At 40.3% G+C, this 68788-nt stretch overlaps 1 protein-coding gene across 1 annotated transcript; it reads left to right on the top strand.

Moving 5' to 3' along the window:
• Positions 1 to 24232: 24232 nt before the first annotated feature.
• On the top strand, positions 24233 to 32582 carry gata5 (GATA binding protein 5; the record flags this gene model as incomplete). Its single annotated transcript, XM_083891536.1, has 6 exons — positions 24233 to 24755; positions 27468 to 27637; positions 29296 to 29424; positions 29977 to 30061; positions 31160 to 31290; positions 32463 to 32582. 6 exons carry the CDS (start codon positions 24233 to 24235, stop codon positions 32580 to 32582), a joined length of 1158 nt encoding a protein of 385 aa, XP_083747662.1.
• Positions 32583 to 68788: the final 36206 nt, after the last annotated feature.

Here is a 68788-nt window from a genome sequence, read left to right as displayed (position 1 = left end):
TGTTTATGCTTCGTTTTGTTCGTATTTTGCAGGTCAGTGCTAATTAACTAGCACTTAAACCAACTTCTAATGCCAGTAATGCAATCACTAAGTGTCACCGGCATTGTCGTTAGCTTGCAAGCTAACGCAGTATGTCTGTACGTCCTTAAACTGTATATTATTTAAAACAGTACAATTTCATGAAATAAATAAATAACTTAATAAAAATAAACAAATATTGGATGTGTCATTGACTTTACCTGCGATGCTTTCCTCGCGGTGTCCATAGTTGCACTCATCAGCCAGCTTTGGAGCATGCAAATTTGGTGCAATCGGCGTTCGATTACTTTCCTCTGTGACCTGCCTGTGACCTATGTGACGTCATTCCAACACTTTTCGACTCGTACCCGTAAACTGCAATTCGTCTTCACAGAGAAGATTTCGTAGTCGTAGAAATTAGAGTTGTACTCACAAGACTTTGCACTCACAGCTTTTAGATTCATACTCACATAAAAACAATCCTAACCGAACAATTTCTTAGACTCATGTGTATGAGAGCAGAATTTTGGGTACAACTTTTTTATGTGTTTAGAATTGTGGATACGTCTTTTTGACAGTTGTCTTACTCCATACACAACAACTGCGGGACTCCGTCTGCGTTGAACACGGCACTTTATTTCATTACTGCAGGGTGATGCACAGCCTCTCTGGGTTCAATGAGACTCTCTCGTAAAGGGGAGAACATAACAAACAACAGTATGAAGCGTGACAGTCTCTCGCTGTGGCTCTCCAACATAAACAACAACACAGTGCACACACACTTCCTGTTTCACTCACTGACGTCACAAGCACGCACAGACATAGTTGGTTAGCTTAGCTTAGCCTCTAACAGTATCAGGTGAGCACCTGATCGTATCAGGTGAGCACCTGAAAGTATCAGGTGAGCACCTGAAAGTATCAGGTGAGCACCTGAAACTTTTGTTTGTTTGTTTTTTTCATGTCCCTTTAGTGGCTCCGTACAAATGACAACAACCCTGCATGCATTTGTACACTTGTCTAAAGACTTTGGGAAGGAGGCTGAATAGTTACTGATTTTGTTATATTACTATACTACTCAAGTTAGATTTACACACATACAAATTATGCAGTTGTAAGCAGTAAACAAAGTATCTCTAATTTCAAAGTGTTTATCAACCATTTTCTCCTAATTAAATCACGTTTCATCTAATAATACTCTAATGGAGGAACACTAAGAGCTAGAAAATAAACCACAACATATATGAATTTAAATGTTTAATATTAATAAAAAGAAAATCTGACATATTATAGCAAAGATGGCGGATACTGTGTTTACATTCTGGGAATGAAGTCTCGTCCATTCTGGGATGTCTCGTCCCCCTCTGGGGCAGTTGAAAAAGTGCAGAACTAGTGTTGTAGTTCAAATCTCAAATTAATGGGTCACCTCCAAGTACGTCATATGACGTGTTACTGAGGGAGGGAAGCACACCTTTAAAAAAATAATACTGCTATTCTTGCAATCCAAAGCCACATGTTAATCAGGGAAGTATTCCTTTAAGTCTTAATTATTATTATTAATGGATTAGTTATAATTATTCTAACTCTTTGAATTGATTGCTGTGGCATAGGTATAGAACTTTCTAGCAGTTATTGAGCGTGTGCAGTGCGAAACCAAAGCGTCATTGTCATCAAAGCAGTCTTCATCAAAGCTTTGTAGACCAAAGCACTTTTTGTATAGATAATCCTTTATTTGTTTGTCTTCCTCTGTAACTGATCATCAGAACCCGTATGTGTTGTCGGTTTACAACTTATTAAAGTGGACCTAGACCGGAAGTTCCAATTAATGCTGTTTTTAGTGTGTATCTGCGTCATTACCTTGTTTACGAAGCCCTGAAGTTTCGAAACAAACAGTTCAGCCATTGCTGAGAACGCTGTGTTTTATTGTAATCTTGGGCTCAGCGAGATCGCTGAAAAAAGCTGGTCCAGTTGCTTAAAACAGCAGTTCTCCTGAACAGCAGATCCTCCTGCTCCGGGCACTAGTCCGGGCACATCCAGTTGCGTACATTGAACCACAGAAGAAGAAGAATGTTTGTTGTGGGCGAGGGGCGGTGGGCATGCTTATTCAGATGCCCAGGTATCTTGATAGTCCCTGGGGGGCAAGTGGTGGTGGTAGAATGGGGATGTTGTCTTCTAGGATGGTGGGGAGCGTAGTGTCTACGTTGTTCCTGTGTCTGGGCTCGGGTGTGGGGACAGTGCTGGAGCTGGTGCTGGTCCGGTCTGGTGGAGTCTGCAGGAGATGATGAACTGATTGCAGTGTTTGCTGCAGCCACCTGGGGCCATAACGTTTACTGGCCCAACCAGTGGAAATTTGGATGGCCAGGGGGTTACGAGGTGTTGAAAGCAGTGAGGTTATAGTAGATATATAGTGATCCTGTAGAATTTTCACAGTAGACTTCATCCATTGTGTTTTGTTGTTATGTATTGTATCCCGTGTAGCTATGGTAGGTGTAGATGGTTTGATAAAATCTGTGTGCTGTTGTGTCTGTCTGTACATTCCTGGTGGGAATGTAGGTGTTGAAGCAGAGTTGTCCATAATGTGTTTGTGATGTATTGCTTGAATCAGTTTGAATAGTTGTTTGCTAGTATGTCTAGTTTCTACTTCTGGTGGGTGAGTGAGTGGAGTGTGTGTGTGTGTGTGTGTGTGTGTGTGTGTGTGGGTGTGCGTGTGCGTGTGCGCGTGCGCGTGTGTGTGTGTGTGTGTCTATGTGTTGTCCTGTAAGTGAGTGTATTTTCAATGACATCAATGGTTGTGGTTGTGATGTGGTGTGTCTGTCACACTCAGGACTAGACTTATGCATGGGCCTGTCTCTGTAAGTGTGGCATGGTGGTGGAAAGGCTCTTACCTGATGGCTGCAGATGGTTGTCTCCAGATTGTTGTCTCCGGGAAATACAGGAGTGGTGTTCTTGTCGGTTGTGTTGTCCTGGTCATCCCAGAGTTGAGTTGGAGCTGTTGAGATTAGCTCAGTTTTGTTGTAAGGTTCTACTCAGCTGGCAGGACAGGCAGAGCCCTCCACCTCAATTTAAAAGCCAAACTTTAACGTTTAAAATTTAAAAAGAGTTGAATACTCAATAAAAATCCCTGTGCCTTTTTGGGCCCACCCTGAGATGAGGAAAACCCTGGCAACATACTTCATGATTTGAGAGGCAAATATTTTTTACTCTTTACTCCATTACATTTCTATCCATATGTGCTCCCGTTACTTCTTCTAAAAAAAAACTAAAAAAACAACAACTCCATGGTCAGATTTAGTTGAGAATCGAAACCATGGACGAAACAATGGATGAAGACGCAGCAGGTCCATCCCGGGAATGTGCCAACCTGTGGCCCCACCTGGCAAGACTATTTCAATTTTCTGAACAAATAAATTATACTGTTCGCTTCAAGTGTTTGCTGTGTTTACCAAAATGAAATTTATTAACTTATATTACACATTTATGTAAGCTGAGCATTTGTTTTTATGTTCTTAGTACGCTGTGTGTTTATCACAGTCAGGTTCAGGTGTGTCTTGGTGTACTGCAGCCTTATGCATTCCATTTCCAGTCGGATTTGTGCTCCTATATACACCTTGTAGAGACAGGGAGCTATAGGAACATTAACGATGTTGAATTTCACAGTGCCATGTCTACTTAGTGTCATTGTAAGTTGTGGGTCAATGCTGAAATACATTTGACTGAGGCTAACTGTGCTGTGGAGGTTGATGGACCTTCTTCCTCATTGTAATTTCCAACATCGCTCTGTTAAATAGAATTTATTTGCAAATTGTAATGTGGAACAACACCATTAACTGAAAACAGTGATTTATATAAAAAAAGGTGTAAACCTCAACAGGCCTCTTTGCATCTTCCCTCTCCGTGGCAGTTGATAAGGTGTCTTCATCATCCTCCTGTAATGAAAAAGAATGTATGTGTTATATTCTACCCATTATGACAAATATGTGGAATATTAAGAGTACTTGCAACAGCATGGATGTCTGTTATGGCAGGGGGCTCCACCAGACAGATCACACCATAGAATAGAATAGAATGCCTTTATTGTCATTATACAAGTTGTACAACGAGATTTACTTGACTTCACCTTGAAAGTGCATACAGCTAACAACGAAGAACAATAACAACAACAACAACCAGAGTATGGGTCAAAAGGACATTAAAAAGAAAAAGTGACCCTAGTTAACGTGAGGTGGGTTTTCAGTTTCAGCGTACTACATTAAAAGGATAAACAGCCATCAATAACTGGTAGAAGACAAAGACTAAACAGTTGATGATTACCCAAAAAAGTTCCTCGTCTTATTTCATTTTTTTTCTTTTTAACAATAGTGTACAGATCTCATCACAATTTTCTAACTTTGAGTCACCTTTAAATAGATTGATATCTGAAAGAAGCAGCAGCCGATTACAAAGAACTGTAGCCTAATCAGTGTGCCAAGTTGTGTCTAAGATGAATGGGTGGCCATGACTGAGGGAACACTAGAAAAAGGATTAATGTACATGCCAATCATTTGAATAACTTACTTCTTATGTTGGCCCCTGTGTCTTGAAGCGTGTTTGGGTCCAAGGAGCTCCCCCAGAAATGCCCTCAGCAATGGGTCGCGCTACTGTTCTGCCTGACGGCCATCTCTTCAGCCTCTGTGAGCGGTGGTGGTGGTGGACCGCCACCTGTCTTGCAGGCCTTTTTCTGTTGGCTATAATGGAAATCAAATTTAAACATATCCAGAAAACACACATTTGGAGACTTACTCCACAATGGTGGACAGAGAGTCCCACAGCAGGCCAGTATCTCAGTAGAGCAGAACATTGCCATGTTTGTCATATGCATATCACATTTTCTGTGACCTTTCATCAAATATTATTTTAAAAATATATATATTTTATTTTTACAGTCGTTTGAAGTGCTTAACATTGTTTACTTATTATTATTTTACTCTTTTATTGACCATTCCCAGCACTCTTTGGGGAAAAATATCACAGGGAAAAAAAGACAAAGTTATTTTTTCCTCAAACGTTAAAAGGGGGAACACTAAGGGCCTGATTTACTAAAGCTATGCACGTGCAAAAACGTGCGCAAACTGGATTGCACACACATTTGCAATTATGCTGGTCTACTAACAGGGCGCAACGAGGGTTGTCACTCAGACGGGAAAAAAGCTCTCGCAATCCATTTAGCGGTCTGGCCTTAATGCATTTGCAATGTGGGGCGTTTACACACAAATTTGCTTGTGCTCGGAGGAGAAAATGTAAATATGTTATTTTACAACAGGTGAGGTGATTTATGAAACCTGAAACTGATTGCGGTGCAATCTATGAATGATTTGTTCGAAAGAACTGATCTTTTGAGTGAACAAACTGACTGGGATTACTTCATGAACTGAATCCTTCCTTTCTTAGTTCAGTTGAGCTCAGCAGCGAGCGTGGCGGCCTTGAGTGGAACTGCCGCGTTCTGTGAATCACTTGTGAAGTCGTTCGCCGTCACTCACTCTTGAATCTTCGGCAAACGTGCCAGCCAAAGTGCGCCAAGCGGGGAGAGACCAGTAAGAAGAACTGTCTGCCGCTCTCACTCACTCCTGTAGGATGTGATTCGTTCACACTGTGACTCACTGACTCACTCACGATTCGCGAATACAGAACTGTCACGGATTTACATCCTCAGCGAAACAGTCACGGCAGCGCGCTGCTCTGTGTCTAATGTAGAAGACTTGTGTAGAAACGGGTGCCAATCATGGACGTATAATATGTACTGGATAGAGCACCGCCCCTTCGCTTCCGTTCATTCCTATGAAGCTGCTCACCCAGCGCATATGCCAAAAAAGTTTTTGACTTCCGCGTTTATTTCCGGGTTACGGGGCCCATAGAGCATGCGCAGTAGTGTCACTACCATCATTCCTATGTGAATGAGCCGTCCGCGTTATCGACTTGCTCGGCGCGTACATGAACAGCGAAAGGCATGATGGGAGTAAGCTAATGACGTGTGCTAGCGGATTTCATGAATACCGGCATCATGTTAACTTGGATTTGTAAATAAATGCAAAATCAACGATAGCGAAGTGAATATAGTGAAGTTGAAAAGTACAATGACGGCGTTAAAGATTAAAACGATCAATAAAAATGGTTTATTTGGGTTAGGACCGTGACTATTACTTTATATGTGTTACAGGAATCGTGTTGTTTTTGTCTGATTTCCCTTATATACTTATATAATTATTATTAGGAACAATAACAACATGTTAAAGTAGGTTTATAACTCCCGATTCTTTCACTCAACACGTTTATATTCAACTATAATTTGGGTGTTCATCACATTTAACAGTAACTTTATGAACCGATAGTGACGATAAGACAAACAGCCTCCCCGGGAATCAGTGGTGAAGTGACCGCAGGTCTCAGTGCATCACACGGTCACAGCTCCGTAGTCCACACCGTCATCAGTGTCACGATATCCGGGACTGAACACAGTGATAAAGTGCAGTATGTCAGTCTCCTCTCCTCAATGAACCCACAAAGCAGCTCGTTAATACATCGATAATACGTTTGAAAATAAATGTTAATGAGCGCCGAATAAACAACTAAAACCTGCTTTGTCATAATATTTAAAAAATGTAAACGAAACCCCCTCATTGTCTTCATTTATTCACATTTCTCATGAAGTTTTCATATCGTACGGTTCACTGACAGCAGCGCTGTTCCCGAGACGCCACATGACCGCGATTGGCTGTGCTCGTACACAGCTGTGACGTCACTCTGAGAAATAAGATTTGTCTGGGCTTTTTATGGCATTAAGGAATGTTTTTCAAACATGAAACTCAATGAACTAAAAATACATAATATAGAGATTTATAAAAGCCCGTGTCCATGTCTCGAGGTGTCCTGTGGACACTTTTACACGCGTCTCTTTTACTATTGCGGTCAATGGGAAAATTGCTTTTTGGGCTCCATGGGATTTTTTGTTGCAGTACCCACAGTGGCCACCATGCAAAAATTGTCTTCAAGGCAGAGGGGGCGGAGCTCTATCCAGCTCATATTATACATCCATGGTGCCAATTTGTCGTCTTTTTCTCCAAGCTAACGGCTAATGTTGAGTCAAGCTAAGGCACTTGAAAACAAGCACACACACCCCAGTACACATAAAGTAATGAGAGGAGAGGAGACACAGAAGAGAGACTCACCAACGATTCAGTGAATGAATCTTTTGAACAAATCATTTTAATGAACGGATTCTAGGGATTCAGGACACTCAAATGAACTGCGGATCCCATCACTATAGCACTTTGAAAGGCAGGTCTTAACTGGCACAGCCGTGCGCACAAATGGCTGCATTTACGCACAGACTTCTGCAACTGAAGCATAATCCTCTGAGAAATCCATAAACAAAAATACTTTTTCTAAATCAGGAAATCTTTTCCAGAGAATGTTAAACTACACGTTCACAGATGACGCACATTCATTTCTTATTTAGTAGATATGAATAAATTAAATAAAGATTTCCATAGGAGAAATGTGTTTGTACTTGTATGGGCTTACCTTGATCTGCAGTTTGTGGTTCAAGGAGAGGTCGTACCTATGTTCCCCGGGTCCTATGTTGATATGACCTTCTTTTTTTTCATAAAAAGAGTCATATGTTCCCCATTTTTCCTTAACAGGTCCAGCTGTAACCTGGTCTACTCTCGGTGCAAGGCAAAGTGCAGGCGGCGCAGTGGTAGTTTGGCTGACCAGTCCACAGAGCGGCGCACACGTCACCAGAACCTCACAGGCAGGTTTCCACATTTCCAGGCACATTTAAATGCAATAAATAATCACAACAATCACTATTTAATGTAACTATCTGAATCAACACATAGATATATATCTATATCGACTGTCCCGTCGCATCTGATGTCAGATCAAAGGCTGTTCTTCTGCTCCTGTAGTCAATTGCGGCGGCAATCAGATTGAATCTAAGTAGGTCACCCGCAAAACGCAAACCAGCAGCGGGCACTATCTTTAAGCTTTCGCATGCAATTTAGCGCTCTCTATTTGGGATCTTAGTCAGGCCCTAAGTCTTTTGAATTACAATTTTACCTTGCAGCAGATGAACTAAGACCTTTACAGGCAGGAATGGGCATCAATGTAACAGAGGATGCTGATCATTTATGGGTAAGTTGTAACACATGTTTAATTGCACTCTTGAAGGAAGAAACCAAATTGTCAAGTTCAGCATCACTAATGGGACTATACATTTCCCTGACAGAAAGCTCATTCTCCTTCATTCTTCTATAGATTGTCCTTCTTGACACACCCATCAGTGTGGCTATGCAAGAGACATGAATGTGGACATCAAGCATTTCCTTTAAACGCCGTCCTTGGGTGCCTGTGATCTCCAATGTGACACATGGGGCTGGATGTTCCAATTCTTAACAAGTTTGAAGAGTTCCTGCAAAGCCTGGCTGACAGCAGCTGGAACTTGTATGTGATTGGATAGGGCCTGCAGAAGATACAGCTCTAGGGCTGCCAACTTTTGAGAAAACCTTGGAGTGAGACATCGTGGCATGCGGGGCTAAAGTATGGCTGGTTAACACCACACACCCAATATATTTATTTATAGTAATATTTTATGCATCCAATTAATTAATTACTTATACAATATGATGTATGGATTATTAATGCTTAATACTCATAGTGATTTAAACAATAATAAGGTAAATGAATCGAGACATGGATTTTTTTAACTCATTAACGCACTTTCTCACTTTCATCGCACTACAGGTAGACGTGCAGTTCATGAACAGGCAAGACAGGCAACTGCTTGGGGCCCTGAGCCGATAGGGGGGATCCCGACACTCGGAGCCTAAATGCATCAGTGAGCAGCCACATCCCCGTCCCCCTTAAACAACAATGACATCTCAGTAGGAAACCTCCCTAACGGGGCCCCACGCCACCTCACGTTAACCTGTGTGAAGTTATCATTCTGCAAGTTGTAAATGAAGCTGAAGGAAAATGAAGAGGAGTTATCAATCAGGTCGTTAGAATAGGAAGAAAAAAAAGAGGATGAAGGAAAAAAAAGAAAGACGCACAGTTGTCATTGTCTAACTAACGGGGACAAAGACTTGAACAGCAGCTAACATTAGCGTCAGAATGCTAGCTGACGCTAACGCTAACTTGTAGAAGCAGTGCTTCAAAGGTGATGATGAGGAATTTCTTGCTGTGGGTTTAGTACCCCCAGGAAAACTATATAACTTCTATACTTTATACTTTACTTTATAATGTGAGTTTTTTTATTATTTACAATATTTAAAGTATTTATGGGTTTATATTACCCATCCACTTTTGTATACATATTATGTGCTCCTGCATTGTCTAGTCGCTGTATAATATTCTTTGTTTCATTTTCGTAGTGTTTCAAAAAGTCATGTGAAATCGCAGGCCGCTACTGCATTGCCACGACGCCATGTTTCTACGGGAGCCTGTATAGACAAACGCGAGAGAACAAATCAAGTGTCTCTTTACTTGTAGCGGAAGTCCCGCCTCCGCTCTCTCCGCTTCGTCTGCTACGGCCGTGGTAGCTCGCCCTCTCCCTCGCCTCACGAACCTCATCTGCTGACACGGAGAAAGACGACGAGGACGACATTTGACCGGCTGAGGATACCGTAGCGCTCAGGGAAGGGAGGGGGTGAGCAGAGGAGCAGTTCTTGGTTGTAAATTTCAGCCTCTCCTCTAGATGGCACTATAAACTACTTACTTCACCTTTAATTTTTTCTATTTATTTATATTTTCTTATAATGTGTTTTTTTTTTAATAATGTAATGTTTATTTTTTTACTAAGTTCGTATAGTTTTAAAAAAAAAGTTATTTACAGTATTTTATTGTTCTTTACATTTATATTTTCACATACTTTATTCATCTCTCCGTTCCTACAACAATATAAAGAGAAAATTAGAATTTTTCTGGCATATTTAATTAATCGTGATTAATCGTGATTAATCCACAGCTACCCTGTGATTAATCTGATTAAACATGTTAATCTTTTGACAGCCCTAATGGCAATACATTTCCTGGTTTTTAAATGATGCGTTTCATGGCCGCAGATTTTTACACCTTCACACAATACGAGGTGCAATAACATACCACACGAGCACGACGAGGGAGAAAAAACACGAATGGGTTAGCCCTAACCCTAACCCTTGAACTGCAACTTTGCTGTCAAGGAGGGCTTGCTGCTTATATCAGGTGAGAACAGGAGCCAGGAAGCTTTCTGGAAAATAATGCATATTTTCTCCTAGAAACTATCAGGTCTCCTCCACTGTGATCAGACCACTTTAACAGAGGGTTTATTAGAATGTTACGTATTGGGTCAACAATTTTTTTTATAGCAATTGTAAACGTAGCCTCGATTTACTCGATCCGTCGTTCTTAATCACATTCTTATGCCGCCTCCCGCAATGATGACCCGCCCTACTCTGCCTCGGATTGGCTCTGACCTAGGCGTGACCAATCAGAAAGGAGGGGGGGTTACGGGACATCTATTCAATACCTGCCCCCAGAGTGCCAAAACTCAAGGTTTGGATTAGGTTTAGCCCAGCAGTAGCAGTGACGTGCGGTCAGGGTAGGCAGGAAACGTAGGCTGTCAGGGAAAATTTTAGGTTGAGTTCATGTAAGGTTTGATTATTTTTTTTGATTTTATTTTTAAATTTCAGATCACTTTGAATGTGTCCACATTTGCAGCGGCTGCACAAGCCGTTCGCCATAGCGTTCTATTACAGAGCAAAGGCACAGACCTCTGCCTTTCTGTCTCATCGCCGTGTATGTGACTGTTTGCGCATGCGCACTCAGTTTCCCGTATAGTTAAAATGTACGTCAAAAAGCACAATGCTACGCTGCCTATTGACCTAACTGTACTATGTTTATGCTGCATTTATGTTCACATTGCTTTCGTGAATTGTCAACACATCGTCACCCCCTCTCGCTGTTTTACGTCCAACAATTTAACGGGAGGTGTAATGATGGCTCTACAAGAGAGGCTTAAACATTTCTTAAGGCTGGCATTTGATGAAAAACGGCAGCTTTTATCAGAGGGAGATCCACGCCTGAGCTACAGGACCTTCTCCAAAGGAAGGGACAGAAAATGGAGTGGTAGAAGAAAAAGGACAGAGCAACTGTGAACTCTGTGGACTCTGTAAACTGAAGGCCAAGTCAGGAGACTTTTATAACTCTGTCATCGACAACTTTGTGACGAAGGAACGGCGCATGGTTTGCAAGGTTCACTGTCTGCAACGTATGAAATACTAATTTAGTGTGTCTACGTCTTGGATCTGTGACTGCCTGCCTACCCTATAGAGCTCAGCGCACGTCACTGAGTAGTAGTTATGGTTAAAGTTAAAATGGAAACCAGACTGTGTGTGTTGGATAAAGAGTAGATGTGGCCTAAATCTATAGCAGCAAATCTTCACAGTCTATTGAGCTGAGTATGTTATTTATGAATACACTGCTCATGTGTAACAAACTATGAATTACGTCTGTCATGAGTAAACATTTAGCCCAGTGTCTTTTTTCCTGAAATTCACAGAGACAAATCTGATTCACTTCATCTGTCAGAGGTAACCAACCTTTTCAACAGCATTGTCAGGCAAGTGATCGCACGCTAATGTTGACATAAATCAATAATCCTGCCCTCCGGTGCACAAGCACACATGATCGCCACTCAGTGTGTCTTCAGTGCCGTCTCCTGTGGCCTGCATTTGTGCTGTGCGACCTTTGAGAAGTGAACGACAAGCATCAATCCCTCCATGCATGAGTACGTCTGGAGAACACTTCTGAACATAATCACCACAAAAAAAAAGCAGACAGTGACATTATCTGCAAAACATAAAAAACTATGTCCACAACAGCGTCCTTGGGCGTCTCTTCCTCTCTTTTCCAAACATGGAGGCAAACCTCTTCCCACTGCCAGTATTGTGTGTTTGCCGGCAGCCTGTGTGACAGCTGGCTTGTGAGGCTCTGTGTTGTGCGATAGAAGCACAGGTAAATGATCTGTGTAAATTGGCTTTTTATGGGACTATTGGGGAAAATGTTTCACACCCTATTTAGCTTTTCATCATTGTTTGGTCAGAAAGAAAAAAAAGGCTCAATCTGCAGAAGATTAAGTGGAGTAATAATAGGTGACAATGACTCAAGATTACAAGTTACCAAAGGACTTAGCAAAGAGAGAGAGAGAATCAGTGGAATCATAATATAGTGATATTGAAATGTCAGCAGATTTTACGACATAGATGATTGCACTCAAGACACATTTTCTGTTCTCATGTCTGTTGAATCATGCCATTATCAGCTCGAGTCACATGCACAAAGAAATTCACTTAATAAAAACCTATGCCTGCTTAACTCTTAAGAACTAAAGAATGTGGCTGCAGAATTATTTCACTGCTCCACAGCCTTGTTTCTGACAGGAAACTGAAGTTTGTAAACCACCCACTCTCCTACAACCAAATTCTATAGAATTTTTCTGCGATTTTGGCTCATGAGGACACGGAAGCTGCTAGTATGTTTCCGCCTTGCTTGGTAAGTTTTAGTCACTTGTGTAAATACAAAATGAGAGTTTTCAAACTCTAAAGAGATGAAGATTAAAAAAAGGGAACACATTTGAACTCACTAATGGAGGCAGTAATGGATGAATAACTCGTGTGCTGTGATGTACAATCATTTAGTTTCTCCATGGGATTTGGTGTGGGTTGTTGACAGTGTACAAATATTTATGATAATTAAAATAAAAGGTATATTTTGTTCAACTTAATATGTGTGTAACATTTTATCAGTAGTTTATTAATATATGTTCCAGTCACACATGTATTTTGTTGTACATAAAAAATAAATATTTTAAACTCTCAGTTCTGATTTATTTACTTAAATAGGATTTGTTTAAGTATTTAATTTTTTGTATTTTATTATTTTGTGTTAATTATCGTAAAACTTCTGGCTCTGCCTTTTCCTCCAACCCCTGACACGTTCCTCTGCAGCATCATAGCATGAACTCGAAAAGCACTCGGAGTGGAGCGCTGATCTCCTCCAAGGCAGCTCAGCCGGGAATTTACTGGGAATTTACTCCATTAGGGCTCATTATTGTACTGATAAACAGGTACAGGCTGCTGATGGAACATCACTGTACGTGTGCTGTATGTGTTTGAGTTTAAGTGCCACTGGTTTATTTGAACAGAAGGACATTGTTGTTATTATTGTTGGTGTTGTATTAGCCATAAACGTGGCTATATCACTGACATAGTCAGTCCACCATTTTGGCCAAAAAAGTTTTTACCTCAAATGAGTTTCCTTTATGTGTGAATAAATTCATGGGGGATGAACTTTGATGTCTCAGTATTTGTCAGCGTTCAGCTGTGCTCACTCCTGATCATCCACACCTGAGTCTAATCTTCCTCCTTCACCTGCCTGTTTCCGATGGACTAGTTAGTAATAGCTGATCATTTTAACCTGGGCTGTATTTCAGGAGAGGAGAGGAGTACATTTAAATGTTTGCCTGACGTTCTTTTGAGACGAGAGCTGATATAACTCAGTGGTATCGTCCACCTTGTGGAGGGCTGGGGTTCAAATCCCGGTCAGGGCAGGTCAGCTAATACCTAGTGTGGGGCCTTAGGCAAGGCCCTTAATGCTACTTGCCTTTCTCAGATGTGAGAATTGATCAATGTAAGTCGCTTTGGATAAAAGTGTCAGCTAAATGTCATGTAATGTAACACGATTTTAAGGATGGGTTTACATTTAATTTAATTTCATTACATGGATCATAAAAAGATGATGTATAATAAATAAATTGAACATTTTAACCTTAAAAAAAAATAATTCACAGCTCTGATGACATATATGGTAATCACTTTAGCTTTTCTTCATTTTAAAATGTACCTGTAAGTTTTAATTTTATTTTTAGTGTCTATGACTAGAATTCTAACATTAAAACATGGGCATGACCAACTGCAACACATAATCAAAATTAAAACAAGGTAAAATTGGGGAAATGCAGAATAAACTAGCCTACGCTGTCGGGGGCCGACAGCAAGGGGTTTATCCGCGAACTTGTCCAATCCTCAACTTTCCAATATACCCAAAGTATACACACTCGCACCTGCCACTAACTGTTTTAATAAATTATTAATAAATTCAACAAAATAACTGTTAAATATTATGATATAATGCTGTTCAAAGTATCCATATAAACTCGATATGAACACAGAATACCTGAACTCATAAACTTCTCTCTAGTTTTTAATAAAACTAGTTAACCTATTAAACCTTGTTAAATATTATGAATATTAAAATGCTAACCACACCTGCCATATCTTCAAAGTGTCCAAATGTCATGAAAAAGCATACACTATGTTTATTAAATTTCATGAAAAAGCATTCAATATGTTCAAACTTTCCATTCAATGCATTAATAAAGAAATGGAGTCTTTACTATTTTTTATATGATGATTAATACATGTATATTATAATGTAATAAATATTATGTGCTAAATAAACCCATGATATCCTCAATGTGTCCAAATGAGCTCAATAATAAAGAAAAAATGCCTTAACTATTTTTTCTGTGTTCACTAATAAGTTAACCAGTTAACTTATTATGTAACTATTACCAATCATAGCCAAAGTAATAATGATTGTACTTGTAGATAGTTGTTACATGAATCATTGTACAAAATTTGAAGGCAATATCTCCATCAGTCTGGAAGATAAAGCCGAAAATGTGTTTTTAGCATAATAAATTAATTAATTTGCTAATTAATAATAAAGCTACCAAGATAGGGATAATTCTCAGGTGGTATGTGATGTCCATGCAAAATCAATAGGGATCATCTACAGGGGGTATGTGACCCATAAAAAAATAAGAAAATTTAATCTCAAACGCCTTTCCAGTTATCGTGTTAACGGCTTAAATCTGCAGACGCGTACCGTGGACGCGCGAGACCGATTCCATAATATCCACATTTCTCGCGGATATAAATATAAAAGTAGTTAAGTTTAACGTCTAGTGCGTCAAAATTAGGCTTACATTATTTATTAGTATTAGTATTATTTATTTAGTTTAGCAGAAATTGAAGATAAAAAAAAAATGACCCTTGTGTTTTCATTCTCCCAGAATGAAAGCTTTTATATTTATTTCAGAAGGCAGGTCAGTATGAGGCGGCGATTGTAAAGTTGTGCATGCTAAAAAAACAGCAACTTTTTGCCACATTTAGCAAAAAAAAACATTTTTTAACGTTAGTTTTGACCAGATTTACAGCAATTTTGTGAATTTTGTGATATTTACTTCTCTTGTGAAAATATAATTTTAAAGTCTAATCTGAATAAAAAATCTAAATCTAAATGTTAAATATTAAATATAAATGTTAAATGTTAAATATAAATTGCGCACAGTGGCCGGCATAGAGCAGCGTTACCTCGTCCTGTCTTATTGAAATGATCCGCTGGCTCAGACGTCTCTGTCATCAGATACGTGGTGTGATCGATATATTTGTTGTTGACGCGTTAATTTGTTTTTAATGTAAACGTTTTGACCTGACAGTTTGAAAAAAACGTTTCCATAGTTTAGGTAGTTATTATCACGATAGTATGTTCAAGTTTATTTCCCCCGCTAGGGTGGTTTTAATTTGTTATTTGATTGTATAAACACAGCCTAACTTCCTCGAGCTTTTATTTTGGCACATCTGGTTACCGGCAGTGTGAATTTGCATATTAGCTAAATATTTAGTTTCAAACGAAGGATTTAGATTTAACATTTAGATTTAGATTTACATTTAACATTTAGATTTACATTTACATTTACATTTAACATTTAGATTTAGATTTACATTTTACATTTAGATTTAGATTTACATTTAACATTTATATTTAGATTTAGATTTAACATTTATATTTAGATTTAACATTTAGATTTAGATTTAGATTTAGATTTAACATTTAGATTTAGATTTAGATTTAGATTTAGATTTAACATTTAGATTTAACATGTAGATTTAGATTTAACATTTAGATTTAGCATTTAGATTTAATATTGAACACAAACATTGAAATTATATTTAGTAAATATCACAAAATTTAGCTGTAAATCTGGTCAAAACTAACATTAAAACATTTTTTTTCATAAAGTTGCTGTTTATTTTAGCATGCGCAACTTTACAATCGGCGCCTCATAGGTCAGCTCTATGCAGGCAGCAATTTTGTTTTTACAGTGGCCCACAATGGGCAAACAAAACATGTTTTTGAAGGCCAATTTTGGACACTTGGAAGGAAAAAGTGAGATGAAGCATATTCAATTGCAACATGAACCTTCACAAATACAGTAAACACTGTACCCCCATTCTACTTTGACAATATAATAAAGTGTCTACTGTGTTGTCCTCTCTGTATGAGTCCAGCAGTAGCAGCAGCTCTGGTCGTCCAGATAGAGCCTGACAGGCTGAAATGGAACACATAGATATGGAAGTGGCAGCCAGGCAGACAGGAGCCAGTCTCTCATGGGTGCTGGAGATTAGACTGACTCCTACTTCACATTCCCCAGCAAACAGAACAGAGCAACAGGGCTGAGCACCAATCCTCCAAATCCTTTCTTCCCCTCTATTTGCTCTGTGTGTACATTGGCAATGCTTGGAGAAACAGACTCAGGCTGAGATAAAAGTTTTTGTAACAATCTGGCCACAGCTCATGCAGAGCAGGGACACTAGTGATGGGATCGGCAGTTCATTTGAGTGTACTGAATCACTTGAATCAGTTAATTAAAATGATTTGTTCAAAAGATTTGTTCACCGAATCGTTCAGTGCTTAGCAGGACCCCAGTGCCCTGCTACGTGACTCATGTCCTCCCTGAGTGCGGTACGTTCGCGCTGCGGGTCACAGAGTGAGTGACATCGCGAACGAGATTCATGTCCTCAGCCACAGTTCTCCAGTTCTCTGTGTGTCAGTTTGTTCCTCAGCCACAGTTCAGCTCTCTGTGTGTCAGTTTGTTTCGCCAGATTCACGTCCACAGCCACAGATCAGTTCTCTCTGTCTCAGTTCATTCGTTCGCGCATCATGAGTGAGTCAGTGACTGACAGCGCGAACAAATCACGGCACGGCAGACACAGTTCTTCTTACCAGTCACTCCCTCCCCGCTCGCCGCACGTTGGCGTCGTTTGCCGAAGATTCACAAGTGAGTGACGGCGTCGGCAAACGATTTCACGAGTGATTCACAGAACATGAACGAATCACTCATGACCGACACAACACTAAGGGACACAGGGACGCAGGGACAACACTTTCATGGCTCCATGAGGTTGCAGCAGTCTGGGAAATAGACAAATAATAAGATTGATTTTAAGAGTATTCATTCATCATTGAGAAAACAATTGCCGGTCAAACGGAGCGTAATCAGATATGAAAGTGACGACGACACATGACAGCAACAACGTCATCCCACACACTACTCATTTAAGTATAAGGACTTTCACTAATAATTATTTGATAATGCTCTATTTTATTTTGCAGCAACAGTGTAAACAACATTCTAATACTGAGCCATTATCAGCTATGTTAAAATACAAATAAATGTAAATAGCTACAGACAGGCAGATTATTCCCAATAACATAATTTGCTCGGTCATCATCCTCCTCTTCCTTACATATACTTCACACACTGGTGTAGTGAAATTATATTTAAATAGAGTGAGAGATAAGGTATAATTTCTAGGCAACGTTTTTTTGCTATCGGCAAACGGTTTCTGAAATTGGAGAAGTTGCCTGTCAAAGCCAGCTCTAGACTACCCCGGTCTCATTTGCGGTTCATCAATTGGCATCTAAAGGGTAATATGTTGATGGTGGTAGTCTAGAGCGATGGGTCGGACTTTGAACAAGCCGTAATTGTGTGCCTATCTCTGGGGAGAGGCGGAGGAGGGTGCCACTGGAAACTGATTTCACTGCGGTTGTTGACGCATATGAATGAGGAAGTGTGTAGCTTAAACCTTTTATCGATTTGGTGGCAGGTGTTTTAGATGTCAGCCTGCATATGTGACGGTCATCGGCTACCGTCATCTTCCGTGGCTCCTTTGCCCGAAAACAGCCCCATAATCAACTGTGACCCTGAACCGGAAGTACTACAACACGTTACGCAAAATCACCAAGCACACACCTATGTATGTTGAAAACACGGACTGTGCGTCCGTGCAATGAGCGACAACCCTGGTCGATCGCGGGAAACAACGTTTCGACATGCTTTTCCGTTGTGTTGTCTGCGTTAGTGTTTGCGTTTCCGTTGTGAGATAATGTTTTTGTGTTGTCTGCTTTGGTGCTTGTGTTTTTTGCTTGAGGTGGGATGCAAACCAGGGCTATCTGTAGTGTGCACACCTACATGGAGCTAAAGGCCCCTTGTGGGTGTGTGCGTGTGTGTTTTCTGCTTTTCTGTTTCCCGTTGTGTGATTTGCGTTTCTATTTTGAGTTAATGTTTTCGTGTTTTCTGCTTTTGTGTTTGCGTTTCCGTTTTTAGTTAATGTTTTCGTGTTTTGTGATTTGCTTTTGTGTTTTTTGATTTGCGTTTGTGATTTGTGTTTGTTTTTGATTTGCGTTGTGTTTTGCGTTTTGCACCTCAGGGCAACCGTACAGTGGAGTGTAGATGGCTGGTACATCCAAACCAGCATTTATTCATTCTTATATCAAGTGAAACAGTCGTCTATGTCGTCTTCACGTCAGTCTCCTCCTGCACAAATCTATTCATGTATTTGCTAACGTCTCGTTATGACTCAGGATTGCCTGGAGATGATAAAGCGTTTCTGTGTCATGAATGAAGACTGAGGAGGTGTTTTGGAGGCGCAATCATAACACCAATTTGTATCACTGACAAGAAATTAGAGAAAAGAAGTCTGACAGTCCACACACACACACGTTAGCTTGTTTCCTCAGAGACAATAAATACCTTTGGAAAATTCCTTATCTCGCAGGCATGTGTATGTAAAATAAAGATAGAGGCTGAAATTCCATTCTGGTGCAAAGAATGCAACTGTAAAGGACAGCGGGCGTCACATAGTGGGTGATCAAAGAAGAAGAAGATTTTTTGACATCAACCTATCAGTTAGTCCACAGAAACATGACCAAAAAGTGACATAAACAGCAGATTCCTATCGTAGCCTGCAGTGGGAATGAGGTGCGCTTGTGGATCCCAGTTTTTATTGACATAACCACAGACTGACCGGGGGGGCGGGGGGTGCAATAAAGCCACGGGCCCACAACACACAGCTGTGATGAACTGTGGCGGCGCAGGCCATCACCAGTCACCTCATTCATAAACTCACTATCTGACTGGCGTTAACTGAGAGACGAGAATTACTGCGAGTGCTATAAGCCATCATGTGTGAAATTGTGAAAGATTGAGGTGAAAGTGTGTGTGTGAGTTTATGGCTGAGGAAAAAATAACATGAAAAAAGATGCTAACAAGTGTTGACCAAAATTTAAACTAATTTGTTCAGGTCTGGAAGTCACTGAAATCACAAAAACACATCTTCACATGTCTCAAAACAAGCCAATCAGAGATGGCAGACTTCATCCCATTCACACAACAAGCCTCTGGCGGCCACTGTTGGCAAGTGTAAGGGCAGAATCACAGACAGACACACAAAGCAACCAAAAACAACACCCACTCTGTAAGGTGAAGTAATAAACTAATGTATCAATAGCCACTGATGACGTCACAAAGAATAGTCACATTTTCAAAAAAAAATCCTATCTCTATAACAGGTAAAACCATTACAAAAATTGGTCAAAAATAATTGGATTTTAAGTTTTGTTGTGTGTATGCAGGATTAGACACTCAACCATCATAACTGATCCAGATTTGGGATGTCCCATCAGTTCAGATGTGAATATCTCAGTTGCATTTGATCAGATTAGGATTAATTTTGTCATGTTTATTTAAAATGGTAAAAGCTATAAGAAGGTAACAATCTATACAGATCTAGAAAATATTCTGGATCCAATGGATCAATATCAGTGTAAAGATGTTCAGGTGACAGAGTGACAAAGTGTTTATGTCTTGGTGGAGGTTTTTGTTGCCTGGGTGATATTTTGTATTAATACATAACATGATTCATACAGAAATAAACAATCCCTTAGTCTGTTCTGAATATGTTGTTTGAAACTTTGCTGTAAAAACAGTGTTTTGCTGTTTTTAATGTTAATGGATTTTGTAAATGTACAATGACTTGATTTTGTTTGACAACAATAAAAAAATAAAGTCTTATGTTTCACTGACTGTGTGAAGAGTTCTGAGTATAAAGTCTCAGTTTTGATCAGTGAAACTAATAATGAAAAACAGTGACTTACAATAGAAACAGGAAATGCTTTAACTTAACTTAACTTATTGTAAAGACTTGGCAAAAGGAAAAGCTTACCATGTCCAACCTTCCAGCACTTCTGATGCGAATGTAGTTTGTTGCCAAGCAACGTCAAAGTCACCAGGTGAAAAGTGCATGGCTGAAGGTTTGGTCACAAAAGGGAAAACTGCTGCTGCGGCTGCTGCTGCTGCTGCTGCTTTGGACCTGTTTAGTTTTCAGTTCACTGAAACTTCTTACATCCAAAAAACGAGTTCATACCTGTGAGTTTGGAAAAATGTTCTGCCATTTGTTCACCCCTGTGTGAATCGTGAATCACAGACACACTGGAAACTATGATGAAGTATGAAGCTTTCCAGAATAAAGCTGTAATATATGAGAGAAAATGCCACATTACATGGCAATTGATGACTGAATAGACAGATTTTGCTGTCACAGCATGTGGATGGAATCATACGCCACTAAAAAAAAGTTAAAAAGTCATAGTATTATGAAATAATTGAGTGTGTGTGTTTGTGTGTGTGTGTGTGTGTGTGTTTTGTATCACACATATATAATTGCTTTTATTGTGAATTGTATCTTGTTCCTGATCAAAACAACAACACACTTTTATTTCAGAATTATGTAAGAATATAGTCACAAATGTTGTTATTAGACATTTCTTGTGGCACACATGCAGGTCATTTGAGTTTAAGACGCCTGGTTCATACGATCCAATTCATGAAATAAATAGTATTGAGCTCTGACCTCTATTTTTAAAAAAGCAAGAACTGCTGCAAAGGTTAATGCTAAAGTCTATACTAACAGCTATGCTAACGGTGTCCAATGTGCGCCACAGTATAAACATGGAGAATGACACACCGCAGCCAAAAATGAAGTCTTAATATTTTACCTGATAATTAACAAAGCAAATGCTAATACAAATGTGTTTGCGATGAAGAGTCATGTGACCTGAGACTGAATGCAGATTAAACACATTTCTACTGGTACATAATTAAATAAATAAAGACATTTAGACCTGAGAATAGACTGTTTTTTTTTTTGGTCCAGTTTAAGATAATCAGGTTGTTTGAGGCAGTGACATATGGAAAAACAGACTGCAGCCACTTAACAAACTTAATAAAATCCACGTCTGCAATATCATATAGAATATATTTACTCTTCTCACAAATCATCCTGTTTTACTGACCTCGTCACAGGAGGCTGCAGTTTACATTTGTGCGTGTAAACACAGGTGATGATGATGCTCATGTTTCATCATTTATCAAAACGTTGTTGCTTCACTTCACACGAGGTGAATAAATCAGTGAGAATTAAATCAGTGAAATTGTGCTCTGCTGTGACATAAAACTAGAGTTGATTTAAAGGTTATAATGTGCAACGTGAGTGTGATGAAGTTACGACCATCGCTGATTAGAATGGAGGACTGAGATAAGGAGGCTTTCTTTTTTTTATCTCATCCACAGGAGTTACTTTACCTGAGCACTGATAAATGCTGGAGGATGTTTGCTGCTGCTGCACAATCTTAACACTTTCTGTATTTTTATGAAAGCTAGTACACAGTGAAGCATGAAGTGACATATTTTTTAAAATATGGTTTACACCAAAAAATTCTTCGCTTTGAAATGGTTAAAAAATGTTGTCACAAAATCTTCCTGAGCTGAATTTTAAAAAAAAAAGTGAAATATTATCAGCATAATTATTTCCTGTGGTGGAATCAGTGTCATAAGAGTGACAGCAAATACCTGCTTCATCGTCATCATCAACAGTTCACAGATCATCTTCAAATGTATCAGGTGGATGAGAAGGAAAATAAATGAATAACGAGTTGCTTTATTGTTTTGTATCATTTTTAAAATGTAAAAATCTAAGTCTTGTCATGTTGTGTTTGTCGGTAAAATGTGCAAATGTATTTCATTTCTTAATGGTTCTCTGGCTAGGTACGTTTCAACGTATTCATAATTTGCAATTTTTTTGTATTCACTGTATTTATACAATCTCTTGTACATTTATTGTTTTTTTAATGTTAAAATTCCGTTTCAAGTCCCTTGGTTTGAGGAAATAAAATCTTTATTTATGTACAGGTTTGAAATGACTTATACTGCGAAAAAACTGTAACATAATTAATTAATCTGTATTTATTAAAACAACACATTACGTCTTATGACTTATCCGAACAAATAATACACGTTGGTCGAAGATTAAATCATCTTTTTTTTTTTTTAATAAAAAAAATTAGCGTAAGGATCCACTTTAATAAAAGCATCTCTTCACATTTCCCAAAGTGTGGTCATCATAAATTTATCTCGTGCAGTCACGTGACATTTTTTATTTCGTTATTTTTCCTTATCGGTTTGTTACTTTTACGTTGAACTCGCTCACATTTATCTCACCATAAAAGCGCACAACAAACTCTCTCTCCACTATTATAATATGATTTTTTTACACATTATAGTAAAAGAAAAACACGCAAATTCAATCTTTTTTACAATTTCACGTAAAACTGTTGTTTTTACTTTGCTTTTATAGGTTTAACGGACAGAGCAGGGCGAGTAAACACAGAGTTTAACAACCTTGTAAAAATAAAAATGAAAAGAAAATCGACAAAAGTGAACGCTTCTGCACGCGCTGTTCAGACCCTGGTCTATTTTAGGGTTAATTTTCGAGAAATAATAATTACAAAAAGGCCTGAATTTAAAATGTTTTGTGAAGTTTGTGAAATTAATTACTCCAACATGGCCTCCTCTATACCTTTGCAACATTTGATTACAGGTTAATTGTTTTTCTTCTTTGCACCCCTCCGTCTTCAGCTCTGCCCCCCTCATCTCCTTTCCCCTCCCTCCCTCCACCTACCTCAGAGGAGCGGGCTGCGTCACGTGTCTTGTCTCCAGCGTACAACATTTCCAGTAGGGGAGCGAATAGGAGCACAACCATATCAGCAATTATCAGCGACAGTAACTATCTGTAGATATACGAGACAGGAAGAGAAGAAGCAGCAGAAGCAGAAGCAGAGACTTAGATACTCGGAGACTCGTGCTGCGCGGCAAAATCACAACAAAATCTTTTACAGATTTTTTTAACTGTGAATCCCAACTTTTACGCATCAAAGTTGGAGAGTTTGGTCCTCGCACTGCGCTCGGTCCCGTGCGTAGGAGAGAGCGAGCGCGCTGCTCTGCGCTCCTCTGGCTCAGGTTTGGACGACTGAAGGACCGGACTTCTTTTATCGCCCGGCCGTCCTTATCTGGTGAGATAATGGCACCGAGAGCCCTTGGAAAGTAAATGGTGTTCCCTTTGCGAAGCAGCAGTAGCAGGAGCAGTGCGCGCTATATTATCAAGCGTTTTATGTGATTTGAGTTTGACTGTTGATAGAAAAAGCGCACGGTAGATACGCGCTCGAGCTCCATATCTGTTGTGCTGTTTGGTTTCCGTTATAGTTATGATTTAATGAGCCGCGGGATATGGGCTCTGTGATTAGAGAGTCAGAGACTCTCTGATTTATCTGTGAGCGTTAACGTGCTTTTAGTAAATTTCATGCCATGACAAAATGATCCGGGTGAAATATGACTGATGATACTGAGGAAAGTGACTCTTTGTCACCCGTGATTCAGGCTTTACTTTATTCACACGTCTTAATGTGCTCCTAATGTGTAAAAGTTCAATTGTCATTGAAACTTAAATTTTTTTTTTTTATTAAAACTGTTAAATGAACTTTCTTTCCTCGCAGGAGAGGAGCCACAGACAAACTCCTCAGGTCTTCAATCAAGTGTTGGGAGACTATTTACGCGTGGAAATCACAAGAAATCACTTTAGTTGTGTTCCATATTCCTGGCGGAGACATAAAGGACGTGAACATGTATCAGAGCCTGAGTTTGCCCTCTAACCAGTCTCCTTACGCACATGACACCGGGAACTACATCCATCCGTCGGCGAGCTCCCCGGTCTACGTCCACACCACCCGAGTCCCGGCGATGCTGCCCACGCTGTCCTACCTTCAGACCTGCGACTCCCCACATCAGACCCACCACGGCCTCGGCGGGCACCACGGTTGGCCTCAGACCGGCACGGACGGCTCGTCCTTCACCCCCGGCAGCCCTCATCCTCACCACGGCTTGTCCTACTCGCACAGTCCGCCCGTCAGCAGCAACACGGGCCGGGACGCGACCGCCTACCAGAGTCCGCTGGTGCTCGGGAACGGCGCGCGGGCGGATCAGTACGGAGGCTCGCTAGTGCGCTCAATCGGAGGCTCCTATTCCAGTCCGTACTCGTACGTGAGCCCGGAGATGGCGACGTCCTCCTGGTCGGGTCCGTTCGAGAGCGGGGTGATCAGTCTGCAGGGCAGACAGAGCGGCCTGCACGCGAGGAGGTCCAGTCTGGGTGAGCACGAGCCTCCAAAACTAACATCAACATTTTTATCACTAAAAATATTGTATTTCCTATATATACATGTATATATATATATGTGTGTATATATATATATACACATATATATATTTACGTTTATTATGAGACTGGGTCATGAATTATTTTAATGTGACTTAAAATCTAGCTGTTAAGTCAGAAAAAAGGACTTTAATTATTAACCAGATCTAAAATAGACAAGTGCGATTATTAAACGTAAAAGGTGTCTGTTAAAAGCCTCGCAAATATCAGCAAATGTACATGATTTATTGAAATGAATTGATTTATTAAATAGGTGCTGAAGTATAATTATTAAACCAGAAACAAGTTACACTTTCAGTTGTTTGTTTGTTTGTTAAAAACAAATTATTTAGGTAATGCTGTTGATGTTTTATTGATTAAGGGTTATTTCAGGCAAGATTTTATGGTTTATATTTATTCTATAAGAAATGTGTTCTGAATATTTATAAATCAGGCTGTTGTTTTGTTGTTGTTGGTTAAGACCAGATTGTTATTTATAATTGTCTACTATAGATTATGTGAGATGGTTGTTGATTGGTTGCTGTTGTTGTTTATTTTAAGCCAGGTTTAGTTGTTGCAGTATAATTGTTTCTGTTATAATTACTTATAGATTTATTTGGTGTGGAAGTTGGTTGATTTTGTTGTTATTTATTAGTTTGTGTTGTTGTTACTTATCCTGGGGCAGATTATGTTATTAATTGTTTATTATATTATATCAGGATACGTGGTCATTGAGTCGTTGTGTTGTTATTTATTTTAGGTCGTGTTAATATGATGTTATATTATTGTGGTTGTTATTGTGTCAGTGTATTTGCGCAGATCAGACAGTTAACTGCATAAAAATGAAGATCATACAAATTAAATCAGATTCAATTAAGAGATGAAAAACTGACGCAAATAGCTACAGAACAGATACAATATCAACTGATTCTTGTACATACAAAGACGAATATTTGCTGCTGTTGTTGTGTTGCATGTTGAGTTGATTTGAGAGAAGAAGAGGTGATTTAAAAGGTGATTGACAGTAAAATGGCTGCTGTGTTTCATGGCGTTTCTCCACATGCTCACATTTAGATTAAGACAATACACATTCTCTGTCCATCAGTTAAACATGTTAATTTAATCCTGTGGTTGTTTTAATGACACACTTCAATACACACGCGTGTAAAAAAAAAAGAAAGAAAGAAAGAGCCATCGACACAACAATGAGTGTCATTTATCACCTGATCAATCAGACAATCTGCACAGTGACGTCATTATCGCGGCGCGTTTGAAGTTTGTGAAGAACAGGGTGAGTTGTTTCGGGATTTTTTTCCTCGTGTTTGATGATTTGTCACCTTCACAGTCTGGACATATTAATCCAATCATTATAGTCTGCACTTAATCTAATGATGGAACAGACAACACGTGATCATCACTGCAGCTTTTCATTTATTATAGTTTTCATTATAACTGTATGATACATTTAAAATTAAAAATAATAAAATGTTGCGTGTTTACTTAAGATAAAAAATAAACTCATTAGGCTTTTTTCATAAACCAACACAATGTCCCACATATGCATCGCTCATTGAGTCATTTTAAGCAGCTTCAGTAGTTATTAAAGAACACTTTTAGGTGTTTAAAACATTACAAATCATTTACCAACGGGACTGGTTTTCCACTGATTCAATAACATTTGGAGAAAAAGAAGTTGCATATTGTGCAATTTGATCTTTTTGATTTCATATTTTCTGATGAAGTTCATGCAATTAAGTACATTGTGCATAATAATAGTTAATTTAAAAAAAGAGGAAGAAATAGATGAATAAATATAGTCAAAGGTTCAGAGTAAGCAAAGGAGCAAAGTCTCAGAGAGAGAGTCTCTCTCTCTCTCTCTATCCATCGAGGGATTAGGAATTTGGGGCAATTAATGCCAGGAGTCCGTCGTGTGTCACAGCTGTGATGGATGGGTGAGGGTGGTGGTGTGGAGGGGGGTAAGGGGGGGACCCCGGGATCCCTAAGACTGATAACACTGCACCGCCCATCTCTAAAAACAAGACTCCTCCATCACAGTCACTGTCTCCGCACTCATTATTTTAGAGGGGGTGTCGATCTCTCGAGAGAGAGGTAAATTCCTCTGGATGGATGTTTATCAAGCAATGAGCCGTAACTGAACCCATATATATATAGTGAACCCACACACCGTAAAATAACACATATATATATATATATATGTATATATATATATAGGAACGGTCGATATCTGAAAATGTAGCCATTATAATTTATATATCAGGAAGCGAGTGCCATAAAAACACTCGTATGACGAGATCACAGATTACAAAAACACAAGCATTATATAAATAATATAATTCGTTTCAGATCATTATCGATATCTGAACATTAAGTGCCATTAAAAACACTCACATGAAGCGGTGTCAAAAATCAGACTAAAAGGTGGAAAGTTCAGCTTTGTACGCAGTTGTAGGCACAGTCGTTATAATATAATATAATATACAGATTTATTAATTATATTCTTGAATCTGGATCATCACCAACATTTTATACCTCTCTTGAGTCGTGACCTACATCCCCATAAAATATCATCAAAATCCGCCCATTACCTTCTGAACTGTGCTGCTGAAATAGTGAAAATAAAATATGTGTGTGTGCGTGTGTGTGCAGACCTGATGGAGGACATGCAGTGCGAGGGCAGGGAGTGCGTGAACTGCGGCTCCGTGTCCACGCCGCTGTGGCGCAGAGACGGAACCGGACATTACCTGTGCAACGCCTGCGGCCTTTACCACAAGATGAACGGCATCAACAGGCCGCTCATCAAACCCCAGAAGCGCCTGGTAAGAGCCGAAGAGGCACAGTTACTACCGTGTTATTACACATCACACTCAATCATTCATCTGCAAGTTTCTGTTTATCGTTCACTGTCTAAAAAAGATTGAAGAGTCACGTGTCTGTGTAATCACGGGGATCACGTGCAGCTTCTCACACATGATGCTCAGTTTTTGGCCTGGAATGATTTTATCAGCGACGTGTGCACGTGTTCAGATAATGAACAGGTATTTTAGTGTGTCATTTGATTATAATTGTAATGTTCTTTAATTACTTAAATACTTTACAAAGTTATTGTTTGTTAAGTACATTATTAGTAGTATTATTAGTATGTAATATATTATTATATAATCTAAATTATATTATATATTATATATTATATATTATATATTATATATTATATATAATAATACTAATAATAATAATAATAATAACAACAACAATAATAATAATACAATATAATAATATTAATCATTAACATATTAATGATAATAATAATAATGTCCAATAATGGACAGACATGCAGTAGATATTATCCAGCACATACAATACACACTAGAATCAAAGTACAAATCATTTAATTTTACTTGATATTATTTAATGTTTAAACTAATACTTATGTGCTTGGCCCTTTTGAATAAAGCCTATTAGTTATTTTTTCTGTTGTGTTTGAATTGATTATATTTTCTAGGGGAATATTAATATTTAAGTAAAAAGCAAAGAAATAATAGAAATACCTATGCATTATATTGGTATAATAGTGTTTCTCTATCTTAAATATTACTATAGGATATAATATGTCAATGTTACATTATGTATGTAATACTTGTGCTTGTATTATTTTACCCATAAGCAGTGTAGATATTATTTTATAATACATTTATTGTACAATAAATGAAATATACATTATCTATATGCATTTCCATATATAAAATATGTACATGTAAGGTTAAAATATAACACAGTAACGTGTACATACAGTATGTACATATGTCACTCTCCAGTGCTGCATACCTATAATTCTATGTCCCTTTTTTAAGTTAAATATTCACACAATTCATACAAACTACATTCTTGCATATGGAATATATCCTATCACTCAGGTCCAAGCAGATAATAGTTTATTTACAGTTAGAGGGTGTGAGGAAAATAATAATTAAAAAAAACATAAAGCTATGTGTGTTTCATGAGAGAGTCAAGGCCGCACACCTGTGTGTTTCCCAGGAACTTTGCTCTCCACAGCAGCTGTGCGAGTGTGTGTTGCCCAACAATCGTCCTCTTTTTCTCCTGTTGTTATTTGTCCTGCAGTGACCTTGTCCTTGGACGGGTCTTTTTTTCTGAGGAGCAACGTGACTGGAGTCTGTGCTGCTTCACGGGGCGTTTGCTTCACACTTGTTGTGTGAAACCAAACTGATATTTCACACTGGGATTTGAGAAAGAAAGACATTTTTATGTTGTCCCCAAAAGTTGTTCACCTCGTGAGTTATTAGGATTTTAAAAAATAAATAAGTAAAAAAGAAAAAGACGTCTATGCTGCTCCTAACTGCAAAGGGACATTCTGTGATTTTATTATAAAGCTTTGTCACAAGTGAGCCCGTTTTTGACGTCACAAAAATGTATTTTCAGCCTATAAAAGTCACTCAAATGCGTTTTTCTGTACATGCAGCAGACCACACCTCGCCGAGCTGGCCTTTGCTGCACTAACTGCCACACCAGCACCACCACGCTGTGGAGGCGCAACGCAGAGGGGGAGCCTGTGTGTAACGCCTGTGGCCTCTACATGAAGCTGCATGGGGTAGGTTTGATCTTTGGACTTTAGTATTTCATAATCATAATAATAGTTTTTCTTATGGTTTACATCTTCCCCCTGCAAATGTCTACTACAGTTGGGAAGACTTTATTTGCACAGTCTGAAAACCCTCCAAGGGCATTGTGGGCAGGCAGAGTGAGAGGAGAGCCTGTGTTGGTTGTCATGACAATGTGACCCAGTGGTGTGCACAGACATTTGGAAGGGCAGGGGCAAAAATGAAAGGGGCACCTACTGTATATAGCTGTTTATACATATACAGGGATATCCTTCACAGCACAGAGATTATTATTTTCTATACAGCACTGAATATCATTTCCTTTAACGGCCACCCATAGGAAACAAGGAGAGGTTGCAAGGACATGTTATTTTGCTATAGAGGGCACATATGAATGGTAGCCAGTATGGCACTTCCTCATGTTTTTACCACTCAAGAGGGCACTTAAGTGTTTTGATCCACTAGGGCACTGATGTGACCTCTGTTGTGTCAGGAATGTGGAGACACACTCGGCTAAATGTACATCACTGTTCTCCCTGCAGGTGCCCAGACCTCTGGCCATGAAGAAAGAGAGCATTCAGACCAGGAAGCGCAAACCCAAGATGCCCAAGAATAAAACATCCACAGGTAAAACTCATACTTGGAGAAAACAAAAAAGGACTGGTACCAACATTAATTCTGGTTTTAGTTGAAAAAACAGCAAAAGACCACTGTCGCATTTCCATATTACCAATATGCAACTTTGGGAAAACGATGATGCAATTGCCGTTGTCTTCTTCTTTGTTCAGTTTGGAGTTTCTATACAGCTCGCAAACTTTCTTCAAACTTCTTCTTCGTTTTCATTGTATTTCTGAAATACATGTGGATACAGTGCCACCTACAGGCCTAGTACATGATATACAGCCTTTAGATTTAATATGAAATCAAACAATGTTTTAAGAACAAAAAAGAAAAAAAATGTATATGAGAAGCTCTGTGTCCGTGTGGATAAGCTCTAACATGTAAAAATGGTCCCTTGGTGTTTTCCTCCGTTGTTTTTCCCACCTCTGCTGCATTGGTTTCCAAAAGAGATTCATCGGTTGCTGCTATACCTGAAGGCAAGCTGTTAACCTGCAGATTAGAGTCATAAAAATTAGTATTTCAGATTAAAGAGTAAAATGTCCACAAGTAGGGCAAACACATGGAGACATGGAGAGGGGGGCCGGTGGTGAAGTGGATAATACCTACCTTAATTTACTGATATTTTATTACCTGAGGTGTTGCAACTCTGAGACCTGATTACTGTTTTAGGGTTTAGCAAACCCGAGACCAGCCCTTGGACTGGGCCGACCCAGGGTGCATCTATTTGAAAACTAAAAAATCAAGGCTCAGAGCTTGCAATTGATTGTGAAATATATGCATTTTGTATGGTGGTTATGGTGATTCGAATTATACTTTATACATCTTGACATGACAGTAATCCTGACTGCTAAAACTTGAGGAAACTCTGAGTCAATCCACAAACATCTAAAACAATGTTGTGAAAAACTCCAATAAATTTTTATGATCAGCTGTGTACACAAGACTACAGTGACACCATGGTTGGAAAACCCCCTTAACAATGGCACCAACTTGTTTTGGTTCAGTATGATATAAGGTCCATGGTTTTCCTTAGCCCGGGGCCAGCCCATTTCATACACAGCACAAGATGGGATTCCTAATGTTTCTGTTCTGTTGATTCTGCAGGAGGATCCACCACCTCTGACACAAACTCCGCGACCTCTCTGTCGCTGTCCGAACACGCTTCCACCATCAAGAGCGAACCAAGCTTGGCTCCTTCACCCTATGCTGGACAGACAGTCACATCTGCCACTCAGGTAAATCTCATACATACTCTCTGGATCAGTACACCCTGATTGACGTTGGCCAATCATTCAAATTCATGAGTCAAAGTTTGTATGGGCTGACTTCACCTGTGACATATTAAAACTCATTAAAACCTTTCCACTGATTAAAAAGAAACACAACGAAAATCCATTCACACTTGCTCACATCTGGCTTGTGTCTGTCTGCAGTGGGAAAAGTTGCAATCAGTATTCGCTCATTCACTGACTACAATGCTGGCTTTACTTTGGCACGTAAATGCTGGTGTGGCACTTTTCCCTGGCACAACAAATGTTAACCTTTGTGACACTGGAACTGGTTTCTTTGGTGCCTTTGGCGAGTTTCTAAACCCATTGGTTTCCCGACATGTTGGTTTGAGATATGCAAGCAGTTAACCTGTATATCAGGGCGGGATGGGTCATAAAAGTTAATACCTCAGATTGTGTGATAATACTCGTACTATTATTGGAGAAAACGGTAATCAGCACGTTAGTACTCCAGTCAGTAAAAGTATACAGTACTGATATTTTAGCATGCACGCCATTTTAGGTGATATCAGAGTTGATTTATGCAGAGTTTTCTGACATGATTGGTTTCTACATGTTGGTCTCTGGTGTATTTGTGATCTCTAACAAAACAGACAGATCTGCAGACAAACGCCTGCATTTACCTCCATTTAAATGTATGTAATTGTAATGTATTTGAACCCCTCTGACATTCACAAAGCCACAGCAGACATTAACACTTTAACCCTTTCTTTGCTTATCCGAACCAGAAAATGTCCTGTGAGTAAGTGCTGTTGCCCATATTTCCAAAATGACTTTCAATATATGGCAATTGAAAATTTTAATTTGAACAGTATAAATCATATTTAAAGTAACATTTCTGTGAGCTTTTGTCTCAATGACCAAAAACTAATGAAGCGCGAGTGAAATTACCGTAATAACCACATACCCAGCTTTCAGAAACAGTTTGGAATTTTCCAATACCACAAACTAATAATATAAATTAATAAAAATAATTACAGTAACGCAAAGTGCACAACGTGTCGTCTGCAATACTCTCTGTGTTACGGGGTTAAGCTGACTGTGGAGAGCCCCACATTTGTGAAATGTTTTAAATCAACAATTCTGCATTTTAAATGTCTTATTCCCTCTTCCTGCAGACTGCGTCTCAGCTCGACAGCACAGGATCAGGACATGTAGACATTAAATATGAGGATTATCACTTCACCCCGACCTCCATGGCCCCACAGATCTCTTGGTGCGCTCTGTCTCAAGCCTGAGCCGCTTCGACGTACCCTTCGTCAGCACACGGCTCACTGCAGCGCGGGGAGGCCTGTGGCGTCCTGCAGATGTCCCTTGTGATTCTGGTGAATCAGTGTTGCATAAACATCAAACGGGGCTGACGGCATCATGTGATCACATTAACTTGATGTGAAGACATCTAATCTGCTGACTGGTGTTTTTCAAAGTGCACCGTGTCACGCAGTCGCAGACGACCACCCCCCTACAGAGCTCACCTGGACCACACAAGAACACACGAGAATCTGGACATCAGTTCTGTGAGAGGACAAGTGTCTATTGTCCCCAGTCCAACCAAAGAAGACAGTCAACCACAAGCATGAACATATTTCCTCAGTACAATGACAAAAACTACCTAACTACTACAAGAGATATTGACAATCAAGTGGAAAATATAAACACACTAATTGCTTTTATTTTTATTGTTATTATTATTATTATTGTTATTATTAATAATTTTAGACAATAACAGTCTTATTTCCTAGGAAAATGTTGCAATTTTTACTTTTCTGCAAACACGTCTCGTCATATCCAAGACTCTGGGGGCCCCGGGGCAAAAAGGTTCGGGGGGGGGGGGGTAATGGGTGCATATCCAATTGGGCGTGGTTAATTCATGTACATACTGTACATACTAAATCATAACATTTCAAAAGGGTTGTCACAAAATTTGCTGTCACTGCTGGACTGTAATTTAATCTGCGTAATTTAATCACCTGTTCTGAGGAGACAGAACCCTCTCGGCTGTCCTTTTGTAATGCCTGTATGCAAATGTAATAAACAGTATGAACATAATGTATGTGCATTATTTATGCAACATTCACAACATAATGTCATATAATTGTGAATCATATTTGAACATAAATATCTCAAATATATGTACATGAAACCGCAATTGCATTTTGGACCAATATAAATGGCAACAATAGCAAATTTCACAGCAATTTTTATTTATATGTATTTATTTTGAGTAAACCATTCATTTCCAAGGGATGTGTTGTTGATAAATTAATTTGAACTTAATTTTATGCCATTTTTATTTTGTAAATCTTAATTCAAAGGCCGGAAATATTATCTGTAGTAGATGTAGTCACTGCGTTTAGTGCCTTAACTCAACTACATTTATAATCAGGAAATGGTTATTGTTACCCTAATTTCCTCATTTCAGCCAAAAGCAGCGTGCAAATGTAAATAAGTGACGTCATTCTGGTTCATTTGTGGTTTATAGAAAAGTACAAAAGTAACATATGATCCAGGAGACTGTGAGCTTCACACGAACTCTGTCAACACGATAATTGTCATCACAGAAAGAAGAAAAAAACGTAAAAAATGGAGAGAAAATACAACTTTTATTGCTGTCGAACACGTCTCATCACCAGCGTGTAGATGATTAACCTTTATGGACACATTATTTATGTTGAGATAAGGACAGTTAAAAGTCACAGTGGACACTAAAAAGCAGTTATGACCCAAGCGCTCGCTGTAGTGTCGTGCTGTACAGACTCCACAGCTGTGATACTTCGATCGTACGCATAATTCGCTTTTTTGTTAGAGGTGCAGTTTTAGTCTGGAGCCTGTCAGGTTGACGATGTCGTCACGGCAATATATCACAAGATTATCATTTTGATTTTAAGAAAGTGCAATGACTCAGTTCCTCTTGAAAATAAACAATCAAATGTTATTGTCTGTATTTCGATGACATGTAAGGGAATTTAATTTTCATTCTCTTCTGCTTTGGAAACTGTTCAGACAAATAAACTGATTCACATCTGATGCAATAAACGTTAAGTTTCTAACACTTTGTAAACTCCTGCACCAAATATTGGTTACAAAGTGAAATTTTACATCATTGCACACATGAGTTGTTGATCCACTGCTGCCTCCACCAGTTAATCAAAATGTGTTATTTTGTCATTTTGGTGTTTAAAAACATCAAAAACCTTCATTTGGTTTTACCTAAGTGACATAAAATTATCAATCAAAGCCAGTGAAGATACAACAGTGGACATATTAAGATATTGTAGACATACGTTTTAGACAGTATGAGTCTTAATTCTGTTTGTCAGTCACCAGTATCTGAATAATTCTTAATAAACATTCAACCACCTTCCTGGATCATGATGAAAGGTGATAAAAGTAGATAATTGAATTGTTGTTCTTTAGCCATGTATACATATGTGTATATATGTATATATATATATAGTTACCAGTGAGTTAACAACTCTTTAAACATCCCTTTCGAACTATTGTGTTTTTCCTTTTCTGATCCCACCACTGCTTCATTTACTTGACCTGTAATGCATAGCAACCATACATGTGTGCATGCTGATATAAGCACCACTGTGTGTGTGTGTGTGTGTGTGTGTGTGTGTGTGTGTGTGTGTGTGTGTGTGTGTGTGTGTGTGTGTGTATAAGCAGGGTGTGTGCTGCTCCTGCCAGTTGCTTAAGCTGACATGGTCGACCAAAGGTTGCGTTCCAACTCTGCTTTATGGCCGTCAGGTCCGAGTCAGCCGCATCGCTCAGGGAAAAATACAGGCCCGTCAGCAACACGGCATCAGCTTTACTGCCGCCATGGCGACACCCAGGCACCACCACAGCGGCGGCACTGCCCAGCTTTATGACTGTTGGCCAAGATGTCATGGTCTTATCTGCTTCTGCTGGGAGACGCCCACTGTAGGGCGACTTAAAGATGCAGAAACACAGGTTGTTGTTTTTTGGGTTGTTTTTCTTCTGGAACAAACTGGAGGAAAGCGGCTGTGTGAGATGAACAGAAGGACACATGGAGGGTGGGATTTGTAAAGCTCACACCAAAGACCACAGGGAAAGTTTTTACTTCCCAGGGACACAGGAGCTGCTGGTCCACTGCTGCCATGTTTGGTAACTTTGTGCATCATAAATCGTAAATCCAAACAAAGGATTTAAAGTCAGTAAATAACAAAAATTACTGATTTTCTGTATGAACTTTGATGCAGGGAGTGAGTGGTGTACAAATAAACACATTCTTCATTTTCCAATCAGAACACTCACACTTCACACTTTATGTGAAAGCCAGATTTTTCAGACTCCCTCTATGAAGGATTTAAACGACAAGGTCCCTCTAATGGTGCATTCCATTTGTGGTGTGTGATTTCCAACTTGGAAACTCAGAGCAAATTCCTGACTTGGGATTCCAAGTTGGCTGACATCATACAAACACTGCTACATTTAACGTAAACCATGTGGTGTATTTGTGTAGAGCGTTGTTATCAGGTGCTATTGCTAACATTAGCCTAAGATATTTGTGCGACTTCTTAACAGGAATTCTCCAGGTCGACGTCACTCGCAGTTCCGACTTCTGAGTTGTGATGTGCTGGGTTTAGCTCCGCCACTGCGATTGGTTGGAAAAATACAAAACAGCCGTAAGGCCACATTATACTTCTCCGACTGCGTAATGCGTTATCCGACTGCGTAACCATGGAGACCACTCGAGCCTTCATACTTCTCCGTCTTGATGCCAGATACGCACTGCAATTTCCCGCCTGATCCGTAGGGGTTGCTACGCAAGGTTGTTGTGCTTTTGGCTACAGTGAGCAATGGCGTCCGAGAGAGAAAGACTAACATAACATTGAAACAGTGGCCACTTATTTTTTTAGCACGGTGGATGATGATTATGATATGTATGCATGAACTAAGAGGGATTTAAAAATACATGGGGCTTTATTGCATTATAAGGTTAAACAGTAGATGTTGTAATAAGATAATAACATAAAAATGTTTTGGAAAATAAAAAAATAAAGAGTTCAACTCGAATTTAATAATTTAACGAGGTAAATCTTTTCCCGTTATTATGTAAAAGTGATTTTATTTTTACCTTTGTCTAGTGTGGCGGAAATATGCTCCTCAGTGTTCCTGGACTAAATGAGGAGTAATGTCTGTCTGCAGCCGAGCAGTATTTTCACTCTCTCCCCCTTCGGTTTCTCTGCCTCACTTGGCCTTTCCTGCCGTAACAGTGATTTACTATTGTTAGGTTAAGTAGGCTAATGCATTCATTTCAAATGACAGTCAGTGCTGACAAAGAAACCTTGGATTTGATTTAGAAAGCATTAAGGCTCGGGTCACGTCGGTGTCAAAACCATGACGACTGCTACAATTTTGGTGTTCTGTGTTTTTGAGCTCCCTCTTGAGCTCCCCATGCTCTGATCCAAAGGTTCCCCTTTCACACTGACTGTACATGTGTATGAGAGAGAAGGAGAGAGCTTCAACTCCTTCCTTCATTTTCTCTACAGCATTCTGTCTTCCTGTGCAGCTAAATGACAGCTACAAATGTGTGTGTGTGTGTGGGGGGGGGGGGGGGGGGGTGTGTGTGTGTGTGTGTGTGCAGTGTTACATCTCAATTGTAGGATAGACTTTGGGAAAAAGGGCCACAGTCCAGTAAAAATATGAGCCAGTGATGGTGAGAAATTGCCTTTTTCTTCTCTGTCTATGGCTGCAGAAGTCACTCCCAGAAGTCTGCTCCATTCAGTTGCATTGCCTGCAACCAAACAGGATATTTTTCTGGCCCTTTAGGGTTTGGGCTTTTCGCGTATGTGTGTGTGTGCGTGTGTGTGTGTGTGTGTGTGTGTGTGTGTGTGTGTGTGTGTGTGTGTGTGTGTGTGTGTGTGTGTGTGTGTGTGTGTGTGTGTGTGTGTGTGTGTGTGTGTGTGCGTGCGTGTGTGCATGTCTGTGCGAGAGAGCGAGAGCGAGAGCTAGAGAGAGAGAGAGATGTATGGGATGTTGAAGAGTAGCACACGTTTATTCAACTAATTTACAGCCATTAAATCAACACTTCTGCCAGCTGTCTGCTCAGTGATTTGCCCAGAGTTCCTATTCTCCACTCTGTGACAGCAATGTGTGTGTGTGTGTGTGCACATGTACTTGTCTGAAGTAGTCTGTCTTGAACGTTCATCTATCTTTGAAAGGATATTTTAGTTAGTTCTCACAAATCTCACAACAACAAAAAACATGGTGGTCCAAAATGGTGGCCCCATGTATTCTGGGGTAATGAAAAACAACAATTCATACAATCAAGCAATTATACATATAGGTTTTATTTTATCATAATATCTGCCAAATTAAAATTACTTTAGTCACTGGTCAAAAGTGAAACAACTGTCCCAAAATAACCAGTAGTGCTTGTGGAGAACAAAACCTGGTTCTAATGAGGCAGAATGTAATTTCTGAGGAAGTGGTTAAGTTTGGTAAAGGTTAGTGTTATAGCCATTTACTGGTCATGGTTATGGTTAGGGATACGGCTTAGTTTGGCTGCCCAAATGAAATGAATGGAAGTTAATGCAGTGTCTTAAGAAGGGTTAGGGGTTAGAATAGCTGCACAAACATGTGTGTGTGTTACCGTGTAATTAGTTTCACCCCGGGAACCCCATTCTGTCACTGATGAGTCACATCTGTTTCTACTAACACACACTCAAAGCTCCACATTCATGAAGTCACTTGAATAAGATATGATATGCATTGCTGTTGTGGAACAATAGCATAACCTGCAGGTATGTGAATGAGCAGGACAAAGGCTGTAATACAACAATAAATTTAAAGGCGCCATCTGTAACAATGCGGCCAAAAAACGGTTACTACAATCAAAATCAAAACATTTCGGCAAGTCGTATCCACCTCCCACTCCACCCCTCCCTTCCAGAGTCAAGGTTGCCAGAGCGGTTGACATGTAACTCCGTCAGCAACGAGCGAGGAGCGATCGTTTTATCATAAATGAGTGGCTCTAAGACACACAATTCTGTTCTCTCAGTAAAGATCAAGATGTATAATAATTTATGGTAACATTAGCTGTTGACTAGGGATGGATATATCACATGGAATAACTCAATGCATGATATCTAACAGAACTGTCCTTAATTTTTGCCTCCCCTTTTACAATGTTATATAGCTGGGCTGCCAACTTCTGAGTAAACCTTAGAGTGAGACATCGTGGCATGCGGGGCAAATTACCACCACACACCCAATATATTTATATGTAATATATTGATGGTAATATTTTATGCATTGCAAGCTTATTAATGCTTTATACAATAATAAGGTAAATAATGTTGTCAGTGTGCAGAATCAATCCTACAACCTTCCCGACACAGGTCCACCTATTTAACCACTCGGCTACTGCTGTTATTCTCTCTGTGCATGTCAGAAGAAGACCATTAGGTTAGATTAGAAAGAGACTAAAAGACGCATCTCTGTGTCATCTGAACTGCCGCCACAGCCCGCGCCGAGCAGAACCAGCCGCAGCCACTGACAGAACAGAACTGCCGGTGGTCGGTGCAGCGGTGGTTGTGGCTCGCACCGAAGCGGGAGCGGCTGACATACCCACGAGCCAAGCTGCAATTACCTGTCTAGGAGAAGAGCCCATTCTGCATCCGTTTTGAAATTCCTCTCAGCTTTAAACTCTCTCCAGCGTTCATAAGCATGTCCTATATAGACCCTCGATTTGCCGTAAACTTTATCTTGGCGTTTTTGACATTCATACCGAGATCTTTTAGGTTTCCTTTCGTTTCATTTCAATTGTAGCTACGTAACTGGCAACCCATGGTTTCTGAGGAAGCTGAGATTCTACTGACTGCTATGATTGGTAGATGGCAGTAGATGGCGCGTCATGCCAAAACATAATTTCAAAACGTAAACAAACTTTGCAGTGCGAAAAATATTTTTTTTAATGCAAATATTTTTGTTGTACTATTTTTGTTGGTGAGTTCAGTTTGTTATATATATATTCTGTGTAAAGCCCAATTTATACTCCTGCGTAGAGTGCTCTGCGTAGGTTACTCAGAGACTGCATCGACGTAGAGCCTGTCGAAGAGCCTCTGCGTCGTCTCCGACTGCACGAAATATTTTTAAGTGTCCGTCACTCCGTCAAGGGACAACGGAGCAAGAGCTGCGATTGGTCCTCAGGACAGGCCGAGCGAAGCTGCTCTGTGCCAGCTCACAGTGCGCACCGAGCGTCCACAGAGGCGGAGCTGATCAACGCCGACAAGGTCGCTGCCAAACTATAAATACATTGTATCTTAATACACAAACCACATGTTTAGACTCTAAATGGCCAATTTCTCGCCTCAAATTATCTTAAAACTGTGTTCCGTGACACAGAAAAGTGAGAAACGGCCACTGTTTCAACAACAACAGTCTTTCTCTCTCTTTCTCTCTCGACGCCATTGCTCACTGTAGCCAGAAGCACAACAACCTTGCGCAGCGACCCCTACTGATCGGGAGGGAAGTTGCAGCGCGTATCCGTCACCACAACGCAGAAGGATGAAGACTCGAGTCGTCTCCATGGTGATGTAGTCGGATAACGCATACGCAGTCGGAGAAGTATAATGTGGCCTTTACATGTCATCTACTTGCATGTTGAGTGAAGTTATGTGAGCTTGTAGCTTTGTGTGAAGTATCCGTTTCTATTCTAATGTATATATTTGTAAATTATTTCCTGAACTTATTGTTAGGGTGAATTCCAATTCCTATCTTAACCCTCAATCTTAACCCTTAATCTTAACTGGCCCTCAAAACCAAGTGTTGAGGGTTATTTTGTCACTTAGAAATGGGACACCCCTTAAATGCAGATACATCTTCAGACTGTAGAGGGCAGAATAATGCGAAAGCTGCGTCCAGTCTGTCAACTCCAAAAAAGATGAAGAACACATTTACGTCACGATTATTTATTACGATCCGTTTGTCAGTCAAGTTATTAGGTTGTCAGTTAGTTATAAGATGATACTCATACAAATACCACAACCACAGACATATTCAGCTGACAGTTACCACACGCCACGGCTTATTGAAAAGTAAACATAACGATCGCTTGTTCACACCGGCCGGCTATTGACAAAAGATCGTAAAATAAAAATAAATGTTACGCAACAATGACGTCAGTAATCCATAATATGGGCCTAAACTAATACAATGGTTTTCATCATTTTTATATCTCTATTAACAAAGAAAATACTTAATTTGTAGTGTACTCGTTTGGCTGCTTTCAGCGCCATCTTTGTTATGTCAAAACACGCAATGCATTCTGGGTAGCCCTTGCTCCCAAGGGTGGTCTCGGAAAATCTCAATATTGAGGGCGATACAGCCCTTAAACTCGCCCCTCAACTTAATTTTTCTGAGAATCAGGACAGCACTTGCACTAGCGGGAGCGCACATTTTTTAGATCGAGGGTTAAGCAAGGAATTGGAATTCACCCTTGGTTTGTTAATGACGGTGTCGTCATTAAATTACATTCTGAAATTCAAATTACTTTTATCTCATACTTGGCCAATAAAGCTGATTCTGATTCTGTTCTGATCCACTACCTGTCCAAACTAACCCAGTTTATCACACTCCGCCAAAACAGGTTTAAAATCCCCTGGTTCAGCTCTTGGTTCTTATCAGCCCCAACTCGACTATCACCTGTGATACTACAGGCTCTGTTAACACTTACTTTCAGTTTTACCTCGTCATCTGTGCGACAAAAGAAATCCCCGTTCTGACTTTTCACTCATTACTAGTACTTTCAGAAACTCAGCAAACAACTGCAACTGCAGTGGAGAGAGCCAGCATCCTGCTACACACACACACACACACACACACACACACACACACACACACACATATGCCTAAAGTGTACCTGAATGGTCACGTGATACATTTTTTAAAAATCTGAATGAAGATTGTTTTTCATCTTAAAATGTTGTTTGTAATGAAAACATCACAGTATGGCCATAGCCACAGACTGACCACTGCTTAGAGGGGATGGAGGTGTCTGGTTTGGCACCATTGTTCTCTTCGGCTGTGAAGTGTGATGAGCATTGTCTTTCAGCATGCTCCTCATTCCTCACCTCTTCGTCTCTCCCTACCTCCCTCCCACGCATTCACCTTGAGTTCACACACTTCGCTAAATCAACCAGGTCACAGCCAGTTTCCTCCTGTGAGCACATTTTTCTTAACACCACACTCTACACTACAATAATTCAGGCTGCTGCTCGGTGTTTTGACAACCGCAAAGGCCTGTACTATGCATACATCACATTGCATTGTCTCACTGGTACCTGAAGCAATGCAGCCCATCATATGTTATTTTACAAGGATAATTCATGTTTTATGAAGTGTGGTTGTATGATCAGCTGACACGCACCTCAAAAAATTTGCACCTGTATGTTTGTCACCTTTTAGATCACCCTTTTCCAACTGGAAACCAATTTTTGTTAACTGTTAACTGCGCCACAACAAAGTCCATAGAGAACATCATACATTTTACATCATGGTACACAAGTTTCAAAACAAACAGCTCAGCCACTGCTGAGAATGATGTGTTTTATTGTAATCTCGGGCTCAGCGAGATCTCTGAAAAAACCTGGTCCGGTTACGTAAACAGCGGTTCTCCTGAACAGCAGATTGTCCTGCTGCAGGCACTAGTCTGAGTACATCCGGTTGTGTTCATAGAACCGCAGAAGACTCCGGGTCAAAGTCATAAAAGGGACTGCGGCTGGGAGTCGTGAAGAAGCTATTTTTAAACATTGTTAAAACAATGTTTTGATAATGAGTAGCAGTGCATCCACTGTTCCAGAGGGGGGAGCTGCGCTTCTGAGAGCGGGTGTGCTGAATATGTCACTTCCGGGTATTGGCCAATCACAAGACAGTTGTTAAGGCTCTACGCTGGCTGGCCAATCACAACACAGTCTGTCTTCTGGGGGTGAGATTTATGTCTGAAATATCGCAGCTGGGAAACACCGTCAGAAAAGATTTCTATCGACTCGTTTACAGCAACTAGGAGGTTTTTGACCATAAAAACAAGTTAATGTATGTAAGTAGACCTCCATAACTAACATATATGTGCAACAGGACCACTCTATGTGAGCTTTAAATCCTTTCGGGGATTTACCAAAGTGACACAAACATACCAAACAAGGCAGCAGCAGACCAGCAGCTCCTGTTCTTATGGACTTTGGTGCGAGAGAGTGAGCAGTTTACAAGTGCAAAAGACATGAGGTTTCCAGCCAAAACAGGTTGTCAAACATGAGATAAAGTAAAAAAAAAAAAAAAAACTTTCACTCAAGCTGATTTCATTGGGTGAACTTTATTATGAGTGGTGGAAATCTGTAGCAACAAAATAGTAGTTCAAAATCAGTGTGTCAGATTTTGTCGTTTTGTGTTCTTAATGCAAACACTTTAGTACGACTAAAATCGAGCCAGTCTTAGTCCGACTAACATATCTAGACAATGTGATTCATAGTCCGATTACTCCTGCATGTATTGGCTTAGACCAACTGGAGTCGTACTTGGCGTTCTGCACATGCACCAACATCTCCTCCCCGGTCTTAGACCTGTAAGTAGATGGAGATGACGTTACTATGAAAAGCGCGAACGAAACATACAGAACCACAGCACGATCCATCTCACCTACAGAGTCAGACGTACACGGCCAATAAATAAATGATATCCTTCGCATGTATACTCAGACTCTGCTGATCACCGATTGCCTGTCCTCGCCGTACTACGGCCTTAGTTTGATTAAACTATGCATGTAAACATACATGCATAGTTTAATATGCATAGGAGTGTCTTGAAAGGCGCCTTAAATATAATGCATTATTATTATTATTATTAGAACTTAACAAACTGGGTCTAAGGTCAAGTTCCTCGAAAGATTGAGCAAACATAGACCAGAAAAAGAATCAGTTCAGTTGAACTGCATCAGCAAATATAAAAAGGTCACCTGACCCACTGAACACAAACACCATAATCTGAAGTGCACAGCCCAACCTAGACGAGCTAATACTAAAGCTACAGGTTATTTATTATTATTATTTCATGGACAAAGTCAATCCCCTTCGACTATTCACTTCATTCATACTTTTATCTAGAGTCAACAACAATCTTCCCACACAACAGTAATACTACGAACACTGAGAGCTCACACACTGGTAAATGTTTTGTCATGTGTCTGGCCACGTCGCTCCATGACTATTTGTCGTACTGTGCCGGCAGACATGTGAATACATGTATTTTCTCCACGCAAAGACCATGAATCACACAATCCTCTGATATTATTAGCCCGTTGAACCAGACTCGGTCTATTCGCAGACTTATTATTTCCATTTTTAGGTGGAAAAACACACAACAGCGGTGAGAGACCGAGCGGGTGCCTAAAATACGACAGAAAACAACGGGGTGACGGATTACTCGGAGACACCCGAGAACGATGACTTCCGCAGCCATGAGTTTGATTGTTTCCTTGAGAAAAAAAAAGGTTACAGGAAAGGAGGAGAGGGGAGAAGGAAGGGGGCATGCAATCTACTTTCACAATCTTGCCTGTTCAAGGGGAAATCAAGGTAGAAGCCTTCCTCCATTTGTACAGTTTTCTACACATACTCCTGTTCTGTTTATAATGTAATTAATGTAGTTCACACTCTGTTCACACAGCACAGCTGGTTTAACGTGATTCAGAAACACCCTGAAACCTCTGCAGCACCCTATTTCACTCTGTAGTACTCCATAGAAACAAACCAGACACTAACAGTATTATTAAAAGAATTTGGCAGCAACATCAATTGCCGGTTTAACACTGTGCATATAGTGTATACACTGAGGTAATATTTAATGTGGGTTGGCAGAAGCTGCCTCAGTGTTAGATTCATTTTCTCCAATTTGATTCCTTGTCAAATTTAAGCGGTGGACAGGGATTATTTTTGCGTTTTGGTATTCACTCCATATTGACCTCATTGTTCTCTCCAGAGAAGATTTAAAGACTTAAATGTTGGTTCCCATTTTACACGTGATGTAATGTACATCTAAAAAAATGTATAGGTTACCACCCATATGGGGCTGGGTTATGCTTTGGTCATGATACGGTTGTATCGTGATATTTACAGTAATTTATTTACAAGTGTTTGGGACTTTCTTTTCCTCCTTGAACCAAAATTGAATGATACATAAAACCATCATCAGTGCACGTTAGTCTGTCAGTTACATGGCATTAGGGAAAGCTTAATTTCTATCATTTTACACAGGCTCGGGCCAGGCTCTGGCTTGCACTCCGGCTTGTGAGGTAAATGAGCAGTCAGGTGATGCGTTTCAATTTGCTAAAGTGGATGCTGCGGTGGCACCGGACACACTGGGCTTTTTGATAGACTTTCTGAAGCCGTTCTATGAAGCACAGCGGGAACTTGTGGGAGACAAGTATCCAACACTTAACCGTGTGTCTCTGGTGTGAGAAACTGAAACGACGCTGTCAGCCCAATGCCCTGAACTCACCTGAGCTGTTATGCGTAAATGCACGAAGATTGGCTCGCACGTTAAGTGATAATACTGGACCTCCACAAGATCGCAACATTTTAACCAGTTTAGAATGTTGTCACACTCAGACAGGAATGTCTTGCTCATGCCAGCACTCTTCTGCAAGCCATGGCTGCAGGTGCACCAGATGTGGAGAGTTGAACCCACTCCTCCTAGGCCTATTTCGAGTGCTTAGATGTTAAGATATTAAGAGAGGACTCATTTTATTTCTTTTTTCCAACTTCCAAATGACCTATGTAAATGTATAAATGACTCATTCTTGACAAAAGGCAAAAGAGCTGTTTAAATAATGTCGCGCTGTAAACAAGTTTGGGCTTTTAAAAAGCTGTCAATAAAAATGTACTGTCGGGCCCAACCCCATTATAGCTCTACTACATGCACCACATTTACCCCCATAGCTTAAACCTGAAAATAAAAGAAGAAGCCCACAACGACAAAAAAAACTGCTACATTTAGGAATTAAATCAGGCTTAGAAGAAGTTTTTTGCTTTACCTACTCAGTATTCACTAAATAAAATAAAATAAATTTAACGTATAATTTCTCTGACAAATGAACCCAACTTCATTTTATGTAGTTGGGTTCATTTTCATAGATATGAATACGACAAAACAAAAACAAAAAACAGACACAGTGATAAGAGGTCACTCAGGGTCATGAACCTATGATCCTATACTGTACTATATCTGATGACATGGGATTTAAGTCCCATGTAAGCTTATGTACAGTATCAGTGCAGTGTATTGAGCAAAAATACTCTCATGAGCTATTTTGTCCAAGTGCACGCGTGAAGTTAAGACACTGTGATGTTATTACAGATGAATTTAGTAACAGGCGCCTGAACTGACATCCATTACATTATTTCATGTCTCACATTTCCTTAACTGTGTGTGTGTGTTTGTGTGTGTGTCTTAATACATGGATAAGTGTTATCTGTGTAGAGTAGGTCACTCCTGCTTGTGTGTGAATGTGCATGTGTGTTAACTTGTATTTGTTACCTCATTAGGACCTTGTCTTGTGTAAACACTGACCTTGTAAGGACCAGTAGTCCTCATGGAGACCTAAACCTGGTCAAAATTATACAGAATCTAATTTCTGAAGAAGTTAAAGGCTTAGATTTGAATTGTGACTATAGGTTAAGGTTAGGGTAGGCATTAACTGGTTATGGTTATGGTTGGGGTTACACTGCCAAAATGAATGGAAGTCAATGAAGTGTCCTGAGAAGGATTACTGCACAAACTTGTGTGTGTGTGTGTGTGTTTGTGCCGAGCTGTCTCTCCATCCGTCATTGGCCCAGGGTGGAGAGGAGACTCCTCGGAGCCCAGAAAGCAGGGGTCAAGTCCAGGCTTACTCAACCCCCAAAGACTGTCCCTCCCTACCTTCTCTCACCTCGCTCCATCAAACTCAGATGAGGGACGAAGGGAAGGGTGTGGGGGTTGATGGGGAGTGACGGGGGGTTACGTTTACAGAGGAGGGGAGAGGAGGTGTGGAATAGAATGACTGAGGGCAAGAGCTGATGAGAGGAGGAGGAGATCTATGAACAGAGAGGGGAGCAATAAAGAGGGAGCAAGAGGGTACGACTAAGAAATGGAAGGTTTGGGGATTATTATTTGTCAGGGAAGCACATGGTGAGAGAGAGAGAATCATATGTAGTGAAAAGAAAGAGAGAGCAAATTGTCACAGGTTTCTTTTATTGAATCATGTAGTGACACTGATAATGGGAAGATTGACAAAGGGACACAAAGGTCAAACCAGACTATAAAGTCATCACTGTGAGTTGGTACATTTGATTTGACTGTGAGATTTAAAGATCCAGTGCGTAAGAATGATTCACATCTAATGGTAAGAGATTGCAGGCAAAGTGGGACTCGTCAGTTCATCTGCATCATAAGCTTCCTCCTCAAAATACAAAACCCGTAAATAAAGGCCCTTACCTAAAGTACATGTATCTTATTTTAAATCCACAAAAAACAAATAATTTTTTAATTGAAGTGATAATACATTCTGTCAATAAACAATGGAACTGCCGCGTTCTGTGAATCACTCGTGAAGTCGTTTGCCGACACCGTCACTCACTCATCTTCGGCAAACGACGCCAGCCAACGTGCGCCGAGCGGGGAAGGAGTGACTAGTAAGAAGAACTGTGTCTGCCGTGCTGCTGTGATTCGTTCGCGCTGTCAGTCACTGACTCAGTCATGATACGCAGACGAACTAACACACAGAGAACTGATGAACTGTGGCTGTGGACGTGAATCTCGTGAACGAACTGACACAAAGATAACTGGAAACTGTGGCTGAGGACATGAATCTCGTGAACAAACTGACACACAGAGAACAGGAGAACTGTGGCTGAGGACGCACTCTCACTCACTCAATGACCCGCGGCGAACGTACTGCACTCAGGAAGGACGTGAGTCACGTAGCAGGACACTGGGCTCCTGCTAAGCACTGAACGATTCGGTGAACAAATCTTTTGAACAAATCATTTTACTGAACTGATTCAAGTGATTCAGTACGCTCAAATGAACTGCCGATCGCATCACTAGTCCAAATCAGGTTTCAGTGTAAAGCCGCAGAGAACGAGAGAAGATGAATAACAAAGTTTCAGGGTTGACGTACAAATCCACGCCTGTCATTTCAGAGCAGTTCAGTGTGTAATCAAAGATTATGTTATCTAGTTTATTGTGATGAGATACTATAAATTCAGCTCAAATAGCTCTCCTTTTTTTCATTACAGATCCTGAAGAGTATTAGAAGGATTTCTTTAAGTCTCTTCTCTCTCTTATTGGCTCATGCAGGAGGAGCCAAGGAGAGGCAAATCCTGTTTAAAGCTCTGCAGCTATAAAAAAGACGAGGGGAAACACAAGAATTGTGTCATGACATGGATTTTGACAGAATATGAGGCAATAATGCAAAACACATTTTTCCTCCCCCATATATTTGTTTGATCAAATACTGGAGTTTCACCACTGATGCGTATTTGTAGTTTTACAATTGTCCTTGTTACATATTGACATATGTGTAGGTATTTGACAGATTGATTCTTTAGACACCAAAAAAGTACATTATACAATACATTTGATTTCATAAAATAAGTTACATTTTATTTTACAGCTCAGTTAAACTAAATATTCTGCTTTCTCTTCCAGGCCTGCATGGCAAATAAAGTTTACTATGGCAGGGGTTCCTTTCCTGAAGCACAACTCGTGTTTTTCATAATTCTCAGCATCTCCTTTGTCCCCACAAAATAAAAATGCAAATTATCTCTCTGGACTTTGGTGGAGGAGAGTTAAATAGTTCCAAACTTCAGTTTCCAGTTAAAAAAATGCAGCCTAACAGAAAGATAAAGCAGATGAAATGTTGTCAATATATCATAGAGTTAAGCCTTTGTCAAGTGGCTAATGTGTTGTCTCCTGAGCATTGTCTCCTGGAAATGCTCTGGCGGGAAACACGGAAAACCACAATGACAACTTTAATTATACAAACAATGTTGGTTCTTTGAGGGAGTTTTTAATCCAGGTTTCTTGTTCAAACTGGAAAGGAAAAATATGAGGGTTGCAGTACCAAATACTTCAGTAAGAGAGAAGAATTTGGTGAGTCTGATGTTGAATGTGGGGAAGTGGAAATGAAGGAGAAACAATTTGTATATGGATAAGATAAAGATGAGAACACGAAAAAAGGGAAGAAAATCAGAAATGTGTGAACATTGGTGTGTGTGTGTGTGTGTAGATGTGTGTGTTTGTGTGTCAGAGAGAGAGAGAGGTGCAGAGTAACATGTGCCAGGTACAGCCCTTTAGTGGGCGTCATCGCCGTTCTCAGAGCACCACCTCAGAGTCGATGTCAGGGTGGCGTCAGCGTTAGGCTCCAAGGATCTGCTGGTATTTTTGACACACACACAGACACACACACAGATACACATACACACACTTTCAACTGCTGTTTGGCCTGCAGGTCACTGACTCATCAGAGATGGACTACTGCCTGATCTCCTTCAGGCAGGCCAACACAGGAAGCAGACCAGAACATCTTAAACTGAGAGTCCACTATTGGAAAAACTGACCATCAGAAAAGTTCCTCCCCAAAAAACTGTACATTATTTAACACGATACCAGTATCATACAACATACCGGGCTTGACATCATTGAGCAATTAAACCCAATCAAACTTTAATCCCTCTTGGGTTGCTGGTGTCGCTGTTTTCCTTCTGCATCATATTGTGAAGCTGTACATTCTTCACATTGATTAAAGGTGGATTTTATATAATTGACTTGGAGAAGACATTGAATGTTCTTCAATTGAGAGGACAACTCTCACACATGAAACAGAGGTGGTCAGACCAACATCGAGATGATGGGTGAATTCCAATTCTTTGCTTAACCCTCAATCTTAACCCTCAATCTCAAAAATGCACGATCACGCTAGTGCAAGTGCTGTCCTGATTCTCAGAAAAATTAAGTTGAGCGGCAAGTTTAAGGGCTGTATCGCCCTCAATATTGAGATGTTCCGAGACCACCCTTGGGAGCAAAGGCTACCCAGAATGCATTGCATGTTTTCAAATAACAAAGATGGCGCCGAAAGCAGCGAAGCGAGTACGCTACAAATTAAGTATTTTCTTTGTTAATAGAGATATAAAAATGATGAAAAACATTGTATTATCTTAGTTTAGGCCCATATTATGGATTACTGACGTCATTGTTGCGTAACATTTATTTTTATTTTCAGATCTTTTGTCAATAGTCGGCCGGTGATGACAAGCGATCGTTTGCTATGGTTTACTTTTCAATAAGCCGTGGTGTGTGGTAACTGTCAGCTGAATATGTCCATGGTTGTGGTATTTGTATAAGTATCATCTTATAACTAACTGACAACCTAATAACTTGACTGTCAAACAGATCATAATAAATAATCGTGACATAAATGTGTTCTTCTTCTTTTTTGGAGTTGACAGACTGGACGCAGCTTTCGCGTTATTCTGCCCCCTACAGTCTGAAGACGTATCTGCATTTAAGGGGTGTCCCATTTCTAAGTGACAAAATAACCCTCAACACTTGGTTTTGAGGGCCAGTTAAGATTAAGGGTCGAACTAATTCAACTAATTGTTTTCTTTCAAGTAGAATACAAAAATAAAGCAAAATTAAAATAACATGTTTCGATGGGATAAATGTATTATTTCAAGGTCTTGGCATACTTTAAACTCTATTGAGTTGTCTAAAGTAACACATTACCAGTTGCACTCAAAAGTATGTATTATCCAATGTCGAAGATGGCCAAAATATTACTTTCACCACTATTACCTGGATATTCTCTGCTAAACTGAAAGGCCTCTGTTAATGACCGCTGCCTCTGGGTCGGTGGTGTGGGGGTCAGGGGGTGGGGGGTTTCTCTCCGTCTCTAAAGCTCGGCATTTTCCTTGGTGTGGTTTTTCATGTGTTTGTATAAATTATTTGTATTGCCACAGTATTTTTCAGGCGTTTTACAAACTACACACTTTGCTGTTGTTTCATTTGTGACAAAATAAAGCCACACCAGCGCTCCTCTTTCTAGTGTCCACTATTCCTCCGTCTCTCATCATCTGTGGCAGTAGTGGTCACTGGCCAGCAGCACTTCTTGCTTGTTTACCTGGGTCACGTGACAATAAAGCACAAGAGGACGGAGGAGGAGCAGAGTGTGCCTGCCTGGCTGTGCTCCGTGCTGTGACAGCGGCAGCAGCACTCAAAGTTGCGACACTTACACAGAAACAGACAGACAGGTCGCCTCCACAGCAGCGCGGACAGGACAGGAACTGAAGTATCGACATTATTACGTTGGTATTGATCAATATCAATACCAACTTTAGATCTATATATCGATATTTTTGGATCGATGCGCCCAACACTATTGTTAACTAGTTTTAACTGATCTACAGTTTGGCACTGGTCGGCTTGATTCTTGTGTCGGACGTCTCTTCCCGTGACGGCACTCTCGCCAATCAGTAGCCGGCAGTCTGGCAACATCACAAATAGTACCCCACTACCTACTCAGCGCACTTGGAACCTCGCCAGAGCAGGTACTAAAAATACTACCTGGTACCAGGTACTATGCTAGTGGAAAGGCAACTTAACCGTGCTGAGGCTACGACATGCATCCATTCTTTTAGCCATTAACATGAATGTTTATGGGAAACCTTTGTTTAACTTGGGCTGGTGCACATTGTTTTTTTTATTATTATTATTATAATTATTTCATCTTTTTTCATTTAATTAACTTTTATTAGTGCCTTAACATTGTTCACTTGGAGTTAAACAGCTGTATCACATAAACTACATTACAATCAAGCTTGTGGACAAAAAGCAGAGAGTATGAGCTGGTCTGTCTGTCTGAAAGATGTCACATTCTATTACAGATTACATCAGTGAAAGAAGTTATGCATCATGTGAGGACAAAAGAAAAAAGAACACTTCTTCAGGCAAATCACCAGAGAGAGAAAGAGTCAGATCCAGACGAGTCTCTAAGACTTAATCATAAGTTGGACGTGGACTTTGACATGGTCATTTTCATGATTTGCTTAGTCTGCGTCTCTCATTGCACACACATTTGTGTGTCTGTTGCTGCTCTATTATTTAATGATCTGTGTTTGTCTTTGGAAAAAGAAACCCTCCGTTTATTCCCAAGTTTATTCCTTGGTCTCACTCTGTCCCTCTCATCTTAATTTCATCTGTTTCTCTCTCTCGCTCTCCCCCATCTGTTGCCTTCTTCTCTCTCTCTCTTTCTCAGTCCCTGCCTTCATCAGTCTTTGTGACTCATCTGTTTCTGTCTGGGCTTCTGAATGTGCACTCTGGATAACCCGCAGAGCAGCCTCCCCTCTACTTCCTGCAGTGTGATACACCCTATTTATTTCATTGATTTTCATGAGAAAAAGAATGTACAGACCAAAGACTGACTGGCTGCAGAGGGTTTAACCAAGTCAAGCCCTCAGTTTATTCAGGGACAGAAAGAAAGACAGAGAGAGAGAGAGATTGAAAAGAAATGAAGGGACATTAAGAATAAAAATGAATTAATCGCACATTTTTATTCTAAATGTCCCTTCATTTCTTTTTGTACCATTATTTTTCCTCATTTTAACATAGAAAAGTGGATCAGCTTGCTTTGTGTAACTGTTATTTGCATATTTTGGCATATACTGTAGTGTTGGACTGAACAATTAATTGAAATGTATCTAAATCGCAATATAGCTTACTGCAATTTCAAGACGCAATAATTGTTCAAGCCAAAATGTGTGTCAAAATATAATTTTAGATGAATTATTATTACACATCTTATTCTACAGACTGAACCACCCTCTCAGACACAAACTAATCCTAGTCTCTTCTACGTTACAGGCTAAACCTGGTGTGTGTGACTTGTGTGTGTGTGTGCTGTAGGAGGTATGACGTCAGAGAGGTGCGTAGGTGAAGCAGGAAACAATGTGTTCCATGTGTTTACATTAGCGAGCGACAGGTGAATATCTCTGTCACTCTGCATATTTTGAGTTATTCCTCTTATTGTGAGAGCCGCACAATAATAAGAGAGGCTGTGTATCACCCTGCAGCAGTGCTGTGAATAAACAGACGTTCTTCAACGCAGACGACATCCCGTGGTGTAATGTGCTGTTGCTGTAACAAGCTAATCCGAGCTGAAGGAGCTAGCAGAGAAGCACACAGCGCTCGCATCCACTCAAAACGTAACGTTAAGCCGACTACTCTTTGGGTGGCTCGCACAGCGTGTCTGTTGTTCTGGTCTAGCTAGTTCCAGTGTAGTGCCCAAGGACACTTTGGCATAAATGTGCGGTTGTGGGCAGTTGTGGGTTTGTTTTCCATCCACACTAAGACTAGTGTAAATGGAAATCAAACCCTCAACCGCCCAGTTCAGATCTCTCCCTTAGAGATAGGGTTAGAAGCTCAGTCATCCGGAAGGGGCTTAGAGTAGTGCCACTACTCTTCTCATCAAGGGGAGCCAGATGATGTGGCTCGGGTATATCTGGTTAGGATGCCCCATTCCAGGCACTTCCCACTGGGGAAGACCCAGTCCTGGGAATGCCTCTGGATTCCCCCGGAAGAGCTGCTACCCCGCAACACAGTTTTGGATAAGCTGTAGAAAATGGATGGATGGAAATTGAAGAGCTTTTAATTTTGGTGAGAAGTGTCCAATTAGCATACCCAAGTTTTTTAGCCTGTTGCTATGGTTAGCATGGCAGCTAGCTCATTACCCACAGATCATCTTCACACTGCATTAGGTAAAAAGATTACCTGACACTTGAAAACTACCATATTAATAGAAAGCTGGAAAGCTGGCTTTTAAATATGACCCTCAAAAATGTAACTATTGCTAAAAACATGCAAAATTGAGATGCTGTCATTGAAGCAGACATATCGACTTATGTGCAACGCTAAGAGTTGGTGGTCGTGGTTGTTTTTGGAGCACTTTTGACTTTTAGTGTTGGCCCATACAAAGTTATCTGTCACGATTCCACCTGCACCTTCTCCTCAATTTTATTATTAGTGTTGTTTTTGTGGTTGCTGCTCTCCCTCTCCTCTGACTCTGCAGGGGGCGTGGCTGACCCAGTTCCCAGACACCGGTGATCACTTGCACCTGCGCGGCTCCTCCTCACCTGCACCAGATGTGTAATCAGCGGGGCTTAAAGGCGGAGCCATTTCTCCTCACCGGTGTCAGATCGTTTTCGAACTTACATGGGTAAAGACATGCTGCTAGCTCTCTCGCTGTACTTACCTCACAAAGTTACTTACCCGTTCGTCTCCGCTCCAGGTCGTCACGTCTCCTGCTGGTCGTCAACTCCTTGGCTGTTCCGGTCTCCCTATTCTCCTGGGATCTCCTGTGCCACGTTCGTGAGTTGTTTCCACTGTGGATTTCCGCCGACCTGCCGAGTCACCCCCGCAGTAGCTGCAAGGACAATTTTCCTCCTATCACTCCTTCTATCCCCTATCGCTTCCCACTTTTGGGAAGTCGTTTTTTGTTACACGTTTCTTGTAAATAAATTTATATTGTTTTGAAATAGCTTTCCGTCTCCGTCTGCTTTCGGGTCCACGCCACCTAATCATTACATTATCTTGTGCCTCAAGTTTTTATAAATTTATTATGGAGGAAAATTAGACGTCACAGAGTGGCAAAATCCACCGGTGGACAAAGTTCATGTGCACTAGTCCACATGTATGTAATGTATTTGTTTTACTTCTTAAACGTGGCAATACTTGTTCCCTATCATTGACCATGTGACTATTACTACAGCATAACTCATAACTTACCGTAACCATGGTTACCACACACATTAGAGCATTTGGTTATTTTAAACACTGTTGACGTTGCATTGATGTTGCTTTATATTGTACAAAAGGGATTAACTCTAACCTTATCCATAATATGGCGTGTTCATCTACAGCATGTATACTGTATATAATATGGCATAAATTTTTATTATTACTCTCTATTATTACTTTATTATAGACTCATTGTTCAGTGGTTAAAATCTGTTGTCAGCCATGTTTTCACTGTGCGAGTGCCTGCAGTCGTGGTACATGTCAGTATCTTACAACCACTTTTTAAAAAACCTGAACTATGACTTTAAGTTGTGGGTTCCCTGTTTGTGCTGGTTGATGATGATGATTTTGCCCAAACCTTAACAAATAGTCAATGTGACCCAAGCCATGATGTTTCCCTAGAGCTAACCATGCTTTTTCTGTGCCCAAACTCCACTAAACTTTATCCGTAACGTTGGTACTTCAACAAAACCAAACCGATTTCGCAGAACTGATTTGCAGCACAAAGAAATTAAGTTTTCCTGCCAATGGCGGCGTGTGACCAGAAAACATTACTCACTGTTGTTCCATGGAGCAAGCTGTGAATTAAACAAAAAAGAAAAAAAAGTCTGTCATGAGTCTGTAATTTGTTTCTGAATGTGTTGAAATTCTCATATCAATTAATACACTATATATTTGTCCACTATATGGACACATGTATTCAGATGCCGAACCATTACACCAACAGAGAAGGTTGCAGCCATCAGCCAACAGCTTCCACATTTCTTGGTGAAATATGCTGAGTTTCATTCTGTTGAGCATTTGTGGGGTCAGACACAATCTCTGTTCCAATTAATTTCAAAGGTGCTTGATGGGGTTGAGGCCAGGGCTCTGTGCAGGCCAGTCAAGTTCTTCCACACCAAACTCAAAGTCAAACCATGTCTTTATAGTCCTTGCTTTGTGCACTGGAGCTTTGATGAGATGGATGGGATGTATCAATTGTATTTTAAGGGATACTTCACCGATTTGCATGTGGCTTTGTATTGCTAGAATAGCAGTACTATTTAAAAATAAATAAATAAGCTTCTCTTCCTCAGTTTTTCACAGAGTTGTAAAAAAATATTTTCTCTTTTCCAAATTTGCCCTGCTGTGAGTCAAATGATGCAAAATGTGTCCTTTGACTAAAGGACACATTTTGAAAAGGCAAAACAGAATTTCTTCCAAGGCCCAGATAACCCATAAATAGTCCTAATAAGGTGCATCATTTCCTGTGGTTTATTAGTGTTTTGGTCCTCACAAAGATGTATATTACAGGACACAGACACACACCCACATTTAGGGTCAGGAGGGATGATGACCTGCTCAATCATATAATCACTGTGATGAAGGGCCATTAAATGAACACAAAGGGACCAACAGAAGTATGACTTTGTTTGAGGCCTGAACAAGATGTTTTGTGGTTAGAAGCCCACCCCCAACCACTCACCCATCTCCAACTCCCCCCTCCTCCAACTCCTCCTATAATATGAAGGATAAACTTGACAGAACTGAGATAAATGTGTGCATGTACTGTATATCACATAAACATACAGGGTACTTCTAATTCTGTAAAAGAAGAGAGATACAACATGTGAAGACACACACACAGCCATCATCCAGCCTCCTCTCAGCTGATACAGAGACAAAGGCTGATTGCTGCATTCTTCTCAGACATCAGCTAAACAAACAGATAAGTGTCTTTACAGCAGCTTAAGAAAAGAAGAAATAAATAGTTCCAGGCAGCTCGGCCAGAACGAGAGAAGGGGGCCCTCAAAGGAATTCAGCCCAATTATCAGTGGCGGCTCCTGAAGAAAATTTCAGGGGGGGCAATTTTCTGATAATGATTAGGGTGATCCATTCAATAGGTGCATAAAGCAAGGCCGTATCAATTTGTTGTTAGGTGATTAACAGTCTTTCTTGTGTCCACTAGATGGCAACTTGATAAACAATTATTATTTACATGAGTCTAATGTATGATGTAAAATAGCTAAACAGGACACAAGATGTGTCCAGCAACCACATAAAGACAGGGGCAGCGTATTAAGTCAAGTATTTATTAACTGACCAAGGATCAAGAGCTTTCACAACCTTTACCAGATACATACAACAAACATATGACAAGATAGTGCAGTCAAATTATTCATTAAGTGTAAAGGAAAGTGCAGAATTGGATCTTTACATGTGTTGCTAAATGCAGAATTAGAATAATACTCTCTTACACAAAACAGTCCGATTGTCAGATTTGCGTGAAGTTTAACCTGCAGTTAAACCCTGAGCGATACAAACATCAACAATGTTAGCAAACAAGCTAACGAACGTAGCTTCAAATGACTGCTGTCCACTGCTACGAGCCATAAACAGCTAACATGTATGAAAGCGTGAACTCCGTGGCACTGGTAAAAATATGTGTACTTATCAGTTCATGCTGGGACCGATTAAACGAGCACAATCCTCCGTGTATTTTTAAAACGTTGAGCTTCGCTCATAACGCCACCACCAGAGAGGCAAACAACTTATCGAGAGACGTGAGAAGTGAAGAGAAGATATCCCCTCCTCTCTTTGCTCTGTTTACTTATGACGCAAGCACGTTAGTGCATGCACATAACTCCTCATTGAAAATGCATGGGAGGGTGTTTTTCGAAAAAAAACTTATTTAACATGAGAGTCAAAGGGAGAATTTTCGGGCGATTCTCTACGTCAATCAAATTGCCCCAGAAGAGGCGGAACCATAAAGCATGACTTGAATCTGACAATTCTGATTGGACGATGACAGATTATGTCTAGAACACTGATAATACCTACCTTTGCTGGCAGAGACGACTGAAAGGAATATTAGTACCAAGGATCTTTGGAATTGCTGAGGAAATTTTTTTTTTTCTCCTCCTAGTTGGTAGGGCGTCGCCCAAATCGTCCCTAGACACTGTCCACCCCTGACAATTATGCACAACTAATAATGCTTTACGGTCATCTCAGTAAAGCAGAGTTCATCTTCAATCTGGTCAACACATTATCTTTTACCTTACTTTTCTGCAGTACATCTTGGTTTTGGGATATATTGACAAAGGGTATAGAAACAGAGGTCCTCAAAATGTTTGGCCAAATTGGATTTAAATGAACGTAACATACTTTTGGTTCAAAAAGTACATAATTTAAGGAGCAGAGGTACACTCTTAGAAATAAGGGTTCCAAAATGTTATTCTACAAGGGCTGAGGTTCTACCTGGAACCATTTGTTTTTCAAGGGTTCTTGGTAATACTGGTGGTTCCAGTAAGAACCATTTTGATCCAGAGAACCCTTTGGAACCCCTTTCCTGAATAAGGAATTTTAAGAGGGTTCTTGGTAACACTAAGAGTTCCAGGTAGAACCTTTTATAAATGTTCTCATATGAGGACAAGCTGAAGAACCTTATATGGTTCTACTTGGCACTTAAATTTCTAAGAGTGTATGGTACTTTTCAAAAGAAAATATATAGTTTAAAGTAGGCATGCCCAGAGTCCGGCCCGGGGGTCAATTGCGGCCCATGTTCAAATGTTCACCGGCCCGCAGCCTCTGTTATAAAATCAATGATATGTGGCCCACCAGCACTGTTGACCTGAGTATTAAATGCATGTGTACAAAAAATATATTTTTTTTTTATATCACCAGAAGATGGCAGTAGCCCTGTGGCCGCACCCTTGCTGCCACGGTGATGACGTGCACGGGGGAAGTCAGGGGTTAGTCTGGTTCCAGTGCCGATGGTTTTTGTGGTCAATTTGGTTTGTTTATGCATATGTGAAAGCAAATCGTACCCACGTCTGTTTGCTACATTGTAACATTTTCTGACCGGTGCAGACCAAAGCAATCAAACTATAGGTGTGAACAGGTGACTCTCATCTGTGTGACGTCTTTGCATTAAAACCACTGTTTTTGAGCCAGAACTGGACTATATACTGCGGTCAAGATCTCAGTATCACCCTTCACATTAGTGCAGACATGATTGTTGTTTAGTCCTCTGAGGTGAATAAATCCTAAAATCTTAATTAATTGATTTGAATGTAATGTTTAGGGCTGTCAAAATTAATTTGTGGAATTAAAGCGTTAATTTTTTTAAACGCACTTTCTCACTTTCATTGCGCTATGGGTAGACGTGCAGTTTATGAACAGGCAGGGCAGGCAACTGCTTGGGGCCCTGAGCCGATAGGGGGGCTCCCGACACTCAGAGCCTAAATGCATCAGTGAGCAGCCGCATCCCCGTCCCCCTTAAACAACAATGACATCTCAGTAGGAAACTCCCTAACGGGGCCCCACGTCACCTCACGTTAACCTGTGTGAAGTTATTGTTCTGCAAGTTGTAAATGAAGCTGAAGAAAAATTAAGAGGAGTTATCAATCAGGTCGTTAGAAGAGGAAGAAAAAAGAAAGAAAGACACACAGTTGTAAGTGGCGCTGCTGGCGCAGATAATGATATAATCATAACATTAACAGTCATTGTCTAACTAACGGGGACACAGACAGCAGCTAACATTAACGTCAAAATGCTAGCTGACGCTAACGCTAACTAGTAGAAGCAGTGCTTCAAAGGTGCTGATGAGGGATTTCCTGCTGTGGGTTTAGTAAGAAAACTATTTAACTTCTATACTTTATATTTTGTTTATAATGTGAGTTATTTACAGTGCAATGTATATATTTTTTTAAGTTTTATTTTTATTAAAGTTATTTACAGTATTTTATTTTTTCTATTTATTTATATTATCTTAAAATGTGGGTTCTTTACAATGTAATGTTTATTTTTTACTAAGTTTGTAGGTTTTTACAAGTTATTTACAGTATTTTATTCTTCCTTACATTTATATTTTCACATACTTTATTTATCTCTCCGTTCCTACAACAATAGAAAGAGAAAATTAGAATTTTTCTGACATATTTACGAATGGTAATTAATCATGATTAATAGCGATTAATTCACAGCTACCCTGTGATTAATCTGATTAAAATGTTTAATCTTTTGGCAGCCCTAGTAATGTTTCAAATGAACTGAGATATGTTTAATATTTGCTAAAGTGTTTCTTTTCAGACAGACTTTTTCTCAATTTTATGTGTTGTGATTTTGGTAAAAATTTGAAAATTAAAAAAAATGGATGTCCATCCATCTTCTAACGCTTATCCGGGGCCGGGTCACAGGGGGCAGCAGTCTGAGAAGGGACACCCAGACCTCCCTCTCGCAGGACACTTCCTCCAGCTATTCCAGGGGGACCCCAAGGCGTTCCCAGGCCAGTCGAGCGACGTAGTCACTCCAGCGTGTCCTGGGTCTTCCTCTGGGTCTCCTCCCAGTGGGACATGCCCGAAATACCTCCCAAGGGAGGCGTCCAGGGGGCATTAGATACAGATGCCCGAGCCACATCAGCTGGCTCCTTTCGATGTGGAGGAGCAGCGGCTCTACCCCGACCTCCTCCCAGGTGACAGAGCTCCTCACCCTATCTCTAAGGGAGCGCTCCGCCACCCTGCGGAGAAAACTCGTTTCAGCTGCTTGTATCCGGATGAAGGATGCCATTTGCAATAAAAATTTCATAAAATAGATCATTTGAATGTATCTAATGTTATTAGTTTAAAGAATGTCAGGGTGAATGGTCGGCCCCCACACGTTATCACCTTACCAAATCTGGCCCTCTTTGCAAAAAGTTTGGACACCCATGGTTTAAAGTGGAAAGTGTTTTCATCCGTTCTAGGCCTCAACCAGAAAATACCACATGATTGTTCTTGCTTTCCTTCAGTGCTTGTGGTCTATCAATGTTCAAGCTTCACTGTGAATTAATGTCATTAAAGAAAGTCAAGGCATTAAGAGTGAGTCAGTATTAGCTCTGGTATATTATACACTGAGACAGAGTGTGATGACTGATCAGTATTAATGCCCACATGACCCGAGCGTGTGCAGGGTAGAGTAGAGGAAAATCTGTGTGATCAAGGAGGTCGGGTATCAAACCCTCTGTGTGTGTGTGTGTGTGTGTGTGTGTGTGTGTGTGTGTGTGTGTGTGTGTGTGTGTGTGTGTGTGTGTGTGTGTGTGTGTGTGTGTGTGTGTGTGTGTGTGTGTGTGTGTGTGTGTGTGTGTGTGTGTGTGCTGGGATTCCTCACGCCTGTCTCATTGTCCTGGGCCCTGTAAGACAAAGGGTCAAGTAAATGTTTGGAGAAGATAAGGCCACTCACCCTGACAGGCAGCAGGCTCCACTGCCCAGGGGAACCCAGACCCAAATACATCTCACACACACACACACACAGGTTTGTGCAGCTATTCTTATTAAGACACTGCAGTAGCTTCTATTCATCTGGACATCCTAATCAAAGAGTAATCCAGAACCTTAGCCACCTCTGCCTCGGTAGGACCAGGATTTAGTCCTCCGTAAGGACTACTGGTCCTGATAAGATCAGTGTTTATGCCTAATACAAGTATGTACACTCACACAAAAACACACATTCTCCATTTCATTTGTTCCCCTCTTCTCGGTCTGTCTATAATACACAAACCTTCAGGTTTAACTCCTGGGATTACCATTCCCTCTTCACTACGTAAATCACCCAGTGAGTGTTTGATGTCTGACGTGCAGCACTGAATGAGTTTGTACAAAGTGTTTGGTGTGTGGAGGCCAGTCAGTTTCCTTCTCCAGCAGCTAGTCTGGCCAGCACAGTATGTTCATCCCAGATTTTCATGTCCCCCCATGAGGGTTTTAGTGTTTGGAGCTCAGCTTTACATCACTGCTGTCTGATAAGGTCTAACCAGAGGGACGTGGGCTTACATTGCGGTAGAGTCATGAATTTTTTAACTTTGATGTCTTGAGCCAGTTTGAGAGACATTGGCATTGTCTGTCAGCTTTAGGATTGTCCCAAGCTGACAGCATAAACCATTTCAAACACAGTTGCTGTATCTCCAGTCTCTGTCTCTCTTCTGATACCTCATCTCCACTGGTGAAAACAACCTGTTTAATCCTCAGTTCAAACAGGTTTTTGACCAGTGTGAATGTTGGGAACATAAGACCCAGGTGAACACGATAATTCCATCTAAACAGGTTTTACCACAGGCAACACTTTACTTTAAAGATCCTTAAATTCTTTAATTTTAAGAAAATGTTTTAAAGAAGAGTAAATAACAAATAACAAAAAGTAGGCAACATGAACAGTAACGAGGAGACAAACAATATTTTAAATTTCCTCAAAGAAAAGTGTTTCATACCAAACCTTTCCAGTTTCTCTTCCAAAGAACTGGAACCCTAAACTATAAAAAGCACAATCTGCATGTGTTTGCTCTACAAGGAATAATCCACTGTCCAAGTACAATCGCCACACTTTGCTTGGCTTTTAGTGGCTGTCACAGTGATCTACAGGCCCTCTGCACCCACGGGGGGCACATTGGTGTACAGAGGAACGTTTCGCTCTCTTAATAAATTAGCCGTTCAACTAAACAGTTAATTTAAGACCCCTGCAGAAATGTGAAGTCGTCAAACAGTTTACAAACCACCAATCTTTCCCTTTGTGCCCACTCGAGTGAAAGAACAGAAGATTTGTTCCAAACTCTTCTCAGTTGAGAATGACTGAAAAATTAGCTGTTTGTCTTAATAGTCAAGAGGAAAATTAGCAAATATGAAGCATGTTTCTAGTTGCAAAAGCAATTATTCCAGTTGTTTCCCGTCTTCTGAAGATCACAGCAAATTACAGGCTTCTCAAAGGTATTACTGATACCTTGCACTCGCTCATTGTGGTCAATATTGGATTTGATTAATTCAAGGTCGGTGATGTAAATTTACTGTGAAAGCACTTCTTGGCTATTATTGGTCATTTTAAACACAACACATTAAACATTATTAAAACTGCTTTGGAATTAATGATCAATGTTATTCTTTTCTTTTTGGTTTGTGATGAGGCAGAATTGACATTGTGAATTAAATATTTCTACTTAAATCAACATTGGATCTAATACAATCAAATGCAAACTAACTGGAAATTGATTGGGAAGTGGAAGTGAATCCATTCAGGAAATCAAAATCCTGGTCTTCCAGAAAATATGCAGCTATGCACCGAGGGAGAAAATGTTTGAATGTATCATTTGTTTCATACTTTTACATCTTTTACGCCTGTCCATTGTTCAAACTTACCGTTGATTGAATCGCTTTATACGTGAATAGAATAAAATGATTTTTTAAAAAAAGTTTACGTGACAAAAACATTACTTGGCTGTTGGTTACGCTTTTGGTTAACATTCACCCAAAAATGCCAATGACAGCTGAAGCTAATAAAAACACACATGCTTTTGCTGAGTCATTCAACCTGGGAAAAGCCATTTAAAACTTGAGATTATACAGGTTTTTTGACCAATAAGAATGTGGTATAAGTCACATTGTTTTGTTTCAGAAACATGATGTCATGTAGAGAAACATGCAGTGGCCACATAGGACAGGATGTGAAGTGGTTTCAGCAGGCCTCTTGAAACCTGATGTCCTTTTCTTTTCTCGAAAATTAAGTGTGACAAACATGTGAAGTCACGTGACTTATGTCCTATAATGACTGTCAAAACATTTGCTGCAGAAGTGTCCACCTCAATTACACAAGGCATCTGCGTCAACGGATGCCCGTTCCTTCAAAAGCATCTAATCACCTCACAGCTGATCTGTCTTAACAGAATATGAGCTTGTGCGATTTGCCTCCATGTTACCATGGAGGGCAGCAGAAGCAGACAGCTGTATTAAACAATGCCACCCACACTCTGTGGAACCTCTGCATGCTCACTCATTAGTGACCACTGATAGCTGAGGACTGGGAGTTTGTATGGGTAATAATAACCTGAAAGGGTCTCTCTCCGCCTCTGCCTCTCTCTCTCTCTCCCTCTCTCTCCCTCCCTCCCTGCTGGGTTTTATCAGTGGTCCTGGTCAATGTCCTACTGTCATGTCTTGATGTGATTTATGTCATGGGCTGTGAAGTCGACTTATCTCCCACTTCTTCAAATCCTCCCCTCCTCCACCCTCCTCCCACCACCCTAAGGTTTGGCTCCCTCAGTCTCAGCCAGCCTGGCTCCTCCAGCAGGGACGAGGAAGGGAGGGTGGGAGTTTTGGGTGGTGGTGGTGGGGAAGGAGAAATTCCTGCTCAGAAAATCCACCTGTCCTGTAAATTACAGGCATTTTACCACACCTCAGTACAGGCTTCTGCATGTTATGTCTGTGGCTGGTGTTTATATTACATCACAGATTGGGAATCAGAAGCTACAAATTATAAAAAATGAATGTTTATAAATAAATAAAAATTAATGTTTTGGGGTTTTTCAAATTAGAGATCACTAATGTGTCCACAGATGTCATCTGACCCGCTGCATGTTGTTTCTTTTTTTTTTTTTTTTTTTTTTTTTACACCAATCAGCACTTGAATGTTTGATGATGTTTTTTGAGGCAACCATCATACACCTGATCACCATATTATTTATTTTGTTAAAAAGTTAAAACTTAGTTCATGTTACAGAAACATAGAGCAGTGATTCACTAAAGTAGCCAGGTCACTAAAGTCGTCAAAACGGTGAAATCAATTGTATATGTGACACAAACACACAAACTAATGACTTTGTTTTCTGTGTAACTGAATCATTAGAATCAGTCGATTAAAAAGTGTTGTTCAAAGAGTTGTGATTCGGCTTACAATGGCCGGCTAACAGCAGTGCTGTCACTAAATACACCAGCCTCTGTTAAATATTGACATTTGAGAAATGTCCTTTGCTAATGTTAGAGATTAATGCATGTTTTCATGATTTTAAATGTTTTTTACTGATCTACAGTTTGACAATCTTCACTTTGATTCTTGTGTCGGATGTCGTGCTCATGACTCTTCCAGTGACGACACTAATTAGTAACCATCTGTTGTAGGTCACACAACCTCGACAGAGCAGGTAGAAAAAGTACCAGGTACTGTCACTAAATGAAATAATGTTTCAAATCTTTAGGACTAGCCAACTTCAAATATTTCATAGGTTTACAAAGAGTGATACATTTACCTGTGTGCGTGTGTGCGTGTGTGTGTGTATGTGCGTGTGTGTGTGTGTCCACATTTCCCATCCTCATGCCTCTCCTCCCTCGGGCCTTTGATGTGCTTTTAAAGTGGACTGTGCTCTCTCTGCTTTGCCTCCGACTTGACAATTGTTTATTAGTTTTGAAATGGTCTTAGAGGATCTTATGTGAGTCTCAATGACATACTTAAAGAGAGAATAACTGGCTCTGAAACAAAGACAGAGTCAGATGATAGGAAGTGGAGGAGAGGCAAGAAAAAATATGAGGCTGCACTTTGGAAAACTTCAGGGCTTTTATCTGTGTTATTATGGAGACGCTTACCACATGGACGGGCATCCTTTGGTATAAGCCATGGCTGCAGCGAGCAACGGGAGAACGGAGAGAAAGCAGAGAAAGGGTGTGAATGGAAGATGGAGGGATGAACAGCAGAGGAGGAAAAGAAAGACATACAAGGAGAGGGAGAGTGGGAGGGATGTTGGACCACCCAGATGTTCTTCTCCTCCTCACTGCTGTTACAGGAGATAGATTATTTTTGGTTGCTCTGTTGCCAGCTTCAAGCTTGATCCACCAGCACCAGCACTCATATCTATCAATGACGCATATCTAGCACCATCATCATCATCATCATTATTATTATTATTGTTATTATTATTATTATGGTTTTGGAAAAAAAAGAAAAAAATAGCAACCTGCTAATGCAACACAAGAAGAAACACAGGTGTATGAGGTACTGGCACATTCATCTGCTTGAGACACACACACTCATTGAAAAGATGGCTGCCAGCAAGGACACAAGGAAGAACAGATCTCAGGCATTTAAAAACTATGCAACCTTGTGTCTACAATATCTTAAGAGTATGACCTAGAAACTGAAGTTTGTAAATCCTCCAAAGTCCATAGAGAAAATACACACGCACAGTTTCATCAAGCTAAGGACGTAAGACAGGCAATCGGACAACTTGGAGAGTCCAAGTACATGCAGAGGAGATTTATTGGCCATGTACTTCAGACTCCGCCTCCGTAGGTGGTGCTGTATCTGTCTATAAGTTTGTTGGTATCGAATCAGTTTCCTTTTGACCTTTATGTCACAGAAAAACAAATAGCCAACCGTGAGACGGGCGATGAAATGGATCATGCTGTGGTTCTGTATGTTTTATACCTGTTGTTCATGTTAATCGTGATACAAAATAGTTGAGCGTGGCTCTTGTTGCCATGTTGTCCAAAGAAATATGATCCGGGAGAGCTTCCGGGTCATAGATCGGGAAGGAACCTTTGGTGCATGCACAGAACACAAAGTCCGACTCCAGTTGGACTGAGTAGTAATTGGACTATGAATCGCATTATCCAGGTATGTTAGTCCATCTAAGGCTATAGCTTGACTAAAATGTTTTTATCTCACAAGTACACAGGAGCTGTTGCTATCAGTTTATCAGAAGCATGTCACAAAATAATCACTTTTTTATGCTTCTGACTTTTATCTTGCTGGTAGAGGCACGAATATGTTCTGTGTGCCATGAAATTGATTTTGGTGTTTTGTCCATTTCAGCTGCTGTACAATTAAACATTATGTACTCATACAAACATAGTAGTATATGTTCAATTCCTGCTAATAAAAAACAACAAAACAAAAAAACTTGTAAATGTTACTTTTACATTAAATTGAGTTGAAAACATTTTGTTATAACAGTCCATTTTCAGTTCATGGTTAAATGCTAATTGCTAAAGGGGAAACGAATGTCCATCATGTCTTCAGAATGTGAACTCTTACTGGAGTCTCAACATTTAACTTTCTCCTTGACAACCCCTCTCCGAACTCACTTTCCCCTTTGTCTTTATCCCTCTCCTTTTCCCACTCCTCTCTCCTTCTGCTTCTCTCTTCCCTTTGTTCTTCCTCATATCCCCTTCCAATGTCCAGACTTGGCTCATCCCTCTTCCTTGCCATCCTCCACAGGTCCTTCTACTAATCATTTTTCTGCGCTGCTTCATGGCGGCAGCCGTCCCTTATTGGCCCTGGAAGAGGCTAAGAAAATAGTGTGATCCTTATCGGACTAGATGGTGTAATTGCCTAATTGCTTTTTTTTCCTCCCATCGAGGAGCTCTGCTTTCTGTCAGGCAGGCAGGAGCCCATAAACAGCGGCCAGCTATTCCCAGCATCTCCCTCAATGTCATCCGTTTGTCCACTTTGATTGGTTGGACTTGCAGCCAGGACCTATCGCTCATTGGCTCCTCCCAGGATGAATGGCCCCGCTGACAGCCAATGGGGCCACAGCAGGGTAACGAGAGAGAAAACAGCATTTTTCTGAAGTCAGGGACATCAGGGAATTCCAAGTAATGTTTTCCAGTTTTGGTTCCCAGGAGACCAAAACGGGTTCGTAATTGTCACTAAAACAAAATGATACTTCACCATCGATGATAACAACAATAAGATCTTAGCACCATGTATACAAAGCGTGCGAGTCCAGGCCACCTAATGAACAAGACTGACGTGCTTTAGTGCATTTTAAGTAACAATTACTCCTTGAACTTTACAGACGACAGTGAGATTGGAAGTTGTGGGGTGTTACTTGAAGGCTGTGGCCTAGAAACAGGGCATAAATCAGGGGACAACGTCTCTGCTTCTCCCTCCTCCGACACTCCTCTCCCCTCCAGCACACTCACTCCATCCAAGGCCAAGCAATTTGTCTGCTGCAGCACAGAGGGCTGAGTGAGAGAAGAGTCCGCTGTATCAAGAGGAAGAAAGATTTCAGAGAGGAATGCCTAATACTGGTCATATCCAAACCATCCTTTACCCCCACCCCCTCTCTCAGTTTGTCTCTAGTCCATACGTCTGGCAGGAAACCCTCATGAGATTTTGTCCATCCCTCTCTCAGACCTTCTGTCCTCTGTCCATCTTTATTAACATGAATGAAGATAAATGTGGACATTGCAAACATTCACACGGCCATCAATTTCAGGCCATTCCATTGCAATGGTGGTGGTGGCGTTGCTGGTGTGCATTTCAGTCAGTGACGGAGGTAGAAGGTAAAACAGAAATAGAAAGGAGAAAAAACATGGTACGTTTGTGCTTTTATCAGCAGAGCCACACACTTATCCAGAGGAGGAAGCCCGGCGTCCTGTCATGGAGGCATACAGGAAACAGACTGGTACAGACAGGAAGCCAGCGGCTCACACTGCGCCACACACACACACACACACACACAAAACCTGCACTTATTGTAAACTGCGGATACACAAACAAACAAATGAACTGAAAGACATGCACGTGTTTGTGTGTACTGGTAAGAAAAAGAAAACAGTTTCATATGTTTCATATTGTAAAATTTAATATTCATATAGTTGAGTGAATTCATTAAAAATGTATTAAAGTTAATGATATGATAGCATGTTTGCAATAATAATAATAATAATAATAATGACAACTTAGATTTATAAAAGCACCTTTTCACGAAACCCAAGGTTGCTGTACAGAAAAACTGAAAAAACAATCAGGTGGCAAAAACTTGCAGAAACAAGTGTCGCTTCAATAGTGATTTGAACTCAAGCATGTGCCTGGTGAATAGCCAGAGGGAGATGATCGGGAATTTAACTGGGAGCCAGTGCAGTTGTTTCAGTGTGGGGAGATGTCTTTTTGCCTTATGTCTCATGTGAGTGAATCTCACTTCTTGTTTCTGATTAATAGCCCCGCCCTGATCACCATCACCAGTGTTCAGTGTGTTTCACCGGGGGCCCGTTGCACAAAAGTAGGATTCAGATATTCAGGATGAATGACTGAGCCTGGTTCAACGAATCCAAAACAGAGCTGACAGACTTGAACTTGTGTGTGACAATGTTTTGAATGTAAAAGAAATGTGTTTATATTGGGAATTGTTTTAAATTTGGGGTTGAGTATATACATGTGAAGGGTAGTTTTAGAGTCAGCATTGAGTTGGGCATGTCTTAAGGTGTTAGCTAGGTTCATTTTGGTCAGTGTCATGTCCTCTGTGTTGAGGACATGACCTCAAACTCTTGGGTTCTTTCCTCTGTTGTTACTGTATACACTTATTGGAATTTGATAGGTCCATAAGATAAAAACAGAAACCACTACCACACACACACACACACACGCACACACTCATCCCACACACACACACTTTTACTAACTAAATTAAAATTGACCTTGTATGGACCAGTAGTCCTCATGCAGACCTTTGAGGCAGGGCAGTTCCTCAAACCTGAATAAACTCACAATCATGATTTAAACTGTGGTTGAGGAGAAAGCTTTGCTTAGTTTGTCCAAATGAATGAAAATCAATGCAAACATGCCATCAAATCTCTTTGCCCCCCTTTTGGGAAGAATCCAACAGTCACCCTGTTGACGAGCAGAAGATCAAATGTCCCCATACAGCCACTGCTGAGGTGAAGCTCTGGTGTAGGTGCTGCTTATTATTAAGCCCAATTTATACTTCTGCGTAAAGTGCTCTGCGTAGGTTACGTAGAGCCCTCTGTGTCGACGCAGAGCCTGTCGAAGAGCCTCTGCGTCGTCTCCGACTGCACAAAATATTTTTTAAGTGTCCATCACTCCGTCA

The sequence above is a fragment of the Microchirus variegatus genome (assembly GCF_963457635.1).
Source record: "Microchirus variegatus genome assembly, chromosome: 6".
Classification (NCBI taxonomy): Eukaryota; Metazoa; Chordata; class Actinopteri; order Pleuronectiformes; family Soleidae; genus Microchirus; species Microchirus variegatus.
This window is presented reverse-complemented; position numbering and strand designations above follow the sequence as displayed.